This window comes from Aspergillus nomiae (assembly GCF_001204775.2).
Source record: "Aspergillus nomiae NRRL 13137 chromosome Unknown contig00176, whole genome shotgun sequence".
NCBI classification, from domain to species: domain Eukaryota; kingdom Fungi; phylum Ascomycota; class Eurotiomycetes; order Eurotiales; family Aspergillaceae; genus Aspergillus; species Aspergillus nomiae.
The window spans coordinates 1-60,494 of NW_015378231.1; the positions used below are offsets into that span (position 1 = coordinate 1).

Consider the following 60,494-nt stretch of genomic DNA (forward strand, 5'->3'; position numbering starts at 1 on the left):
CGAATTGAATGACGTGGTTATCTGCCGGATCCAGTGAAAATCGTAACCAAGGATTGGAAACCTATGGGGACCATATGGCCCAAAAGGAGGTAATTGCTCCTGTGGGTAGGCTGCCCGTCACTTGGAAGACAGAAAAGGATTGGCCTCTCTACTTGGTAAGGAAATGAGCAGCATGTCCAGTTGGGGATGGAAAATCCGGACAACCACCACTCACATTCCCTGGGGGACCAAGCTAAGCGCTTGACTATCTGATGTCTGACCTATGGTGACTCCCCATATGGGGAAAGGGACCCGTGGAAGAAATGAATTGATTGTTCGGGGACCATTCCACGTCCGTGAGCGATGGACCCAAAGACCTCCCTACTGAAATGGCAAGGACATCCAAACCTCTATGAGTATGCACATTGCACATGTCCCGACTCCCGACGGTCAAAAAATACCGTACTTCTGTTCCGCTCTGGTCTTGGGGGCCCACGGTCTCGGATTGTGGCCCTCTCCAAACTCTAAGTGACTACCTTACCATCTGGTCTGCTTCATGGCACGCCTGATCAGCTTCGAATGAGGTTCATCCCGGGTTGCCTCAATCCATGGATGAGACTGTACGACGCACAGGTATCTACGTGGCCACCGATCTGAAACAAAGTGCCCAGTGAGTCTAACTCGGCCAAGAGGGCCCAAGCCAGCACAGTTGAAGCACAGTTGAACCAGGTAGCACTGGGTGGCTTGCTGAAGCGGGTATTGACTCAACTGATATCATTAGCTGGAAGGAAAGCAGGGGAGAAAGGATGGGGAGAAGCGGGGATGAGCACTCGATCAGCTCCCAGACTGTCGTGCGCGTGACGATCCAATGGCCCCCATATCACAAATCCGGTAGCTTGCAGCTGGTTCATTCCGATGGCGTTGTGAAACCAAAATTTAATCAGATGGGGATGGATTCCTGGCGCTCAATCTCTGTCCTATCCGAGAAGCTCTCGGAAATGGCGACTAACCCGCTGGGAGGACATCAGCCAGCCATCAACCACTTAGTGTTGCCCTCCTATCCAGGGTAGATCCTCATAGGATGCGCTCTGGCTTAGCTCAGATGCAGGCCAGCCGTTGAGGCCACATCATAGGCCTAACCATCCCCCCGAGTCCGGCCCTTGATTGCTTTGGGCTGAGTGGCGGAGTCTCTCTAATCCACTATGAGATTAACTCCGAGAAGGACGGAATACTAAAGTATTAGGTCACTATTTTGGACGAGTCAAACTGTCAGAGTCGTTCAATAGTACCGCCCACTATCCTTCGGTGAGGAAGTTAGTCGATACGCTGAATCCGTGGAAACCATGAACAGGATGGTATGACACGGGCCAGGTAAGGGCATACTCATAGGGCCTGATGTGCATTAGCCATCCCAATAGAGTATAACTTGATCTGCAGGCATTCCACGATAATCAAGTCCCAGAAGGCCATCGTCCGCAAGGCCAGTCGCACAGTGGCTCAGCGTCGGACAGATCTTAGCTTAGGTACTAACGGCCGTAGAATAGTAAATTCGAACTTTGAATTCGACAAGTTTCGGCCGAATCCAAATGATCTCCGCTGATGGAAAGTCTACGAGTCATTTTATAACTTCATTCGATTCTTTTTGGGGGGCTAAAACTTTAATCACAGGGCGTTATCTGGAATATTTTTCCGTTAGCACTTCCAGAGAACACGTATGGATGTATAGACTAAGTCGTCACCATACCGCCAGACCCTTGCTATCATTCGATCCTTGATTGAAACCATAAATTATTGCCCCCAAGAGTATAGCTGTGACTAGTCATCTTAGACCAGACCGCTTCTTTTTGTTTTTTGTTTCTTAACCCTGTTGTAGTAGCCTCGTTTATGCTTCCGTCGAGCCATGTTTCTTTTCCTTTCTTATCTCATCGACTGTAAGCTGTACCCCTTCAATCACAACCCCCCATTCAACAGCATGGACCTTTTCTTCAAAACGTTCAAGATTTTCATCCTCTCCCTTGACGAATGGGATCTCTCGTACAACTATAGGGGTGCCCATATCAACCTCAGAGATCACCTTGTGAATCATTACCCCTGTCTTGTCGATCTTTCCTTCTAACCAGGCGGCATGGGCCCGTTCAATTGCATGCTGCAAGGGTTTGCAAGTTAATCATATCATTCCTCGAGGAGGGTACCCACAGCTTAATAGACGTAGTGGAGAAGAATGCAGCAAGAGAACATACCGCTCCATTGAAAGCCCCCGGCAACGCAGGGTGAAGGTTAATGATCTTAACCTTCGCTGTCTCCAGTGGCTCCAAGAACCTCGGAGACAGCACATGCATGAATCCAAGACAAGCTACCATGTCTGGACTATCAGCCAGGACCAACCTCGCCAACTCCGCATCATATTCCTCCCGAGCCGCCTGAATACCCTCTGGTGTTGCAGGGTGCTGCTTCTTATATTTCACAAGGTTGTGGTAGTGTGTAGGAATGTTTGCACGTCGGGCACGTTCGAGTCCAAATGCGTCTTTGCGGTTCGATAAGACTCGGACAATGTTCACCGGAAGCTGCCCCGCGACTGTCCGGTCGATGACGGTCTGGAGGTTTGAACCATTGCCTGATATCAATACGGTGACTCGAATCGGTGTATCCATCCTGGCTGTAATATATAGGGGTGGCTGGAGAAACGGAGAATAGGAAGCGCTGTTGGGACGGCTGATAACGATTGGCAACAATTCCTGCTAATTGTATTTCTGCCCAACTCAATTGATTCAGGTAGATTTATAATGTAAAGTATATCAGTCGAGTGGACAGTGGAAGCTGACAGGCGATTGGAAGAAAAGTCACCACGTAGCGAAAATAAGCTTAATCTTTCCTCTCAACGACTGTGAGGATCGATAGATTGATAAATAGATATAGTTTGGTGGGGTCGAGGAAAGATGTGGGCTGAGTCAGCGGCTTGTTGAAGAGGGGCAACAGTTTCGGTTTCCAGTTCGACGCATGCGGGGCATCTGAATTACTGTAGGTGTTGTAGTTCATACGTATTACTACTATTACCACCACTACTACTACTACTATACTAGTTGATTGAACACGGAATGCCTGAATACAATAATCTCACATTCACAATTGCGAACCACTCAAGTCTCGTTCTCTAGCTCACCACACCATATGGTACAACTCCTGACCTAGTGTCTTATAGTAGAGGTTTCAGTATTTCATACCTATGTCACATCAAAAGGTACACGAGACATAGATGATGAACCCAGTGTCCTGGCAAAGTTAAGAGACAATTCCGCGTCATTCTATCCGTTGTCTCACCATCCTGCCTTTATCAGCCCCAATATCAACAGCCAAAATTAAGAACAGAGGAAATAAATAGGCTCCAGGAAGAAGTATGCAGAAAAGAGAAACAAAATGCTGTAATGGATATCTTCGGTGAAAACAAAAAAAAGTTCGTTAAGCTATGGAATATGCGCTTCATGCAAATCTTGATTGATAACCAATGCAAATGGGTGGCAGCGGGACAGATGATTTTCAATGTAGGCAGGAAAACGGCAATCAAGCAGATGAGGTGTTTTCTGGGGTGTGATCTGCATTCGATGTCTCAGCTACGCCCTGACCTCTGCATAGAGGGCAAGAGTTGCGACCAGTTGTCAACCACTATAGAATCTGTTAGTTCCACGGAAAAGGCCCAAAATAGATGTGTTGACAAACCTGATCTATGCAATCTCGGTGGAACACATGCGCACATTTGGTCAATTGCCGGAGCTCTTCAGAAGCTTCGTAATCGCTAAGGCAGATCAGGCATCGATCCCCGTCGGGAATTTGAATGGCGCCAGCACCACCCAGGCTTCCGCAACAAGAGAGCCACTATATTCTACAATACGGTATACTCCACCAGCCGAAGTGAGGTCCTCCTGTGTGGCAACTGGGGGCTTCACTGGACCAAGGAGAGACGAGAGTAGAATCATGTCTTCATAAGTTGGGTTCTAATATTTAGGTTAGCTTGGGTTCTATGGGCAAAGGGAGGAACATGTCATCCTTACATCGGTGAAGAGGCTTGGTGTCGCAAACGCAGGGTGATTTTCGGAAAGGTTTGTTCCCACAACATAGATCAACCAGCTTCTACCTGCAGGAGAAGGAGCATTGTCCGGTTCGACAACACCATTGCGCCGGACCGCACCAGCGCCTAGGTCACGATGGCGGACATACTCAGAATCACTACGACGTCGCTGACGAGATATGTTGAATGGAATATTACCATCAGCAGGTTCAGCTGGAGGCTGCATAATCCGGTGCTCATTCAGTTGCGGCAAGGTGCTTGGGGACATCACCGATGCAGAAGATGGTCTTCGGCTTGGAGTTGAAGCACCCGACGACACGGCTGAAAGCCCAGGGTCAGCAGGCGTCGATGGTGGAGGGTGAGGGCCAGGAGGGGTTTCAGAGATGATGGAAGGAAGAGATGAGAGAGGTCCACGACTCCCAGTGTCAGATAGCCTCCTTGACGGACTCCGATGTCCGAGTTGCAGGGGAATATCTTCATTATTAGGTGTAGTACTAGGACCTCCAGTTTGATGCCGACTAGGTATGAATCTTGGCCGTCCTTCAGCGCGTGACGTGAGGTTAGGACCGTTTTCTGAATTCCGTGGTAGACTTCCTGGTGACAAGAACGGTAGACGGAGTAACGTATCCAAGCCCGGTCCAGGGCCAGCATTCTGCTGGTCATTGCCGGGATTATTACCTGACGGGACAGACCTTACTCCCACAACAACCAGGGTAACAGTACGTCCTTCAGGTCCATCCGTGGGGTTCTCAGCATCCATCCCATCTGCGCCACTCTCTGGAGCATTCGTGGCTGTTGCAGATCGATCTGAAGTTGCTGAGGGCCTTACGCCATCTGAATTTGCGAATCGGAATACCCGTAAGAAATTGACCGGAGTTGGCGCTCCATTGTCCCCAGAAGCGGCTTGACTATCACCTGCTGTCTGTGCGGAGGTAGCGTGCTGTAAACTCTGTATAAAGTTTTCTAGCGAATTGTCGAGACCTTCGTTGCCAAGGGCTTGAATATTAGGCATTACAGGGCCAGTTGTGCCAGAAAGTTGGGCAGCAATGGCAGCAGCCGCCAGTTGAAGGACACGCGAGAGCGGTGTCTGCTCCTCTCGCCGCAAAACTCTGGATGGGCGTGCTCGCAACAGATTTGGGAAGTGCCGCAAGCCAGTTTGGCTTTGTCCGGACTGCAAAGACATCGGAGAGACGGGGCGGGTGTTTCCTATAGCAGGCTCCACGGAATCGAGTTCATGGGGCTCATCAAAGTCCATCTCACTAGTCATTGGCCCTGGTTGAGGGAGGAATGTACCTGGAGGGTCGCCAGGTATTGGTCCCATCGAATGGCGTATATCTCCAATGTTCTGATCAGACATGTTTGTCGACGGTTGGCCGAACATCTGCGTGATCGGACCCGAAAGTGAATTTCTAACGCGATGCAACCGAGCACTTCGACGCCAAGAACTCCTGGTTGTGTCCGGTGTATGATCTGAGGTAGGGTCGAAAAAAGTAGGAGAATGGGGAGCATCCGAAAGCAGCCCCGGATCACTACGTGGAATGAAATAGGGACCACGGGCAGAGCGTCGTCGAGAGATACCTCTTGCGCTAAGCGAGCTAAACGGACTAAAACGACTGCTGCTATGAGTGACTTCTGATCTTGGTATCGATCTCGATACGATTCCGTGTCGATGAGCGTGGCCCTCAGCAGGGGTTTCTTCTTCGCTGCTAAGAAGGCCACGAATAACTGAGTTTGGCAGAATCCTGGATCCCAGCCTTGACATCGTGGATTGCCTTCTTGCTGCCATGCGGGCGAAGATCGCAGACCGATACTCCCGCTGAGTCGGTTCATACTGTGGCCCATTTTCTTCTTGAATGCTTCCCATATGTCCTATACCGGCCGATTGCTCCTCGGCCGGTCGCCATGTCTCCCCACCTGAGCTGGCTTGATCCGGTAGCATCTCGCCATTATCCGCCCCTCGTTGGGGCCTAAACGCCCCGTGTTGTTCCAAGTTGTGATCGTTGTTCATATCCCTATCCCTATCCCTATCCCTATCGCGATGACCACGGTGTATGAATGACAGACGGTTCGAAGGACTGTTGTGGCGTTGATGCGTAGAGGAAGATTGTCCCATAGTAACAAAATGAATGGTCAGGACGTGGCGCTGGGATTTATAAACCGCCTAGTATTGCCATCGGCATTTGATGACTAAAGAGACACAATTCAACATTAGTAAGACAAAAAATACCGAATTCACTGCTAAGGGGCAACATGCTCGAGAGATAGGGAGATAGTGACATAGGAGCAGGGATACATGGAAGGTCAAATGATTGTTAAGGCAAACATATTCGCGGAATCCTCGGCAGCACCTGAGCACCGTGGACTTCCGGTGCTGGGAGTTCCAACTACCGTATTAATTCAACAAAGCCACATACCACATACCATTGGACGGCTTAGGCAGAAAACATGGGAATATATAATGGAACTGCGAAAGGACTGTCGATACAAAGTCGGCTATGGAAATTAGACCATCAGGGAGAGAATTCAAGAATAGAAACGGTAGGTACGTTGTAGTGCCAGGTGGTCGGCCGGAGGTCACTACTTAAACGTAATGTTATATGCGATATTGTGGATTAAAAACGAAGGAGACGGCAGGAACGAGGGAGGTGGAAGGATGATGATGGTGGTGGTGGTGGTGGTAGTGGTAGTGATGCTGATGCTGATGATGATGATGATGGCAATTGATAACGGCCGCGCCTAAATTGGAGTGGTGGTCTTCAAGTCAGGGCGCTTTGGTTAAGGCGGGTCGAGGCTAGCTCGTGACTTTCTTGGCTGAGGGATTGGCATCCTAATACGGAGTGCTCGGAGTAGGGTGACAGTTGTGTTACAGTACAATACATGCTTGCCGGGAACGTACATACATGATTGTTTCTTGACCGAAAGCGCTTCATCTGCATAAACCAAAAATAGGCTATCTCTTGGACCTATTCTCTATTGGATTCATGATAGCAGGTAGGGCCAAGGTAAGATGAAGCTCAAATCCGTCCATACCATACAATGTGCGAAAACTTCCGGTACGTAAATACGTTATTCCAACAACATCTCCAAATTAATCCGGACGAGTAGTACTAATAACGTACCAACTACCGAGTAGTTACCAGGCTCTCGTCCATATTAAACTGGTCGAGCCATCTACTACTAGTACCTACTACTAAGTACTAGTACTAAGTACTAGTAGACAAGCCCTGTCTAATGAAGTAAGCGGTGAATATTTGATTGCCAATCACTACACCTAGTGGAGCCTGAGGTTTAGCTCTAGTGATGCCTTGGTGCCTCAGGATACTATATTCCAAACTCTACAACGGAACCGCGTTCCTGCTTTGCGATACAACTAGAGCAAGAGCTACGATTAAAGTCAATCAAGCATATGGATAATTACTCTTGGACATATGACCAATGCATCCATGGATAGTGGCTCAAACATTCAGACCATAGATTACTCATCTCTTAACCGCTGATGGCATCTGTTCCGTCAGCCTCTGCCTTCTCATTGCCAATTCCATCATGGCAACAACCTCAAAGTGCGCGCGTTGCGCGGTATGAGTCTAGGAAGCGTAGGAAAGACTATTATGGATGGGACACTGAGGACGATGTTTTTGAAGGCGAAACAACTGATGCAGGATCTGAAATTGCACCTTCCGGGGCATCATTGATTCTGTCACCAGAAGAAGCACACCAATATCGCATAGCTGGTCTATCTTTCGACAGAGAACTACCAGGGGGCCATTTCCCACATGGACCCGCCAAAGATGAAACCGCTAGCAACCGAGGAAAGGAGAATGTTATGAAAGGTTTATCATCATTGACACCACCAATTTACCCACCACAGTCTGCAGCCTATCAAGGCAACCTTCGTCTGCAACATCTCGCTGTTCTCTCTTCTATTTTGCATCGTTGTCTTCTTGATAGAGACTATATCCGTGCTGGAAGAGTCTGGGGGTTAATCCTTCGTGAGGAGTTTCAAGGAAACCCAATCGATGTGCGCGCTGAAGGGAGATGGGGTATTGGGGCTGAAATATTGCTTCGTCGAGATCGCCAGCTTTCAGACCACGCCTCGGGATCTGCGAGAGCTATCAAAAATGGCCAGAAGACGGAAGTTTCTGGGCTTCATTTTACAAGAAAAGGGTTCGAGGCTGCTAAACAATACTATGAGAGACTCGTGATCCAGTATCCATTTCGGAAAACTGCTCCAGACTTCACAAGTTCTTTGCACTTTTACCAAGCCATGTTTGGACTTTGGGTTTATGTTACGCAAGAGGAGAGCAATGCTGCTCGCCAAGATATCCAGAATCGCCAGGAAGTTGCACCCAAAGAAGACACGGACGATGCAGCATCTGATCTAGAGAGTTCCGATGGCTCAAGCCAAGAAATGCAGATCCTCGTCGCAGACATCAGGGCAGTTGAGCTACACGAAGCCCAGAAGATTGCGGCAAGAATGGATGAAGTTCTTGTCTCTCCGCCTTACTCGGATTCTCCCGAGCTATTAGAACTTAGAGGCATGATCTCTCTTTGGATAGGCGACCTTTTCATGTCCTCCTTGGCCCATCGCGTGGAGGATACCGACGGGTTCGATGACAACGACTTGATCTCGGGAGATGACTTTCAAAACTCAATTCAAGCCAGACGGGAGCAGAGACTTGCAGATGAGAAGAGACAATCCGAGGTTGAAAAGGCTCAAGATTTCTTTGAGAAAGCAAAGCAGCGGGGCAAAGGAATGACCTCGACACTTGAGGACCTACACATTGACGACAATGCTTCTCTCGATGGATAAGGCGATGCTTGCACGCATAGATAGGATCACCCTCCAAGGGGAAAAGGTGTGATGAAATTTATATCTCCGAGCGATCACAGTAGAGACGTGAGATGCAGGATGAGGTATACGCAAAAACAATATTCATCTCTTCATAATGCATTAACAACTTTATGTACAACCACATATTTAGATTTTCGACCAGCTCCATTCAAAATACCTAAAAAGAGCCTGACTGCAATTGAGACTATACTATGCACCACACCAATAGCACGTGATCTCGTGGATGCCTCGCGTGTGCCTTAAAGGCAAAATCAAGGTAACGCGTCCACCACTCTGAGTAAGGCCGATATTTATCCATGGCAAACTTGATTGACCCCACTGCAACCACTGGTAGATTATCTGTGTCCTGAGTGGAGAACCCCTAGTATAATGAAGTTGTCTCCGATTCTCTATCCCTCATTGCATGTTTAAATTGGCTGTTCATTCCACTTCTCATTTCAGCGACAATGGGTGTCGGAGATTATGTACATTCAAAAGAAGCTGGTCAACACAGACCACCTAAACTTGATGTCTCCAATCAATCACGGCAGCAGATAGCCGAGCAGGCAAGGGTTGAAGTTCCGACACCAAGATTGATTGCGCCTGCACCTCTGCCAATCAGTAGACCAACACAGTTCGAGCACTCCGGTGGCCCGCCTGCTCCTGGGGGGTCGCATGCACCAAATGACAATGGTGCGAAGAAGGACATGTTTGACACAGACGTGGAAGGTGTTGATGACTCGACCATTGCTGCAACGAGTGTTGTTGGTGTTGAGGATCTTCCATACCGATACTCGCCTGCTCCGAATGCTCGACAGCAAGGTGCTGCTGCGAACTCTCTGCACCAATTCCAACAAACACGCCGGCCTTTTGACTCTCAGTGGTATGATAATTTCGGGGACAGAGCTATGAAAACAGCCGGATTCGACTCGGATGAAGTCGACAATGAAAGTCAGCTAACATCAGTGGCGGGTGATGATGAGGCCTCCGACGGAACCAACGAATCGGTAGTTCCTATTAGGAAACGCCTCAATGATGAGCCTCTGAGCAAACGTCTGCAGAACTTCTGGAATGCTGGCCGAAAGACGTACCAACAGCCAGAAAACCAGGCTCAGGTGGAGTCATCAAAAATCCCAACTTTCACCCGGTCAATACAGGACGCCAAAAGGACTAGCCAAGTCCTACCTGCCACTGCACCTAGGAAGGTTACGCTCCCTCCTAACACCAGTGCAACCCCGAGGACAAGATTCAGCCCACCAAAGCCCACTCTTCTGGAACAATTAGACTTGACCCCTACACGTCGTACCCCTGGTCCTCGGCCGCAGAAATCCCAGAGAATCACGAGTATTGAAACTTCAGACTCTGTGGAAAATGTAGGCCTTGGGTTCTTTTCAAACAGCTATGGGAGACGAGGCAGCGTACAGTCAATAACCGCTTTTGACATGACGAATATCGATGCCCTTAATGACGATGATGACCCTATCAATGATCCCTTCTCCAGACGTCTCTCAGTTCAGCGTATTAGCCCGGATCAACACAATCCGAAGAAGCGTCATATTGAACCAGACTATCCGCCAGATATACTTTATCAGAAATCATTCGCCGAGCTCCAAGCGGAACCTTTTGACCACATTCCAGCAGCCGCCCCATCACCGAACGCAACCCAGGAAACGCAACCTGACCCAGAAGACAAAATCCCGTACCTTATGAATCTTTCCGACGCCGACCGCCGCACTTATTTCTCCAATCTATCAATGAACGAATGGGAGGATTGTGGTGATCAATTAATAGATCAATTCACTCAGGTGCTCACCAAGATGAAGGACCTGCGTCATGCTCGACGAAAAACCGCCGCTGTGTTCGAAGCCGAGATCAGGAGAAGACATGAAAGCGTTGAGGAGCAATCTTCTGATCTTTCTAAAAAGCTAGATGGAATGAGGACGGGTGGGGCTGAGGTCCTACGTGGTCGCACTCCGTGAAGTGTATCTTTATTTTCGGTCCTATTTATGCTGCAACGTATTCCGATCCTGGAGATTTGTCGAATACGCCTGCAGCTCTTCATATTCACCTGTCTATACACATGTTCATATACTTATCCCAACGTCACTAAGCTAGTCTAAGCATAGCGAGGGGGTTCTATTTGGTTTTAATTAAAATGATGGGTGCCATGGTTCAACAAGGGCACTGGTAGTGTTACTACTGTACGAAATGAACATTCAGATCACACAGGATATATTTAAGCTGCACGCAATGCTAGCTACCTGAAAAAAACTATTCCATGTGTTAGGTCGAAAGACAAAACGCCACCAGTAGTCTATTACTTAGAATTCGCAACGCTATGACGATGAAAAAAAAAATACTACAAGAATCGACGAGACTATGGTGAGTTCAGAGATTTGGTCTTCATTTTGAGTTCGAGCCCTGCTTTAACAACACTGCGGCGATCCTTTTATAATCTTCAAGTAGAGTGGCTACATCTCCAATGGTGAGATCGCTGGCCTGTGCTGTCTGAAGGAAACGCTGAATCGGGGGATCGATCTTAGACGAAGTAGTGAGAATGCTTGAGGACATTTCCCTTGAGATAGGAGGGCTCTTCGTAGAAGAAGAGGGAGTGGAAAGGACCCCCGTGCCGTCTGGAGTAGCACGACCGAAGCTCCTGATCATGCCAGGGATATGATTAAGGGGATTAAGTGTATTCCCAAAGTTCCGCATCGATTCCAGAGGTGTAGGGGCCAGGGAAGACGAGCTAGCTGGGGAGATCTGTGGCATGCTGGATGACGGTTCATCTTTTAATGAGCTCGATGCAGCGTTAATCTTCTTGGAGCTTCCTTGCGTTCTGACGCTGTCTGCACTTCGGTCGCGCGGCGTCCTCTGCCCACCAACCAATCCCAAGAAAGTATCTTCTGCCTTCGAGCCGATACGTCTGAGGTGAGGTCGATCGTTGGGCGCCTCCTTCGTTGACTTGAATTCTTGGCTGGGGGAGGTAATATCTGCAGAGGATGGAGACGTAACCAGGCGTCTGGCTTCTGCCAGTGTTTTTGGTACTATCGGATTACCTCCATCTTTGCCAGCATGTTGGCTGGACTGCAATTCTTTGAGACGGCCGAAAAGGAAACTAAAACTGCTGTCCAATGTTGCACCTATATTCTTTAGGCTCTGATCTGCAGTATTACGCACAGCATCGTTTGCTGCACCGAAGACCTTTGATGGGGGTTGAAATAGGTTATTCAAACGTTGCTGCGTTGTTGCAGACTGTTGAGTCCTGGGCAACGTATTGGAGGCGGATTCCTTGCTGGTGGACTTCGAGAATTCCGCAAAAGTCGTCGCTGTTGTAAGGGATGAAGCTGGTTCATCTTTGCTAGGTTGCCGAGGATCGCTCTTTTCAACGGCCGGTGTAGGTTCGTTGCTAGGAGCTTTCATCTGACCTTCTGGCACTTGGTCAGCACGGAGCTCAGAAAGTTCCACATTTTCCAAGAAGCTTATTGCAGCCTCAAGGTTTGTCAAACAATATGCAGTCTCGCCGTCAATTTTGTTTGACGACCGGAATCTCTGTATGAACAGTAAGTTACTTATGACGTTAATGCCCTCCGGTGGGGATATGATAAGCGAGTAGATCAAGGTAGGTAGAATTTCATCAGCAGAGGATGAAGAAGGCAGTAGCTTTGTTAAGGCATCAACTATCGCTTTGTGGGCAGCGGCGAGATGCCGAAGCTTCCCTAATGGGTATTTTTCTTCGTTCATTTTCTTAAGATAGTCCCTGGCAACAGATAGACCCTCGTCAGCTTCCTTCTGCCTTTCTTCGTCGATCGAAGCCGTGTCGACATCAACCCCAAGGTCATTCAGGTTTATTCCGACTAGGAGCAATGTGGCTGTTTTAGAACGTAACTTCTCGTCTCTAACTTCATCCAGTGTACTTTTATGCCGCCATATTTTGTCGTAGATACTCTCACAAGCTCTTCGCTCCACTGCTTCTTCCAAAGCGACCCGCTTAGAAGCAAGCATCTTCCGGGCAATCCGCTTTTCTGTGACTTCTGATGCTGTTAGCATCTGTCGGCTATTTTCGACGTGTTTACTCTTTGACTTCGGCTGAGGATGTGGCGATGGATCCCGGTTTATTCGGGAAGCGAGGGCAGATATGTGTGTGGCTATATGTGATTCTGCTCGGACATAAAAATCTTGGTAAAGAAGGGAAATTTTCTCGATCGTTGGTGGTGAGCTGTGTACTTTTGCACTTAAAGAGTTGACAAATCTAACAGGTATTATTGTCAGCAATTGATAACACCGCTAAGAAACTGAGCGCTTCATCCTACCGGTCAGTTAGACTGATCAGCTCTATTGGTAATTCCTCTGATTGTTCCTCTGCATTCCGCGATAGCACTGAAACCTCCTCGCCTTGTCCATCATCACTGATGCCTGGCTCTGAGACACCCGCTTTTTCAAACAGGTCAGGTCCCGTCTCCTGGTCCTCTTCGGCTGGCGACAATGGTAAGGGATGCGCATCAGAGTCGACATGCTCTGGCGTTGCTACTGACTGAAAGGTTTTAGACCTTGAGCGAATGAAAGGGCCTGCCTCTGAAGTATCCATTCTGGGAAACGAGCGAGCCGTATGCAAACGAGGCTTTCCAGAGCCATTTTCCGTAGGGTCAAAGGACATGATTATGATAGACAAGTACACTAGGTCCGAACCCTGTCGAAAGATGCCGTGGTATATTGCGATATGGCCCTAAAGTAGTTTAATCGGCCGGCTTTTGCAGATTCCGCGCAATTATCTGGCGCCACTGTTTATCGATAGGAAACACATGAACCGACACGGGTATGAAGGAGACAAGCACCGGAAGAGAGACAAGGCAACTTTGGTGGAGATAAGTTTAATTGTGTAGACTAAGCATACTGTTAAAAGAGCTCGGAGACACCCAAAGCGTTTGGGGAAGAAAGTAATACTATCGAGAGGACAAGCAGATGCGGAGTACAGATAGAGGAGTATCAACTGCCATGTCTGACAAACTGTCACGCGTTTCCGGGCCAATCACGTGGGACCCTTCCCTTCTAAGGAGTAGATGACCTAACCAAATACGGTTAGATAGTCGAATCACTTGGACGGAAGTTTTGCGTTGAATCAGTGTATTTGGACTAGCGTGGAATATATTTCTACTACCTTTTAGGAAGTGGGCCCCTATCTCTCCGCACTGCGTCACGCCGCCGCCTCACCGCCCAGGCAATCGCTCATTCGTTGATAAGGTTGACTGCTCCAAAGTCATCCCCAACATCTGTGATCACCTCTGTATTACTATGGAATTTCTCCGAGGTTAAAGTAAAAGGCACCTTTCAGCAACTATGATTATCTTAAATGCCCTTTTGGGCGTGGCCCTCCTCCCTAGTACAGCTTTCGGCATGGGGTCCGTATACTTCGGATCCCGAGGATCTCCCTTGATCCCTCCACAGGTCCCCTTAGCTGAGCCTCCTACACTTTCAGGCACCCATGAGTTTGTAGGTGCTTTATGCTACTTAGCTTACATACAGTAGACTGACGGCAACACAGACGCTTCGCCACATCTTCCGTCGCGGAGCATATGAACAACCAGATCTCCACCAGAGGCTCGACATCAAGCCGCATACCCGCCTTCGGGCTGTCTCAGAAGATGGCATCGAGGAGGGACCTGTCATCTTGGACTCCCCATTAGTGGCTTCATCGCGTCCTATTAGCATCGAACGGCTTGCAGATCGACGTCCTTCGAGTATCGAGGCACATTTGAGAGCAGCTAGGTCGTCTGGGTCAGCGGTCGTACTCTCCCCATCGGAATGGGTTATGGATACGCTAGCTGGCCCCGATGTTACACATAAAGAAAGTGTTCTCACATTTGCCAAGATGACGGCGAATGATTATATTGAGGAACCAGGCACTGAGGATTGGCAGGATGTCCATGGCCACTTCAATTACTCATCAAGCTTCGGCTGGAGAGGCGACGGACTGAGAGGTCATATCTATGCTGACAAGACAAACGGCACTATTGTTATATCTCTCAAGGGAACTTCTCCGGCTCTCTTCGATGGTGCAGGTACGACTACTAATGACAAAGTGAATGATAACCTGTTCTTTAGCTGCTGTTGCGGGCAGGGCGGCTCGTACCTCTGGCGACAAGTATGTGATTGCCAGACATCTGCATACAAAGCCAACTTGACTTGCATAACTGAGGCCATGAATGATGAGAACCGGTACTACCGTGCGGCACTGGACCTCTACTCCAACGTCACTGCGCTTTATCCAGAGGCGAATGTTTGGCTGACAGGCCATTCCTTAGGCGGTGCAATGTCCAGTTTGGTTGGGTTGACGTATGGAATTCCTGTTGTCACATTTGAAGCTGTCCCCGAGGCACTTCCTGCAGCCCGCTTGGGTCTCCCCAGTCCCCCAGGATATGATTCCAGACACCCTCAGTCCAGACGGTACACCGGAGCCTACCACTTCGGGCATACTGCCGATCCCGTTTATATGGGAACCTGTAATGGTGTTAGCTCTGTATGCACATGGGGAGGCTACGCCATGGAGTCGGCATGTCATACTGGTCAAATGTGTGTCTACGACACTGTTGAAGATAAAGGCTGGCGTGTCGGGATTGGGACTCATCGTATAAAAGCTGTGATATCCGATGTTATCAAGGTATATGACAAGGTTCCAGACTGTGCCGCGGAAGAAGAGTGCTACGATTGCGTGTTGTGGAAATACTTCCGCAGTAATGGCTCTGAAATCACCACCACCAGCTCGACAACGTCCACGACGAGCTCTACCCCGATAAGCACCTCAACCTGTAAGACTCCCGGATGGTGGGGCTGTCTTGACGAGAGCACATCTACGACAGCTACAACGACAACGACATCGACGTCCACATCAACCTGTAAGACACCAGGTTGGTTCGGTTGCAATGACCCGACCACTACAACGGACGCAACCGCCGCACCGTCGCCCACAACTACCGCACCTACCATGACCTCGTCAACGTGCAAGACACCCGGTTGGTTTGGCTGCAACGACCCCACGAGTACTTCGAAAGTTCCCCAAACTGCACCCCCAACTCTGACTCACACATGCCTCACCCCTGGATATTTCTGGGGTTGCTGGGACCCCGTCACAACCAGCAGTCACCCCATGACCACGCCGCCCTGATCGGAGCGCAAAACCGCATGCATATAGCGCTTCCTTTTCTGTGCTGAATATATACACCGAAAGTTAAGACTCTGTATTCAAAGCGCAAGCTAAACTGACATATAGAAACTGACATACCGCCTCATAAACGACACGACTATCTACGATCTTTGCTCTCTTGCCTCTTCAACATAGCGAGTTTCGGGTGTTTCTGGCTGACCGATTGGGAACAATTGTTATTATTGATTTTTGGAACATGCTTGGTTTTCTGGTCGCATTGGTTGTTTCTTTGGATATACAGGATTACGTATTGTTATTGGTTGGATTGTAAGAAGTTTTATATATACTGTCTTGTATTTTGGCATTTATCAATATCACTACTAGCACTAGAGTTTTTCATCTGTACCTTTCCTCCGTTTAACCACTAGGAAACTAAGGGATGTATGTGACATCTGGTACTCACAGCCATGGATACAACCAGTAAGAGTATAGAACTAATAGACATGCAGACAACTGACATGAGCGTTTCGATTGGAGGTAAAACGGCAGGTAGGATAGTAAACCCACTCGAGCACCGATCAGAGAAGGAGAAGCGAGGCGAGATTTACTTCCACCCCAATAACCTGGGCGAGACAAAGCAGAAAGCGAGAAGGAACGAGCAAAAATAAAAAAGAATAATTTATCATTTGGTTCGTTAATTCATGCTAATAATATTTCAATCAAACTGAACTGCTAGATGGATAGTACAACAGCGGGATGGTTCTTGAATTACAGACGAGCAGACTGGGTGGCGTTCTTCTCGGTAGCCTTCTCGATGCGGGCACCAAGGTCCTTGTTTACCCGGGAGAACATCTCGTAGGTGGCCTTGCGGACGCGCTCGTGAGCGTTGCACAGGTGGACGGAGACGTTGTGGACGAGGGCGTTCTGCTGGCCGGGCTGGCGGCCCAGGACCTGCCAGAGCCCGTTGGCCTGGACGTAGTCCTCGGATGTGACGGGGAGCTGCTCGGTGACGACGGAGCCGGACCACTTCTCGTGCTCCTGGCTGGCCTTGACGGGCTTGTACTCGTAGGGGCGGAAGGTGGATGGGTAGTTGGGGTTGGCGCCGTAGTTGCCGTGCACGTTCATGTAGCCGTCACGCTGCCAGGGGGCGAAGGCACGCATGGGGCAGTTGACGGGGATCTGTTCGTAGTTGCCGCCGAGACGGTGGCGGTGGGTGTCGGGGTATGAGAAGAGACGGGACTGCAGCACGGGGTCGGCGGAGGGCTCGACACCGGGGACCATGTGCGAGGGAGAGAAGGCCGCCTGCTCGACCTCGGCGAAGTAGTTCTGGGGGTTCTTGTTGAGGGTGAACTTGCCAAAGCGACGCAGGGGCACCTCGCCCTGGGGCCAGACCTTGGTCAAGTCGAAGACGTTCCAACGGAACTTCTCCGCCTGCTCAGGGCTCAAAGTCTGGACGTAGACGGTCCACGAGGGGTTCTCGCCGCGCTCGATGGCGTTGAACAGGTCCTGGGTGTGCCAATCGGGGTTCTCGGAGGCCAAACGGCCGGCCTCCTCATTGTTCATGGTCTTGTTGCCCTGGTCGGTCTTCAGGTGGATCTGAACGTAGTTGAAAGTGCCGTCCGGCTTGATCCACTTATAGGTGTGGCCAGAATAGCCGTTCATATGGCGGAACGAGTAGGGGGTACCACGATCACTGAAGAGATGCATGACCTGGTGAACGGCCTCGTGGTGAGTGGAGAGGTAGTCCCAGAACATGGTGGCATCCTTCAAGTTGGTCTGGGGGTTACGCTTCTGGGTGTGGATGAAGATGGGGAACTTGGCGGGGTCACGAAGGAAGAAAACGGGGGTGTTGTTGAACACCCAGTCCCAGTTACCCTCCTCGGTGTAGAACTTGATGGCGAAGCCACGGGGATCACGAGCACTGTCGGCAGAACCCTTCTCGCCACCGACGGTTGAGAAACGGGTGAAGCACTTGGTCTTCTTGCCAACGGTCTTAAGCATGTCGATGGTAGTGATGTCGCTGATGTCATCGGTGACCTCGAACTCTCCGTAGGCGCCAGCACCCTTGGCGTGAACGACACGCTCGGGGATTCTCTCCCGGTCAAAGTGTGCCAGAAGGTCAATCAAGTGGAAGTCTTGAAGCAACAGCGGGCCGTTACGGCCAACGCGCTGCGAGGCCTGAGGGTCGAAGACCGGACAGCCATTGGAGGTGGTATAAGTCGGCTTCTCGTTGTACCGGTAGGTTCCTGTGAAGACGAAGTGGATTAGTTTCTATCACGAACGAGGCGAAGGAGGCTAGACATACTAGGTTCGTCGTCTTTACCCATGGTGGAATATGTGGGGAGAGTATGAGATGAAGGAAGAAATCGATAGTCTGGAAGAATAAAACCAAACAAGTCGGGAGATGGAGAATGCGGGGATTTATATGCCCGGAGTTGAAATCGTCAACGGAGCCGACAGGAAGGGGGAAAGCAGGCCGAGTACAGAAGTGGTCGTGTCGGACAAAGACATGGTAGCTAAAATTAAAAAAAAAAAAAAGGAAAAAGGAAAAAGGCGAAACAGAAGTGGTTCCTCAAATCCATTCCAGCTTCAACCAATGATTAAGCAGATTTAACCAGACGATGACGTCCCCATCCACTGGCCAAGCCCCATCACTTTCCCCCTAGTGCCAGACATTACTAACGTCTTCATTACAGGAAGTTGTATGAGATGGATTATCATCCCCACATTGAACCTATGCGAGGAAAGGGTTTACTAAACGGGCCTTACCGGGCAGGGCAAGATGAGGAGACGCTCCCAACGAATTCCTACATTCTCTCTATACCTCAGAGAATAAAATTAAATGGAGTTTTCCCCGAAGCGCTAACGGAGGAGCTTTTCTTTTACCCCGCACAACTCCATGTCCATCACCCCAGGGTCCTGGCCAATGAAACCTCTGTCAATGTCAGATGGAGACCTGACCTTTTGACCCTCCCGATAGTATTTCTGGGGTAGATAAAAGCAGCTGGGGAGAATCTTCAAAGAATGGTAAACCCTTATCTCTGTGATACCAACTCATATCTATACACCGAAAGTCGTACGGAGTCGTACACGTATCTGGCATAAAAAAAAAGAAAAAAAAACCCACCCCCCACGGTCGTTTCTCCCGGAAACACCTACTCTTTGCGGTGGTCAACGCTAAGGGAGCCGGAAGTGGACCCGATTTCCTCCAGGCCAACTACTAGTAGTAGCATGCAATTAACTCGGCCAGCACTGCATATCAGGCTTCCTTCCAGAGATCTTAGTCAGTGGACCAGGCTAGAATGGTCCTGTCGACTTCGAATGCTGAAAAATGCACATTGTCTGGACCTTCCTGGCCGGCAGGCTTCCCGATACACATGAATCTTCCCGCTGGGCGCGAGTTTTGCCCTTTTTGGGCAATAGAATGCGCCCCACGACTTCAAGCTCCCCATTGGCTCATCTCCAACGTTCTCTCCCCAGTAAACAAAATACAATATTGGTTATCTAATACGGTTCTTCAAGTTTATTCAACAAGTGAATAGATATAAGTATGCCCACGGCCCGCAGACCCAGGCACCGAATTTCTACGACTTGTATTCCGTACCTGAGGTGAATGAAACCGAGGCGCATGGCGAATTGACCATCTCAGCGAAACACACTAACGGACGACGGAGTCCTCCGCCTTGCGGAAATCATTCCGTCCCATTACCTGTCATGCATACAGGAGCTTCAAACGATCTTTCAATAAGTGCCCATAATCGGCCCTAAACACTTGACATTACAATACATGCCGCTCAAGGTACTGTAAAAGAAAAACGATATACATACAGTACAAAATCAGCCGAGAGTTATGATCCTATTTCGTCCAGATATCCGGAATTTGATCAAAAGTATGTGAGAAAGGACTGGCATCGGGACATTTTACCGAGCACAATCTACTCAGTGGAACCCGATGTTCGCAGTAGGTCTTTTCCGGCCCTCAGCAGTTCCCCGGCGGAAGCCTCCAGTCGACGGGAAGCTCCGCCCTCCGAAGCGGAGACCGAGTATGCTGGATATTTGCTTAATCTCAAGCTCAGTAATTCGAAAGACGAGTATATGTTCTGCCTTATCTTGTCAATACGTGTTTCTATGACGAAACTACCCTTTGACCTATGGCGAGACCTAATTTTGTTCTATGGCGAAGAATTATAGAGATTTAAGGTAACCCGCCAGTAGTAGCCAAGACACTTTTAGATCGCTGAAAGACCCACTAAAGACAAGTTCAACAATCGAACAACCCTCGACCATATATTGATAATAGACCACTGTACTGAGTAGCTCAGCTCCGTCTTTGCTGGAGTAAACACCAAACCAACTTGAGAGAAAACCGCCAAGTCAAATAGTAACTATCGAAGCAAGGGGGCTTGTGGCTGTAAGGTGCTTAGAATCCCTTGGGTGATCGCTTTGAACCTTTGTTCCAAAGCCCGGAGCGCCAAGATAGAGACACCCAGATTGGAGAGTTTCAACTATTGTGAAGTCGCACATGAGCTCATGTCATCCAAAGCAGAATACTGTGCGCTCGAAAAGACAAGATCATTCATCCTCAAAGCAAATTCATACCCGAGTTCTTCCCCAAGGGTATAACTCATCAGTATAGGAACGTATCTTCCTCAACAGATTCTCTGCGATGAGTGGATTGTTCGTTTTCAATAGCTGCCTAACGCACAGTCAGCATTCCTAGTTAGACCCTTAACCACTTCAATTATTATGCATCGTGAAGGTGGACTATGTCTTACATTCCTTTGCCGGCCCGGCGAATATGAAATAGCTCATGTGGTAACGTGCAAAAAGCGACGGGGCCTTGGCTTTGCTCCAGATCGAGAACAATGTGGAAGTATTTCTGAGGCACATTGTCACTCTGGAAAGGCTCTATATGAATGAAATGTCGTCCCAAGCGTAGCTCACTCATGGATCGCCCAGATACCACAAGGTATTTCTCAATGGCCTCTTCGAAATCGCTTTGTAGGCAATCATCGAACTGGTCCACGCGGAGCTGTAAAATGACCCGTTTCGGGTGTCTAGGTAGTTTCTGCAAGACAGGATTTGCCATTGAGTTGTAGATGGTCTCGCACTAGTAGCTCTAGCTCTGACTTTTCCGTCTCTAGCAAATGTAAGATAACCTTACGGTACTAAGCTAGACTCTATGGTCGTCGACGGGATGGGTAAGATGCGGCTTGTACCTAATCTATTGTTGGCGGCAGTACTATTAATAATGGAAACATTCCCAGAGTTTTGAAACACACAGTCAAGGCTGTGAGCCCCTCTTCTAGAACATAGGTCACGCCCCTGCCAATCACAGGATACATGCGGAGTGCGCAGAGATGCCGCATCCCGCATCGTCCAATAGATATCCGGCGAGCCAGGATTGTGCCGTGAAGCGTTAGGTCCAACGGCCGTTCAGGTCTATGGGACCAAGCCCCCTTTCTCGTTCGCTGCAGCTGCCTGGGGTTGATGTCAGGACGCATGGACCTATTATGGTCTAAACATGGGAGGGAGTATAAATATTGATATCACATTAGTTGGAGGGAAAGATACCTTTACTACTCAACAAGCCCCATATATGAACCTTCAGAGCTGAAGGGCGTTTGTGCAGCGCAGGCTGGACAAACTCCAGATACATCCTGATCTTGCACATCAATTATTCGTTCGAGGGAGCGCATTGTGCCATCCGGACCAACACAGAAGCGTTGATTCGAACGAGCTTTAGCGTCGCTACACTTTCCATAGTCATATCGGTACATGTGTGGGCAGTCTTGATAGGTACGACAGATCTGCCAACACATGATTTTCAAACACCGTATCAGTATTCACTATCCAGTTCAGTTCCGGAAGTTTGACGATTGTTCATTTGATCGGGAACTCTCAAGATCTTTGCAAAATACTGACATTTCAGGATTAGGAAAACATGCCGGTTTCTCGATGTTATTTTCGCCTATTATTATATACGAAATATCGACCACCATGGACCGGTCCTTGGGTGCGGGGTGGGACGCTCAATCTATGCCACATCTTCAGGCTGCCTGATGAGGATGGCCTAATGAAACTACTACCTTCAGGCATCGCCCGATAAGCTAGGTGTACCTCTAAAATGGCGAAATCTCGGCAATCACGACTTGGTGGACAACAAATACAGCACGTTAGCACGCACTAATTCATGACAGCTCATGTAGCTCACCTGATGTGTAAAAAGTGAGGACAATCTTATCTTGAACGAGAAGCCCGGGATGCTCCCTTGTAACCCAGGGCAGTGGAGCATGGTCGCCCGATTGGTGGTTGCTTTTCCATATGGCGAGAGACCACTTCGTGAAGAAATGACGAGCGGGGCATCTCGTCCAATCTCAACGGTCAATCCCACCATTCTGCATGCACCAGCGGCTTTCTCAGTCATAACACGGGCCGGTATTTGCCTCCGGCAGCCGTCATACTGAAATCTCCACAATTCAGACTCCTTTCGTTGGATAATCCTCAAGCCAACTTTAGGGAGAACTGACTCCACTGAACGATGCGATAACGGTTAGGACCATTCCAGGCCTACCGCACACTCAAGTTAAGTCGACCATCTTCCACATCCATCTGAATTGTTGATTATAGGGTCCTATATGATCGTATAAGATATATTAAAATTCCAAGTATTTGGGCCTGTCGTTGTGGAACAGTCAACTTGGTGACGAATCCGGCTCAATAAAAGCCTTGATATTGAAGCGTGGTTCTTGACGGAGGATATTTGGGAAACATCTTGCCAGGGAATGATTGCTATCGGGCGAAATTACTCGATGGTTTCTCCCATTGCAATTCGCATAGAATGCATTGGGGCATGCAGCAACCGCACTTGAACAAAGGGGGTGTAACCAAAACCGATAACTTGCCTCTCTTCCTACAGTCGAACAAGAATTGCAAATGAAATAAAGTATCACGTGTATACAGCCTTGTAGCAAAACAGACCTTCTCGTCTAAGTGATCTCAACTAATAATTTCTTGAAGATATAGTGCAATATCGCCTCTGTGTACCTTGGCAATGTGGCTAATAAGACACCAAGAGCCAATAACTCGGTTCGGTTCAGACAACTACATTACCTTTAATACCATGTGGTCGTAAGAACCCACGTTTAAGATACAAATAGCCGACTATTGCTCGACCGAACATCCTTGTAATTTATAGTACATACCATTCTATTAGCCTAGATCTACCTGCATGGCACGCATAATCTTGCATGCGCGATGACGGAAGAGGTACTACCACACGTATCGAGTCCATCGTCGGCAGAAACAAGATATACGATTTTGATCTTCACATTTGCATCATATCTATGAATATCATAGGGCGATATCCGTCGGCCACTTATTCTCCGAACGATCTACTTGACATAATTGGCCGGGCGCGACGCCGTTGAGATCAGCCGATGATATCATAGTGGGCCAGTTTAAACCTGCAGTCAGACATATAAGAACTGCATTGATATTACTGTGTAGATGTAACTACAGTATTACAAGTTTGGTGATATCAAGACTGATAAGTTTGGTACAATATCTATATTGAACTTTGTGAACAACTACCTCCGTTAAATCACCCGCACCTCCCGTGCCATCTTGCTCCAATAAAATGTCTTCCTCTTCCTCTGATAACCAGAACCGTAAGTATATCCACTGCCCCCTTCCTTAGAAGATGTCCCATGAGCCTGTGGTTGCATCTATCGATCTTAGCCGCATTTGTTGGTCTATACGACCTACTTACATGACTAGTGATGCTGACAGACGCTGTAGCCGGCCTGCTTGATGGGCTTGGCAACACCCTGGGCAAGACCGTCGATGGAGTGACTGGTACCTTGGGTACCGCCGTGGGGGGATTAGGAAAAACCGTCGGTGGAGCGACTGAGGGCTTGGGGAAGACCGTCAGCGGCACCAGTGAAGGGCTCGGCAACACCACTCAGAACGTTGGAGAGTCGGTAGGGGGCATATTCAGCAACAATGAGCAGAAGAAGTGAGAATATCTCACGTACCTTCTGGTCATTCGACGGGTGTCTCAAGGCGTGACTTCTCAGACTTTGAAGGCTTTGATTTTTCTTCGTTATGATATTACTATGTTGCTTTACTCTGAGGGAAGGTGTGTGTAGCATATTCTACTGCCGATGTATTATGAATTTGGTAATCGAGGTGAAATTGTTGCCTGATATTTAGCTTTCTGACCTGCTTCTATCGTGGAGTCAATTATATAGAATCCTGTGTGTTTGAGTTAAAGCTCTTGATGGCTAGGTGCAAACATTGATGACTGTTCCAAGGGTTGCAACAGATGTCCCTGGTTCTAATGAACTCTGACCTGAAGTGGATAGCAATATGTATTTTGCTAACCACAAGTGTGCCCGCAAAAGCAGAACTTATAGAGTTTGCCTATGATCTGCTCTAGATGCAAAGACAGGGCAGGTTGCTACATTATAGCTCAAAATCTTAATCTAACGGAGAATACAACTGATCATGAACTGAAGCACGCAATGCCAAGTATAGCTTATTTAGATGAATGGGACCACACTCATATATCTAAATTTCAGAAGTATTTCAGGGCTGTTTACGTGCAGCGAGTATGTCGCTCTTCAGCAAGATATTACTGAACCCTCAATATGTGTTTGTAGACACGTGCGAAGATGAAAAAATCCCCCGCTCATCAGTACCACTTAATTTATTATAGAATGACTAAAATGTATAACGGACCTTGGAGTATGGAGCTTTAATTTCTTTGCTTGCCTTTGGATTTGCTCTTTCTTCCCGCGTCACGATCTCACATGACAGATGGTAGTGTAGGAGGAACCTGGCAGGGAGGGTCTAGACCAGAATTGGTGATCACGGGAAACCACCAGGGAGTACAGAGAAAATTCCTACTGTACAAAGAGTCCTTGAGCCATGATAGCCTTATTCGGGATTCGAATCATTACAAAAATTTTGTGTAACTCGATTCCACTTCTGCACCCTGCTTTTTCTATCGGCGTCTGCGTTTCTAACATCTGTTCCGATCTGTTCTTTGTGATTCCTTCGGGACAGAATCTTTGCACTGACACTTAGGGAGCTACAAAACCTTGTCCGGACGCCCAGTTCCATCAGCAACCCAATGGGCGAGACAGACTAATGGCTTGGCCGCCTATGATCTGCTACAGAGCACGAGTCAAATCTCCGTTTCCCCGCAGTTTAAATCCCCAGTCTCGTGTTAGTCCGGTTTAGGGCTTCCCGAAGCCTTCAAAATTTCCTTTTCCCTTTTAGTACAATTTTATTTCCTCGTTGGCGTCCAGGCCAGAAAATTTGCACCATCCAACCAAAATGTCCTCCCCTGGCGATGTCCCTGGGTAGAAGCGGAAGTGGGGACTTGAGAGGCCCCGCCGAGCCATACTAGTAGGCCATAAATTTCTAGCGACGTCGTCCCACTGGCCGTACCAGAAGAGGAACCACCAGTGCAATCTTTTGTCCACGATTGTCCCTCCCTTTTCTCCCCAGGATCCCTTTGCTACCATTTCTGTCCCCTCCTTTATCCTTTCCTTTCAACTGGGGACAGTGATTGCCCAGCATGGCTTCCTTTAAGCCTCAGGATGCCATTGACCCGGCAGACGAACACTTGCCAGAATCCCGCAACGATCGCCAGGATTCCACGGCATCCGCGGCTAAGATCGTTCATAATGCGAAAGCCGCAACAGATAAGGAGCAGCAGATGACCCTGTTGCAAGGCATCAAACTTTACCCGAAAGCTGTCGCGTGGAGTGTTTTCATCTCTACTTGCATAGTCATGGAAGGTTACGACATCAGTCTGGTCAACAATTTCTACGCTTTTGATCAGTTCAACAGGAAGTACGGCGAGCTAACGGCAGATGGGACATATGAAGTACCGGCGCGGGTATGCCTTTTATTGTCTTTGCTTTTTCTTGTGAACCGGCCAAACGTATGAATGTATACTGACAGATTTTTCTAGTGGCAAGCAGGTCTGAGCAACGGTGCATATGTCGGAGAAATCATTGGGCTCTTTATCAATGGATGGGCTTCGGAACGGTTCGGATACCGCCCTACTATGATCGCATGTCTCATCTTGATCACAGCGTGGACTGCCATCTTTTTTACCGCACCCAACGTTCAAGCATTACTTGCCGCCGAAATCCTCGCCGGTATCCCCTGGGGTGTCTTCCAAACGCTTTCGGTCACATATGCATCAGAGGTCTGTCCCGTGGCTTTGCGAGGGTACCTGACAACCTATGTCAACTTTTGCTGGGGCCTGGGTCAGCTGATTGGTATCGGTGTGATCATGGGAATGATTGACCGGACTGATGAGTGGGCATATCGAATCCCGTACGGCTTGCAATGGATGTGGCCGGGACCCCTACTCATTGGGATCATGTTGGCACCTGAGTCGCATGGTGGCTTGTGAGGAAAGGCAAAACGCAGGAAGCCAAACGATCCCTTCAACGGTTAACTAACGCTGAGCGAGACCCCGATTTCGATCCAGACGAAACCATATCCATGATGGTTCATACCACAGCACTCGAAGCTAAGATTACCCGAGGTGCTAGCTACTTCGACTGCTTCAGAGGAACCGATCTACGGCGAACGGAGATTGTTTGCATGGTATGGGCAATTCAGAACCTGAGCGGCAACTCCTTCTCCAATTATTCCACATACTTCTTAAAGCAGGCTGGTTTAGCCACCAACAAATCCTATGCTTTTGCCATGGGGCAATACGGTATAAATATGGTGGGCGTTTTTGGGGCATGGTTTCTCATGACTCTGGGAATCGGTCGCAGAACTCTTTACCTGTACGGACTTTGCGGTCTCTGTGTCATGTTGCTTGTCATGGGCTTCCTAGGTCTGGTTCCAGACTCACATAGGGACCAATCAGCTCTCGCTACAGGCGCCATGATGCTGGTCTGGGCTCTGTTCTACCAATGCACTGTTGGAACAGTTGCATACTCCCTGGTCGCCGAACTCTCAACCCGCAGATTGCAGATCAAAACCGTGGTCCTTGGCCGCAATCTCTATAACATTGTCGCTATTGTGTGCGGTGTCCTGACCCCATATATGCTCAATCCAGAGGCCTGGGACTGGAGTAATTTCGCGGGCTTCTTCTGGGGTGGAATCTGCTTCCTGTGTGTCATCTACACCTACTTCCGCGTTCCGGAGCCCAAGGGTCGTTCCTTTGCTGAACTGGATCTTCTCTTTGAACGGGGTGTTAGCGCACGCAAGTTCGCTAGCACCCAAGTGGATGTCTTCGACGAAACTATTGAAGACCAGGTGGTGAAAGACTATCAAACACAAAAGTCGGCCACAGCCGACGTGGCTCAATTGGAGAAGCAAGCTGGGTCGTCATGACACTATTCTCGAACATAATATGATATTTAATGCTGTACATACTCTACATACTCTAATCATGAATACGATTTACGTTACGATGCTATGGCCGATCTTACTTGTCAGCATGTGTATTGTTGGCTACAATATTGAGGCAATGGGTTATCACTGTTCTTGCATTAATGTCTTAAGTTATTTTCCCGTCAAATTGACCTGAATGGCGAAGCTAGCAGGGGGCTCTGGAATATCGAGCGTTTCACCCAAGTTTACTCATTCGACCACTCAGGCTTCTTCTTCTCGGCAAAAGCCGTCATGCCTAATTCTATCAGCAATGTATCACAGTAAAGGATCAAGAGGCAACTCACCGATCTTCTGGTCTTTACTTCCGAAAAGCGCATGGAACAACCGCCTCTCATACTCAACGCCCTCTCTCAACGAGAGTTCTTGACTCTTGTTCACCACCTCCTTGCCAGCAACGACGGCAACACGGCTATATCCTGCAATCGTCTCGGCAGTCTTGAGGGCCTCCTCGAGCAACTCATCCTTACCCCCGTCAACGACTTTCGCGGCAACGCCCCATTCTCCCGCTTCCTTGCCGCTGAAATTCTTTCCGGTCAGGATCAGCTCCATCGCCTTGCTCTTTCCTACTGCACGAGTCAGACGCTGCGATCCGCCCGCACCGGGGATAACGCCTAGTTTGATTTCCGGTTGACCGAAGGTAGCATTCGAGGTACAGTAGATGATGTCGCACATCAGGGCGAGCTCGCAACCACCACCAAGGGCGTAGCCAGAAACTGCGGCAATAACAGGTTTACGGATGCTGTTGGCGAGGTGGGACCAAGGGGCGATGAAGTTGTTGCTATATGCAGCGGAGAAGGTCAAGGGCGCCATCTCCTTGATATCGGCACCAGCTTTGCTTGTCAGTCAGCCTAATCCTGTATTACCAAATCTAGGACCAGATGGAGACAATACCAGCGAAGGCCTTCTCGCTTCCTGTGATAATTATGGCACCAATATCCTTGTCCTCATCGTATTTGGAGAGGGCATCGTTGATCTCTTTGAAGAGAGGGCTGGAAAGGGCATTGAGGGCCTTGGGGCGGTTCAATGTGACTATCGTCCCAATGAGTTACTATTATTTGCTATATTAAGCGCAATAACAGGTCTATACATACTCAGCCCGACACCAGGCTTGGGGCTGGAGGTCAGGATGTGCTCATATCCTGTTGCCGAGGAGTACGGCCTAACACGGGAAAGGTACGAAGACAAGGGGACGGCAGTCCGGGAAGACACCAATCGTGTGCACTGTCGGGCGAACATTGCGGCTGCTATGAAATCAATTGATGTAAAGTGGATTGAAATCAGATATAATACAAATGGTGGACGTAAAAAAAAGGATGGGATTATTATTACTGTCGACAAGTCCCTATATGCTATTTGTAAACGGAGCTATGACGCTCCCCGCAGCCGAAGCGAACCGTTCCTCCGAGGCAATGCGCGCACGTGAACTGCTGGGTGCCTGTCTTAAATAATCTCTGAGTAAGCAAGGAACAAATCCAGGCTAGCGTAATTGTACCGCCTTCCAGTGGCTGGAATTCCGAAAGCGGTTTAGCTGACAAGCGCAGTGGACAAGTTTCCTGCGCCTGAAACAGATATCCACGCATTTCTCCAGTGAGTAGATAAGTTCGCGCCTCCTCTCAGCCTCCGGACCACAGACGATTGGTTTTCTTCCGAGGAGTCATATCGTGCATGAGTAGTACGAGTATCAGAGGCTTTTGAGATATTTCCGTTGTCTTCTGTCATTTTTTTCTCCCCCACCTTTTCCTTGTTTACGCCATGGATGTCCCTGAGCCCGAGCAGACTCCGTTCACCGCGGTGACTGCGCAGACGTCGAAGCTCGCCAGAGTACGTTCAATTCCCAGATACAGATGTCTTGAATCGGCGCAAGACATGGCCGATGATTGAAGAACGTCACTAACCGTTCCAAGAAATATCAAACACTTCTCGATGCCTCGACACCGTTCACTGCCTACCGCTGGATCGGCACCGTCGTCCTTCTCATCATCTTCTTCCTGAGGATCATCCTAGCCCAGGGCTGGTACATCGGTACGGACAATATCCGATTTCACCTCTTTTACAAAATAGACGACCCATTATAGAAAGCATGCGCTAACGATACATCACCCAATAGTCGCCTACACTCTCGGCATCTACCTTCTGAACCTCTTCCTTCTCTTCCTTCAACCCAAGTTCGACCCCTCTCTTACTCAAGACGAAGGTCTCGAGGATGGCGACGCAGCTGCGTCCCTCCCCACCAAGCAGGATGACGAGTTCCGTCCGTTCATCCGCCGTCTTCCCGAGTTCAAATTCTGGGAGAGCGCCACCCGCGCCATCGCCATTGGGTTTGTCTGCAGCTGGTTCAGCGTCTTTGATATCCCTGTGTTCTGGCCTGTGCTCGTTGTGTACTGGATTATTCTGTTTGTTTTGACCAGTAAGTCTCCCCACGGAAATTTGCAAAGGTTTGTTTCGCGGTACTAATCGAGTGATTGTGTGCAGTGCGCCGACAGATCCAGCATATGATCAAGTACCGTTACGTGCCTTTCTCTTTCGGCAAGACTAAGTACGGTCGGTCATAAATTGGGAATACATAGTCCGTCTCCCGATAATGATTCTCGTGTTCAACTGAGCGGGGCAATGCAGACCTGGCTTCTGCATGGCTTTCCAGCTCGTCTCCCTCTTTAACTCGTCTATTCTTGACATGATTAACGTGATCTTGACCAAGCCAAAAAGCGGATTGGAAAAGAAAGGAAGAGGGTCCTGATATTAATTATTGACGAATGACTGTTCATGTGATCGCCCTCATGAACTGATGTTTTCATGTACAGAGTTATAGTCTGCTTTTTTCTTCTCCTTCCTTTCCATGTTTTTAAAACATTTATTATACACATGTGACTCTAGATTGTGTCTGTAGTATAATTGTGCGCCAATAGACCGAGATGCTGCTTGTTCCTATCTACTATCATATATACAACAGTCCAGATACGCCACAGCCACGATGAGCAGTCATGCCCTGCAACGAGTCCACTTGGCCCAGCATACAAATAAATGATCTCTCCCTTCAAATATCCATTTTAATTTTAATTTTTTTTAAAGGTACTTTAATTTAAGGCGACTATCTCAGGCAACATATAGAAAAAACTCCGGCTGATCCACACAAGCTCGTTTGTCTTTCTGGTCAAGAATCTACTTTCAAGTTCAATCTAGTGCAAGATGTTGGTACCAATCACATAATATAACTCTGGACAGCTAAACACAACGTAATATCATTGCCTCGGATATTTATAACCTACCCTTAACTTGATTCCCCATTCGGCAAGCTCATAATATACGCCGCTTAGAATCTATGGTGTATGAAAGTTAGACTGCCGTTAGGTTACGCTACTGAAACTGTGTCTATCGAGCGGCTTGGTCATCTTGAAGATCGCCCTACTCCCCGTTGATTGGGCCTGTAGGAACCGACTCTACTAGTCCTATATTGAGATTTGAGTCAATCGACTACCTCATTCTTCAGGTCGTTTGCTCATGACCATCCTTCATTAACCGGTTAGCTTTGTTGTAACGCCAAGAGACATCCTGTCACCGGGCCAAAAATGTTTTCAGTCCGTCCCGATGCCCAGACTGTATGTACATTATGCAGAGATCACCCCTGCCTCTTCCCAACCGCTCTCCTGCATTAACTGTTGACCCGTGGGCCATACAAATTGTTCATCAGGATAAATACTATTGTACAGATAACCCGCGGGAAGTTTCACGTTCCCACCGTTCGACCGCTGCGCATAAATCGGTGACTGTGCGTCTACTGGCGCATGGGCCGCAGAGGGCTTTGGCGAGGAAGCATCATCGGGGGACCCCGAGCGCGAAGCCAAGCATCGTTGTGAGGTCCTTCAGTACGGATGACGCTGCCAATGGACATGAAGAGACTGCTCGATAACGAAGAAGAGGGATTAGCAAGGTGTCCTTCATTGTATGGTAGAAGCCCGAAGAAATGCACATGTTGTGTTTGATAAATAAACTACACCCATAGGAATTCGGAGGTATAAACGTACCCGAAAGTCGCCCCAGAGCCAAGCATGTATTTACCCAAGGTCCGCATAACACCGTTGGGTCCGGCACCGTATTGGAAGATAGTGACAGTTCCTGATGTATCATTAGCAAGCCTACTAAGACTCACTATATAGAAAGCAACGAACCGATGATGAAGCCCATGATACCGCCAACAGCTGGAGAGACACTGTTAACAAACTCCTCCAATGTGACAAGAGTATCTAGATTATGCCTTACTTGAGCCCATCATAGCACCCATCTTCACTGTAAAGAAGGTCAGTCAAACCAAGTTATTCTGTTGCTTCAGAGGAAGAACCTACTCTTGTCGAAAGTAGAGGGGCCGTGGGCCTGAGGAGGTCCTGCAACGACGGGCATGTTGAAAGCGAGGGGAGCTGAGCCAGGGATATTCTCAGGGAATAAAGATAAATCGACGAGGAACTTGCAGGCAAACTGCAGTTCTTTTCTCCTTCTTTCAGAAAGGCTTATAGAGGTGGAAAGCTCCGACGGTTGGACCACCAAAACCGGGGTTATTCCGCCGGTGACACGTGACACCGCCTTCCGCTTAGGGAAATCATGACCGTCGAGGATCGAGGCGACGACCTGCTTAGATAATCTGCACGTGTGGCTTTTCACGTGATGGAAGCCTGAGGCGTTAGGGATCCGTGAGCTGACCCTCTCAACCGTTGCCCATGCGACTTGGTTTTCGATCTGCTAAAATCCTCTGCATCGAGTTATTACGCTTTTGGCGGCTTACAAGCCTGTGCAAGGCGGTATTACCGTCTCGTGCTGCTTTCTTTTCCCCTTTGGACGGCGTTTTTACCGGTCGCTGTGCGGACTAGGCCAAGCCTCCACGCCTCCTTGGTCTGAAGCACCCATTGCTTTGCATCCGAACTCCACATTATTTTGATCGTCAGCATTTGTACTACGGAGGTAAGCCTCTCCTGTCTTCTGTACCCCTGTGGTCTGGACCCTTTCTATTTCTTTGTGTCGCTTCCCCCTCGCGAGGAACCGGATTGCTGTTTAATTTGACGACTGCGGCTTGATACTAACGTGACCCTCGATAACAGTTGGTGGGAATACGGAATACGGGTCATTGGCGCACTACACATCCCTTAACTGCGATTTGGCTTTAGAGACTGTCGCGAAACAAAATTATCGGTGAATTTCCGACGATTGGTATTCGAGTTGTATACTTAGACGGTTGAGTGTTCGCGGTTTCTACTTTTTTCACCCAGCGCCTATGAGATAAGGTATCCCTGAAACAATAGTCTCACCTACGGACTATCGCCGGTATCCTTCTCCATGACTGCTGTGGCATCACCACCTAGTGTGCAATCGGGGCCTCGCTTGGGATGGTACGAACCTGGTGACGGAGGACAAGGTGCTCTGTCTTCAATGAACGGGGACGAAGTTTCACGCATGTTTATGCCACGGAAGACCATTCAAAGATCGAATTCCTCTTCTTCTCTGGGATCTACTTCGTCCACGTCAACCGTGACATCAACTCCCCAGAATACTAATGCCGGTCAAAGCCACAACCCTGAATCAGCCACTTGGTCGTCTAAAAAGAAACCTTCGCGCAGTCTGTGGCCTAGCTCTAAGTCAGAACCAGTATCCGGCGTGAGCAACGCACGCTCTCAAGCAATGCCCGCATTTTCCTCCGGTCCCACTGCCTCATCGGCTATGTCCGCTATCCATCACCAGCCTTCCATTGTTCCATCTCAACATATGCTCCAACCCCAACAAAATGGCGTCCGCGCAGGGAGCGCGCCTTCGGGAGAACCGCCCGCGATTTTGACGCTGGTGCCGCTCAATGGTACATTTGAAAAGAAGCAGATTAATGTGCCCTATTTCCCGGAAACGGTTCGAATTGGCCGGCAAACGAATGCAAAAACAGTGCCTACCCCAGCGAATGGATTTTTCGATTCCAAGGTGCTCAGTCGACAACATGCCGAAGTTTGGGCTGAAAAAGGCGGGCGAATCTTCATTCGTGATGTGAAATCGTCGAATGGCACGTTTGTTAACGGAACACGGTTGTCTCCAGAAAACCGCGAGTCAGAGCCGCATGAGCTCCGTGAAAATGACCAGCTGGAACTGGGAATCGATATCATTAGCGAAGATCAGACAACGGTTGTACATCACAAGGTCTGTTGCAAAGTGGAATATGCTGGGGTTTATGGCACCATGCCGAATATTCTTGATCTCACACTTGGAGATCTGGACCCTGCCTCAGGAGGAGGCCTTCTACCTTCCCCCCTTAGTCAGCCTCTATCACACATGCGAGGGCGATCCGGGAGCTCGCTGAGCAACCGGAGTGTACAGAGCACAGCCAGTAGTCAGTTCAATGCGCTACAACAACAGCGGCAAATGAATTACTGGAACTCCCCTATATCTATTGAACAAGTTGTTAAAAGACTTACGGTATGTGCCATGATATCTGATTTCTATTCCAATTGCCTCCTAACCCTCTATAGAGCGAAATGAAACAGGCCAAACAGCAGTCACAAGATCTACGTCAAACGGACGAATTCTTGACTAATCTTACGAAATCAGGCCATCCTGAGAAAGAACGAATGAAGAGCTCGCCTGCAGATAGCACTTCGTCCCGTCAAGTCAATGGCAGGCCCAAGATGCCTCGGCTTGATTCTTTCTCTCGCTTTTCTGACCCTCCCGCCCCACCTCCACAGCAACCTCTACCTGAAAAGCCCGATGCCTTGCCACGCAATGGTACTGACGTTACTTCTCCTCTTAAGCGATCTGATACAGAGAAACCGAAGCTTGGAGCCACAAGCTCACCTGTCTCTCGTGAATCAAGTCAAATTCTATCGCTGATTGAAGCTCTGTCGTCAGCTAAAAGAGAGCTCGACAGCCAGGGTGCTCGTGTGAAAGAGCTAGAGAGCCTTTTACTTGAAGAACGGAATGCACGGCAATCTGCAGAAGAAAAGGCCAGAAGTCTCGAGATGAGGGCTAAGGATAACGAAATAGTTGCAAACCACACTATCTCTGATTCTCATGCCGTCAATACTCAAGAGACTGCTGCAGAACAGTTAGGCCCTGCAGAGCCGCTAGTAAATGGTGTGCTGTCTGAACCTAGCTTGGAAGATTCTATCTCAGAGGAGAAGTCGGTGACCGCAAACAATAATGATTTGCAGCAGCGCCTTGAGGCGATGATGGAAGAAATGGAAGAAATGAGGAAGCAAATCACGGTGTTTAGGGACCGTGCTGAGAAGGCTGAGAGTGAGACGGCTGAGACCAGAAAGTCGTTAGCAGAGATGATAGAGACTCTAAGACGAGAGCGTGAAGAGCGCTCCGTGGCAAACAATGAGTCAAGGACTCAGGCACAGGATGCTACCAATCGCTCCGGTTCGTCTAGTGCAGATGAGGTGAAGAACCACCCAGACGCAAATAGTGAGATGGAGCCAGAGTGCACTGGAACATCGCCCCTATCTAAGGAGACTGAAATCTCCGATACGACGTTTGCAACGCCGCCTCACAAACATGATGTCTTGCAGCACTCTAGCCCATACGCGTCGATGCTTGGGGTCGTTCTTCTAGGTGTAGGGCTAATGGCCTATCTGAATGGATGGCAGAAAATGGACAAATGATTGTCCTTGTATTTGTTTCAAAGCAAAGGCCCCAACCTTGCTCTACAAAAGAACTTCCAGAGGTCGACTCTTGGATGCTTCACACTCTTTGACCACTCGTTCCATTTCTTTTTCCCTCCCACTTCGCTTCGATTTTCGCATTTGATATCATTGTGTTTTCATGTATTCTGCGGATGCTTGGTGTAATCTTTATCTTTTCTCCTCCCATTTCCGCTTTTATCGGCAGTTATCAGATTGCATAACTTGCATGACCCTCCCTTGTCATCTGCTGTTCATTCTCATATATCTTTCCTGTACTGCGTGTTGTTCCAGTTACGATCTTCTGGCAGCAGCAGGTTTCCGTTTCTTTCTTCTTGATTTTCACTCTACGTTAATGTTTCCTTCTTCATGGGCAGAAGCAAGTCATATAAGGCTCACCCGCCTTTGTGTATTAGTCTATCATAGCAGCATCACTTCCCTTGGCAGTTCCAGTGTTAAGCAAAGCGACGAATGATTATCGATATGTTTTCCCATCATCCCCTCACTCCAGCCTTCGAGGTACCATTTACCGATGTCCTATTCTCGTTCGGCTGAGTTCAGCCGTATTATCATTTGAACGATGCGTGGTTCACGGAAACAATTTCTTTTGGATTGAAAAGATCGAGAGAAGGCAACTCTAGAAGCGTTGATATGCAAGATATCACCTCCCTTGACTCTCTGTCCAGGTTGTATATATCTGATGTAGCTGTGTGTACTAAACTACTCTGAGATGCATTTTCTCGGGGTGTTGCGTCTAGCTTCCAGTTTCAGCGTGAGCGTGCGAAAAGTCATGGCATTTAGTTTTGAGATTGGTATGGAGTTATTCTAGACCACCTCGTTCCGCAACACGTTTTCTGTTCTTGAAACGCTGGATTTTCTAGTTTCTTCAAATCCGCTAACTCGGCAAGTGGCACATCTCAACACACAATTGTTCATGTGCATTGAATATGTCCCAAACGTAAGTATATAGACAAAAGCCTATAGACGCGAGTGTCTTCGCGCTTGGTAGATCTTCCTTCCCTCCCCCTTGAAATTCTCGAAGAAGACTTCTTCCATAAGAGGTTCAGGCGGTCTGTTGCCCGTTGTGACGCCTGTCAGTGTATACAACTCTGCGGTCGTCTACCTCAACAATATCGAACATCAAGCGGCATATCAGCAAAGGAGCTGTACCACGACGGATGGCATTTAACCCGGTTCTCGCGTTTGGCGTAAAAGGAGGCCTGTTCTCCACGCACATTCCGAACCATAACATCGCATGAGCATTGACCGGCGCTATCCCCAGCAGCTGCTCTCTCCCATCTTGATACTCAGTCGACCATCAAGTCCAAAATTTCTTCCCAGAGCTCACGCATACCTTTCATTTAAAGGCAATCGAAACCTCCACCTTATTCACCCACCGCGTCCTCGTCTCAGGCAACTCCTCCTCCTCTGCAGCCGCCAAAGCACTAGCCGCCCGCCTCTGCTTCTTCGCCCTAGACTCCGAACCCTGCGAAGTATCACCACCACTACCACCACCACCACCCTTCACCTTCTCCTCCAAACTCCTCTTCCTCCCCTCATCCTCAACAACATCATCAACAACAAGCACACTCCCCGTCTCAACACGCACCGTATACTCACTCTCCCTCTCCTCAAACCATTTCCCCACCCGCAGCGCCTTCTCAATCGCCCGCCCCGTCGCCTTAACAAACACCTCCTCCTTCTTCAACGACTCACTCCCGCGCGCAATCTGCGCCAGTCTCTCCCGGTCCCGCTTCTTGGAGCTCGATAGGTTCACGGACGCGGTCGCGCGCTTCTCAGCCTGCTGGAGGAATTTCTGGACGCGTTTCACAGCGCTCATGAACGGCGTGTTGGTTGATACGTAGACGATCTTGGGGACGCTGGCGCCGGCGTACGGGGATGCGATTGGGGCGTGAGGGATAGGGCGTTTTTGGATTCCGGCGTCTGTGGTTTGGGATGTTAGTTTTGGGTTTGGTTTGGTTTGGTTTGGTTTTGTCTTTTCTTAATTTTCCTTTTGGAGGGGCGATTTGGGGGTCTGACGCACGTTTAGGGAGCTTGAGCATGTCATGGTTCTTTTTTTCGAAGGTGAGGGCGTTGCGTAGAGGTTGTTGGGTGGTTGGCATTTTGAGGGATTTTTGGTTGATTATTTTTTTTGTTGTTTTTCGGGGTAGAGGACCCTGAGAAGGAGGCAAGATGAAGAGTGAAGAGATCAAGGTGTATTATATGCTAAAGAGGTTTGTATCGTCGTAGTAACCGCGAATTGTTCGTTCGTTGGAGTTTAGAGTTTAGATAGATAGGAATTGGTTTGCGATAAAACTAGTCCGCGTTTGGATGTGTTTGTTTGGTTTGCATGGCTTTTACGTTTTGAAAGTAAGAGTGAGGTCATTGGTTAGGGCTATCTTTCTATTTGGAATTATTCTTGTGGATGTTGTAATCTCGATTGTTACGTGGATTAGCATGTGGTATTTACTGGTCGTTGAATGGTTGGAAGAAGAATCATGGAAAGTTCAGCTTAAGACTGCTATAAATATCATTTCTGAGGTTTTATATAGCTCTGTCGATGTTTTGTCATTTCTTTACATTTACTTATTGTCACCTTGTTTTGACTTGAATGGTCAGGAAAAACTTCATTATCTTGGAAGATTGTTTATTTTCATGGGATGTATCCTACTGCACGTTCATCGTGACAAAAACATCATGTCAAAATCATGCAAACCCGATTCATTAATCATAACCGTCGTAGCAAGTTGAGCGTCTCGGTAAAATTATAGATCTGTATGGTAAAAGGACCCAACTGTCCCATCCCTGATGGGATCAGTGAGGTGAGAGAATTGTCTCTGCAATTGGAGAAAGAATCGATAAACGTGGTCGATGATAATCATGCATGATAAGATGGATCTTGTGCATCAGCCCGCAGCATTGTGCCACAAATATCGCTCTTCGGGCAATGATCTTCGGTTTAAGAGGAATTTAACTCTGTACTGCAAGCTACCGGCTATGTCTCTTTTCCGGGGCGAGGCATGTGCTGGTATCCGGATCACATCGTTCCCAGGCTTGATACATGCACTGACATGTCGGCGTTGGGTCATTGCTTGATGGCTTGGGTAATCTGGGATCGGATAGGAGGAGGCGTGGATCTATGCTTTGTTGCGTTGCCCGTAATGGCAGTAGCTTTGCTGCGGTTTACACCACAGGATGCATGGACGGGCTGGCTTGCGGCTTCTTGAGCGGCTTGTACACACTTGCGGTAGACGCCGTGGTGGCCCAGACAGCGACGGAGATTGGGGGTAGGAGAGAAGGACTCTTTCTGTAGCTTCCCATGTGAAATCGCAGCCAGAGATGATCGGCCAGGTACACTGACACGCGAGGCTTGTCGGAAGAAATTAACAGATTGTTTAAGTTCTGCTGTTGCTATTGCCATGATCGGGAGGATTGTGCTTCTAGCTGACTTGTCATTCACATAGATGGTGGTTTTTTAAGCCCAGGGGGGCTGTCAGGACTTTAAATGAATGGACATAACATCTATGAATCAAAGTTAATTGACCTGTACGCTGTTACCCGGACGGGAAATACCTGGATGTTTGATCGGACATGCATCCTCCTAGACTCCAGGGAAAAAATTGGGTCAGTGAGCTTCGAAACCATGGTTGAGCTGCGGTGTGTCTTCTGTCATTCGCGGGATCTTTGCCAGCCAAAACCAGATATGGCCAACCACAGGTTGAGATGCTCATGGTAGCAATGATGTTCGTTGATATGCTGTTCTTGTTGGCTGGGTTTATTCGGTGTAGTTTCACGTATCAACGTCAAATGTGGCGACAGACTAGCTTCTCCGATAACATTGAAGCGACCGAGAACCCCTCAGAGACAATACGTCATATTGGGAAGGTAGCAGTAAAACTCCCAAGATTCGTTAATGTTGTTCTCCTGTGTATATAAGCAATATTTTGCACGTCATCTATCAGCCCGAGAGGGCATTGAGCCACGCGTCTGGTCCCTGGATGTACCATAGTACCGACTAGGTCCCTCAAACCTACCTGAACATGCGCTCCCCCATATGTTTACCATCCTTCTCCACATGATCCCCGATAAATTATAATCTAAAGCCACAACACGAGCATTATTCACGGGTGGCACATGAACGGTACGACTAGCCAGACGTCCCATTACCAATCATTTGGCATGCTGGAGCATTTCTATGACGCCACTGAAAGATTAAATATCGATTCCGTGAAGATCAAGTATGTCAAGTTTGCGTGTCTTGCCATCTTTGGAAGATATGTGGCTTGCGCATCGGCTGCTCTCAGGCTCAATTCGATGATAGACAGCAGTGTGTGCGGAGTCGATCATCATGCTATGCTCTCATGATTGTCACAGATGGCGTAATCAATCACTATGATCGATCTCGGATCGTTATGTGTATGCGACAACAATAGTCAGATCGATCGCCCATCTTGTATTGTTCGCGATGGAGGAGGGCGAGTCTTCAGTACTGAGTGATTATCCCTCAGTAAGTGCTCCCGGAAAATGGACAGAATACCTCGTTTTTTATGAGTGAAGATGCACTGAAACCGGAAGTATGCTTAGGAAGTCTTGTGAATAATTAAAATTGAAGGCTTCTGAACAGTACACCACCAATAGTATAACAGACCCTAGCATATATTGGATCAGGAAAGCTAAGGGTAATTTGTAATATTAGCCCTGGACTAGGGTTATCCCAGTGAAATGTCTAATTTCATCGTATATCAAGAACAGATGCCCTGCACGCTGCTATGTCGTGGGTTAAGAAGTATGGGTCGACATCAGAACACTGCGACCCTAAAGGAACCCCACCGAAGGCCCGCCCGCCACCTTGCCGCTATCTTCCACCGCCGTTACCCTAGAAGCCAGGGCACGGTTAATGTCACGGCGAACTACGGGTCCAGTCCTGTTGTAGCTCTTCGAGTTACGAATTGTCTATCTATCTTTATACAGCTTGGCCCGTATCCTGCCTGGCTGAACCCGCATTCTGACGTAAATATTCATAGAAATTTACTAAATAGAATTGCTAGTGACATGTCTGATAACGGTCGTCGACTTCATCATGTCTGGTCTATAGTTCTCCCTTCCCAATGATACATTTGCCAACACCATCAAAGCCCCCCAAACATATAATTATCCACAAATATACGCCCATGTCAAAGATAATACACACATATAGTTCTTCTACATCTTACCCAAGCATAATCAAGATGGATTCAGAAACAAAGAGGGAATAAAGAAAAGGCACCAAGGGTAGTTAAATCCAAAACAATGAGTACCCATCTTGATAGGAGCAAAGCTGACTACAGCAGGGTCAACTGCTGCCGACTTGGGGCCATGTACCCCTGCTCCTTGGCAGGCCCAAATCACTCATGGACCACGAATCGTCACTGTCAACAACCAGTTTGGACTGCAGATCGGGACCGAACTTGTTCAAGCGCAGGGGTCGCGCATTGTGGACAGCGTCACCTAGACTGTGTGCTTTGGGGGTGAAGTAGGTCGAGCTGGAGCCGTGAGACACATTTTGAGCAGAAGGTGATGCTTCGAGGGTGGGCTCCTGGGAGTTATCCAACTCCTGCTGCGGCAACATCTCGTAACTACCCAGAAGGTATTGCGGGTCTGATTTAGCCTTTTTGTACATCTTGTCCAATTTCCGGTAGACTGTTTGAGCGCTGCTTCGCTCGCGCGATTCAATGCGGATCATGCGAGACATGATCAAATCCAGCAAGTCAGACAACACGGGGGAGCACCGTGGGTTCGTCTTCAGCCTCGTCACCCATGCATCTATAGATGGACGGACTCTCGTCTGATCTACGCTGTAGAAGCAATCTGTATTGATAATGTAGTTGGGGTCGTCGGATCCCCGGAGTTCTGCAAATTCTCCGATGGCCTTCTCCCCGCATATGATGTAGGTAGCGAGCTCCAAATATAGACACCCGAGACCCCAGATGTCGAAGGCTCGGTTTATGAACTCCCCAGGACGGCGAGGAGGTGAGTAGGTCTGAGGGAAGGCTGCATCTAGATCATTCGACTTGGACTCAAATCGGTGAAGTTTCGCTAGCCCTAGATCGGCAATCATGAGTATACCGTTTTGATCTGTGCACCCAGGACGCTTCTTGAACCATATGATGTTCTCAGGTTTCAGATCACCATGTCGTCCATAAAGCGTCTTACTGGATGTTTTACCCGCCTGGGGTAGCTTATGTATCACAGATAATCCACTCGCGATTCCGACCACCTGCTTGACCCACCACAGGATATTCTGGCTGTTCCATTGGGGTAGCTTAGTCCGCTTCCAGTATTCTCGAAGGTTCTCGTCCGCCCAAGGGAACACCAGGTGATTGTCTCCCTGGAAGCTATAGGTGCATAAAAGATTGATCAGGTGTGGATGGGGATCAGCTGAACCCAGGGCCTCAAGGAATTCTTTTTCCCTCTGGAACAGAGTTATATCTTGCCGGATGAGTTTCTTGACTGCAACTCTACACCCTTGGCTCTACCTTGGGTTAGCAACCAGGATGCAGCGTCGCCCAGATGTATGCGTCGCTATCACTCACCTTACTGTCAGGGGGTTCACAGAAGTTGTGATGGTCGGCATGGATGCGTTCACAGGAGACTCTTCCGTACCCACCTTCAGTAGACTTCGCAGATTCTTTCCCCACAAAAGGAAACTTCTGCTGCTCTGGAAAATCGTAATGAGCACCTTGGCGAAAGACCGGCACGAGCACACGCCACTGTTTTGATTCTAATGCTTCCAGGTCTTCATAGTCCCAATCTTCTGGTACCGGGACCTCGTGGCCTTGACTGGTTCGCAAGACGTTCCCGTCCAATTTGAATGGGAGATTGCTATCTTGTATCCCTCGGTCCATGAAGGTATTTATATGGTCCACCTTTTTTGACATGACCAGAATTGTGAACAACTTTTGAGCTCGTTGAACAATCTTCTCTGCCAGCTTGGCTCTTGGGACTCGACTATCGATTCTTTTCTCAGCTAGTATGTCTTGCACGGCCTTTTCGTTGATCTCGGCATCGATAATACTTCGCGGAATAAACGCATGTTTGATTGTGCATTCTCGTATCCGGTCCAACGTCGAAGATAAAATGGGAAACGAGTGTTGACTGGAGTGAGACCCTTCGCGGGACATGGGTGGACTCACGGCCTCGGGAAATCGTTTTGGGGAGCTGGGTTGGGGACCAGGGCCATCCTTGATACGTCGCGAATTCCATGAAAGGAGCAAGAATAAACACGCCAATGGGAAAAGCAAACAATAAAGCCAGTACATACTGGATGCTGTACAAGTTGAGCTGGTTCTTGGAGTGGAACGTTAGTAAGGTTTGGTTGGGTGGTGACGGGCAAGGAAAGCGAATAGGAATATAATATAAATGTTTCGAGAGACGAGGTATAACGGATGAAGAGTAAGAAAAGGTATAGAGGATATCCAGAAGGTCCAAGACGAACCGAAGGCAACGTTAGTGCCTCCGTTTGGTTGGAAGAGGAGAAATATCCGGTAGAATTGGAGTACTGGGCGCAGGTGGTGGTGAATTGCTCCACCGTCTGGGTGGAAGACGCTGTAGAGGAAAGGGTGAAAGAACTCAACAAACTGAGAAAAAGGCGGGACGGGGGTGCTGCCGCCTGCTTACCTATTCATTTCTCATGGTAAAACTACTACAGTACTAGTATGGCTACTAGTAGTATGTAGTAGTAAAATAGTGGTGGCGGAGATCAAGACACTCCCTCGATGGGTGTGAGCGGTTGCCTCCGCCGGGTCGGGGAACAGACTGACTGACGAACGTTGACCTCGCGCCGTTGGCGGTCTTATTGGCGGGCTTGACAATAGTGTTCTACTAGTAAGGAGAAATTGTCGAATAAAGAATGACATTATCGGGCAACGAGGCAGTGATCCTGGAGCTTGTCCATTAGGATCTCCCCCAGTGGACCGTCTGTACTGCGGCTGCGCGTCACTTCCAGGTTCACTCTTCACTTTCTCTGCTGGTTCCTCCTTCTTTGCCTTCTCCTTTGCCCGATCTCTATACCCCTTCACCCTCATATTACGTAGGTCGTCCAGGGCATTGAAAGAGGGGCATCGGAGCGTTATCTCTTCTGTAATATCTACTAGTACTTCCTACTGCGCTGTCCATTCTATCTACAGTAGATCTGTGAAGACTATGAATACTCGTTGCCTTCATTCACACCCTTCAAAGCAAAACCAAATTACATAAGAACGTAAAATGGGGTAAGAATGTTGGTTTAATCGGCCTTCGTCGTGGTGGTGGCATAGGTAGACGGGCGCATCAGGCTGAATAAGGGCATCCTGCCCTGGGTCACGTCAGTCTCCGTTTGGCCTCGCAACCTGCCCCGTTCCAAGTCTGCCTCTTCGCCCTCCCTGTGCGACACTGGTTTATGCCGAATCCGAGTCACCTTCAGAAACCAAGATGAGTCACTATATCGCACAGAAAGGATCCACAGAAAGACCGTAGCTACCGTTAAGGGAACTGAGATAACTGCCAAAATCCAAACCCAGGGTGATATGTATATGCCTCCCTGTTCATCAATCTTGACGAACGCTGTAGAAAAGAAGTTCTATATGGAAGAGTCAGCCATCCTCTTTTTGATCCATTCTAAGGTCAGCCAATGGAACGCACCGCTACAATGGTGGTGGGAAGGTAAACCAGGCCAAGAAGACTCAGCATTTTCACAGCCGCAGCGTCTTCTGCACTCCGTTTCTATCGAAAATCCTCATCAGTGGTACGTCCATCACAGCCACATTGGAAAATAACGCACTGCAAGCTCGGCGAGGTGGTGGCTTTCCTCCTGAGAAGTCTGGGCCAGTTCTTTCAAAGCTTTTGTCTCCACATGTGATGCTCGTGCCAATTGCTTCAAGGCTCGCGTCTCCTCGAAGCTGAGTAGATCGGTCAACTGTCAGTTCACAGCATGTTAGCAACAGTGCTGAGAGTGGGGTGATGGTGGCTGCCTACCAGTTGCTCTGTTGATTGAACCCGCTCCTGTAACACCTTGGCCCGTTCCAGGTAAATGCGGGATTCTTCTTCATATTCGCTAAGCTCTCCGATCATGGAGCTGCAGGAACAGTCATTCCCGGCACCACAGCTCAGTTGACAGTGTCGTTGGCAGCTCTTCCCAATGCGACCGATGGTGTTCACAGCAGTCTGAAGGATGACAATCAAATCCGTTATGTAATCTCCCAGTTGCTTAAGGCGCTGTCTGTCGTCCACCTTGAAGTATGTCAAATGTTTATCTCGGTCTTCGACATCCCAGACAATGAGTCGGTCGGCCTAAAGAGCGCCTAGTTTAGCCCGCGTAAACCGAAGCGGAAAACAGATACATGCAGGTGCATACACATTGGTAAGAGTATGAAGACTACAAGACAGCGAACGAACATACCTTTTGCTTGCATTCAGACTCTAACCAAGCCATGTAATCCATCCAGCTGCTGAGGCCATCAGCCATGAGTCTCTCGTGAATAGAGAAGTGCGGCTTCATGACCTCCCCCTCGGATGGGCTTCCGGGGAGGCATTGAGAGACCTCATTTTCAATAGTACGGGAGGGCGCGATCAGAATGAACACCGACGAGCTTGCTGATCCATCATGCGGATATGTCAATTTGTGGTAAACACCCGTCTGACGAATGGACCAGGGACACTCCCCGTTGGACGTCGGGCGCTGGTTACGTTCGACTCGCCGGATCACATATGCAATCTCTGTGCCACCAGTCAACCTATAAGGTATTCTCTGCATTGAAGACGTAAAGGCTTTCGGAATCTAACCATCAACTTTGCCGTCTACCCTCCGCGAGCTTTTGGTACGAAAAGGAGGAAATACATATTCATTCTCCACGACTCTGATGCCAAATGTGAGGACCGACTTCCAGAAATAGGGAAAGACGCTTTGTTCTTCTAGGAGATTGTGGAAAAGTTCGCTCGATATGTTTAATGTCGTCCACGATCGCGGCTGCGAGACCGTATAGACTTGTGCACAAGCAGAGGTCTCTTCCTATGGCAAAATAGTTGATACATTAGCTATTGAATGGGAAGTGGGCCATACAAAGTGGTGTGGAATTACCTGATGGAGTCGCTTCAGCTCTGAGATGTGATTGATCGGGATGGGTTGTTTGGTTTGCAATGTCCGTCTGCCGCATGAGTCCTTTGACGAAGAAAAAAGATAAACCACTAGCTGAGCAACCTCGTTCCTAGATTTAAAGAGACTGTTCGTCCTGGACTTGATTTTTTCCTCTAGGAATTGATCAACACGGGAAGAAGGGCAGCTGTGGTCCATTGTCCGGCGCACCGAGGGATTGAATTGTCAGTCAACATCTAGAATACCACAAGTCTAGAGACGCATGCATTTATACACCATGCGAGAACACAGCTCGAGGCTTCAATCTCAGTGCCCACGATATCTTTTGCATGCGGCTCTAATTCAAGAGGCTGAACATTGTCGCCACGGCTCTATTGAGGCTGAACATGTAAGCCGCAGCCATATGTTCCCACAAGGCATTGGGTGACAATGTTTCTACCTTGTTAGCACTTGAACTACTGGGCAAAACGGTCTTATGAGGGTAAAAGGCAGCTGAGCGCGGAGCGAATGCAAACGACGGGCCGTTTTTCAACACATGCCGGCGATCAGCAGGCTTTCTCCGTGTTTGTCAGTCAGCGGGAGACTCTCCAGGGCTCGCGGAATGCCTCCTAAAATCGAGGATCAACCCTAGTCGTTGCGCCTACAATAGCCAATGAGGATGTAACTTATGCAGGTGTCATCACAAGGTGTTATTTTGTCTGCACTTATAGAGTAATGGGGATGTCAATCAATATTACGCCATGTCCAACCTCCTCACCCCTCAACCCCGCCATAAATCTCCCCGATTGTGCAACGTCTTGAGTGGGTTCCCGTTTGATGTTTATTGTACAACGTATTGATAATGTTTTTGCATGGAGATTTTGCTAATACCATACTCGACACTCATTGATTTGCTCCTGGGTAAAGATTTAGTACATTCGATCACGCCAGTCACCCGCATAGTCCAAACCTGAGTTAGTCCCGGCGACCGGGCTCGTTCTTGATCCAACACGTATATCTTATATTGATCCAAGCGTAACTATACGGCATACCTTAGTCATGGACGGATGTCCTAATGACGAGCAAAGAAAACACACCTCGACTCGAAAATTGGCGTGCCCATATTCATTTCCCAGCAATTTAATGAGCTTCTTTGGATTCATGTATTTGCCCTCAATAACCTGATTGGGGGTTATATTGGGGGAGCGTCCTCGGCTCATCGCGCAACAAGGCTGTGTGGAATTTGCTTTTGCGCACTCAATATCAAGAAGAACCAAGAGACCGTGTTTATACACGAACAACAAGAAAAGTGTTCATATTCACATTTGCACAATAGTCCTGGCTTGGAGGTGCTCAAACAGATAATATATTTTTCTCATCCTTATATACCGCCACCACTCCTTGCTATGAATAGAAGTAGAAACGAGTTGTCTTCAGCTGCGTACTTCTCAGCACGCCCCGGTCACAGCGCTACAGCTGTCGATATCATCCTATTGGGTCGGTATTAGTATCACCTCTCACAAATGGTGCATCCGTTAGGCTGGCTCGTTTCAAGCCGCGTGCATATAGGTGGCGGGTACGGTGCAATGACCAACCTGCGATAATGCTTGTGGTAAGGTCAGGTAGCAAATTCCTCGTCGAATCTTTGGTCATTGTTAGCACAGCCCCGTTTTATCCAACCTTATGATGCATTAGTTGCCGTAAGCTGCGCTGGCGCTGAGGTGTTTCTCCGCACCTTTTCCGTGCTCAGCAAGCAGGCGGCAAGGCTGATTTTGAAAGGCAAGTGACAATGATCGAGGTGGGCAAGGCAACCATGTAAAACACACGTAAGTCCAAAGAAGGAAAGCAAACGCCCAAGAATGAGGCCAGAGAAGAATAGGACGAGGGGCTTCCATCCGATTGCCTGGCCCCATCTCATCAGGGTGGAAATACCTGCTCAATGATTGCTTGGAGAAAGGGCCATCCAAAGGAATTAGATAACCACCTGTGGCGGTTCAGAAACATTAATAGAAATACTGAGCTTACACTGACTTGATACCCTCCCTGCGGGTATCGCCTCCTCAGCAGTGCCTCCAGGCGATCCTGCACAACATATCGCAGGAGAATCGTCTGGGTTTCCATCATAGAGCGATAACGAGGTCTTGCCACTAACCTTACCTGAGTGAGCACTTATTTAATCAGAGCCAAACAAAGCTTCAAAACGCTCGGTAAGGGTGATCTAGCCTTGGCAACTCACAGTATATGATGAGATGAGTCTGCAGTAATAGACAGCCTAGCAAGGCTTGATGCACTGCAATCCGCTTGTTCTATTTGGTCATCACGGAGTTTCTTTCGCCTCATATAGTCTATTAGTTGCAAGAGCCTCATCACAGCTTGAAGCCAAACTGTAGATCTTGGGTAGTATTGTGTATCTACTTCGCGCAGATGCCCAATATACAATGTTGATCCGCGCAGGTGTTACATGCCAGTCTCTCTGATAGGCAGGATCGAAAAAAAGAAAACATAGAAATATATTACGCAAAGGTATGAATCTGGTCTATTGCGTGTTGTCTTGTCCTATTTCGACCGTCCATCCTAGTCGAAGCAGATCGACGCTGGTTCCGACTGGTGTTTGTAACCCCTAGTAGTTAGATGCTTTCATATAGCCAATTTGTTGGCGTGGTTATGGCAGAGCCTGGGGCTCAAAAATGGCGATCTAACTCGTCCGTGAAGCCGAAATGGACTTTAATGCATTGAAATGTCATGGATGGAGAGACTTGGACTTCGTATCTGCAGAATGAGCGCGTGTCTATGTATCACGAGTATTTTCCGGGGTTGTATACCTCCGTGTGGCAATGATTGGCTCTCTTCGGACAGGTACCCTGCACATCACTTTGTAAGTGAGGTCAATGTGGCAATTACGACTATTATTATTATTCGCGCTTTCATTTGTTTGCTAACTATCACCGAAGGCCCGAGATATATCACATGCACGGGTAGAATTGCAAAATGACCTAAAAGTCAGGATGCAGCATGGCTTATATTGAGACTAAGGCGGAAGGATAGCATCAGTCCTATTCATAATATCTTTTAAAGTATAAGATTTAGTAGCAAGTTAGTTGTGTGACAACTAGTATAGGACGACTTCATACTTACATATGATCATACTCTTAAAGAATCCATACAGTACATGGGCTTTCGATTATACTAATAACGTTCAAATTGGACCAACATTGTGATAGATAATGCTCTCGAAAATCGTCGTTATAGTTAGACTGTAATGTCTAAGCCGGTTATTTGAATAGTGAGCTACTTATTCTTAATCGACAGTATATTTATACTATCTATACTTTGTTAAATTCGAGCTCCTTGGTGAAAAAGTCTTACTTTATTTGGCGCTCTTTCTAGTTGCCATCATCCGGTCAATATGAAGTCAGAAGAGGGTTATTCTGGATAAGAATAATGCAAGTTTCCTTGACGTTAGGATCTATGACTTCCTCTGTCCCCTTATCTTCACGACTGTGCTTTGAAGAAAATGGAATAAAGATATAGAACCGTCTTCAAGTTGCATTGACATTACCTCTTCCAGATATTTCATTTCTTACAAAACATCTTTGTTCTCATCAGCAGTTATTGCCATAGATTGGAGTAAGTTGATGTTTACCCTCTCATGATGCTCAATGTCTCCCTTTTTTATTTTGATTATAAATTTCTTATACCATACCTAATAGTTGCTACTAGTCCCGAAATTTGATTAACATATGTACCCAAACAACATCATAAACGCACTAAGCCATTCCAGGAAAGAGATACGCCGAGTCGGCTGTGGAACAATCGGCAGTAAGCTATATGACGCAGTATCAATTGGGGTCCAGAATTGCCAGTCGGTGACTCAAAAAAGGGTAGTACTAACTAACTAGTTAATTCCCTCAGCGAGTAGCCTTGCCGGCTCTTCCCGAAGGTGCTAACGACGGAAGGCTTCGGCCGAAGTTCGGCATCTCTATTTTGATCTTTGGGTTAAGCTCTGCACCTCTTGATAGCGGAAAAGTTGATGAAAGCATGTGCATGTAAGGTTATTGAAATTGTCCATAAAAGACGTTCGTTGTCGAAGTGTAGAATGTTAAGCTGAGGCTGACTGAATGTTCGCGAGTGATGATGCGTATACTCTGGCGTACTATTAAGTTTTTGGATAGTTAAACCCCCACGGCCTAGAAGGGAGTTAGGGTTTATACGGTATCCACAAGTTCACGGAATAGAGTGGAAACGGCTGAGTTAACTTTGAGCGCAAGGCTTATTCAAAGATGCCCACCCGATGTGTCCCTTGAACCCTTGGACCCTTGGAACTAGAATTTTCTCTGCGAATTGTTTTTTAAGGGTAAGTGGCCTGGTTAGCCGCACAGCTCATATATCCACATGTTGTGATGTTAGCTGTCAGCCTGGAGTAGTGATGGATACATAGCTCTTATTTAACTAAGTGCTGGAATATTAGCTGTTGGATGGTGAGTAATGTGGGCGGTCGGACCGCTTAGTCTTGGAACACGCTAGAGTTTATCTACCTCAGGGCGTACTCGGGATAATGTCTGCATGGAATGACATGAATAACAGCAATGGCATTTTAAGTGGTATTGAAACTGACACCCAACAATAATCAAAATTGTGATCCAAACACAATGTGCCTATAGTCGAACAAATGGGACCCAAGGAACGCCGATGATGATATATAATACAAACAATCACGGTGCAATGCTTCTCAGGGATGTACAACCGGCGATCAACATCCATGGATATTGCCATTATATACTTAAATGATTTTGCAACTTCAACAAAATGACGGTTGCAAACCAAAACGCCAATCCCGTATGAAGTCCAGATCATTAGGAATAAAATATAGTACGCAAAAAAACATGTCGATGACGAGGCACGTCACCTATCGTCTCCTGGTCTTTCTTTATGCGAGGCGGACTTCGCTTCGGAGCGAACAAGTTTGCGAATACTGATGTTGGCCATATGGACCATGGCAAGCATATGTCGCAGTCCAGGGACACCTGATGGGAACACCAGATATAGCTCTGAGTCCAAGAATGGATCGGGGCGGAACTTGTCATGATAAGCCTTCTTTCCCCCTATAGGTAGTCTCTGGAAGGTGTGACGGTATAACGACCGCGTAATCTTTTCAATGGCCGATGGTAAACCCGTCACGTCGCCCAGGGTCGTAAGAGGTTCGTATCCGAGACTGAGGTAAGACACATTCATTTGGTTGAGAAGCGCCATGGCTGCGTAAGCCAGCAAGTCGCTAATCCCTTTAGGTGCCCCCGGAGCAGCGATGCAGGGGTCAAGATGATATCCTTCGTTGGCACCAACCCGACGAAGCGCCGCGAATCCGTTCGCGACACCGTCGGGGCCGCGGGTATATATATAGATCATGAGATTTGGAAAATCGAACGGGTTGTAAACGGTAATAAAAGCCTGGGCTGCGGCCGCGGCTTGATTGCGTTGATGCCGCCATGATTCATAAATGGCCATTAATTCGCTCTGTAGGGACGGGTTTGCCCCATATGCTGGAGCGTAAACACCCAAGGTGATGCCACCCTTGTCTGGATTGAGTAGTTGTTTGTTTTGGACGATGATTCGCTTGCCACTTCGCTCCATAAGCACATCGTTCGTCATCGGATTGAGCACACGCTCAGCACCAAATTGTAGTGTAGCCCAATGTTGATGTCGCGCATGCTTGACTAGACTGTCACTGGCCCCCATGAAAGCAATTCCCCAGTGGAACTGCTTTCGGTACGCCTTGAATTCGTCTAGGATATCAGAAAACAAATATGGCTCACATAGAGGGTCCCCCGCGACTATTGCTACCTGATTTTGCACCTTATAACACAAAGCCCCGGTTCGTGCCTTGTTGAGGAAGAAATTGTAACTTCGGTCGAGTATTACCATATGTGAGACTTTCCCATAGCGCCCAGCTAGTCTCTCTAAGATTTCGGCATTGTCCATATGATCTCGGGCGGGTAGGTTGGTCTGCGGTAAGGATGTCGACGTAGACAGCGGTACGAACCCGTTGCGCCCTAGAGGCAAGGATGATTCGGAGCTTGAACGACCGTATGTGTTCGAGGAATGACGAGAAGATAGCGCGTCTGAGTCTGATGCTGGTTCCACAAGGGTTTGGCTGCTGCTGCTACTCCCACAGCAACTGCTGCCACAACGTCGGGATCTCGCGTCATCTGCCGTTGGTGGAAGTAAGGAAACTTGATCACGCTGACGATCCGCAGGAAGTGCACACCAAGTGCATATAGTATCTAGCTTTGAGTGGCTATATAGCTGACTCGCCAGGGACTCGCCCACAGTACGGAATAGGAGGTCTTTCTTTGCCGGATTGGACTTCTTTTTGGAGGCTTTCGGTCGCTTACTCTTTGCGCCGTCGGACGGCTGTACGACAATCGGCGGAACGCCTTCAACGCTCAATTGAATAGACATGGTGGGCAGTTGGTATAACAGAATATGGAGGATTTTGCTTCATTATCTGGGAGACAGGCAAGTTCCTCTGGTCATTACAGATAAAAGAGCCCTTTAATGGACCCCCAATGGACCCCGTAACGACATTGAGTGGATGGACGCTTCGCCTCCACTCACACCAAACAATAAGAGTCGGATTTGGCAATAGAATGACATCGCCCGGCGGGTAATCCGAAGGATACTTAGGCAGTAGCATTCGTTGAACCAGGATTGGTCTATTCCGATAAGGGGCCCGACGCGTAGTCTCCGACTATAGCGCTTTCTTTTAAGTTCAGTGGACCAGAGATGTGACATTTGCTTATGCGGACCCCGCGGGTGCCGCCTTGGACGGACTGCGGATCCGTAGGGCTTCCATTGTCAGATCGTATTTGTGAAACCCTTTACTTGTCTGCCTAATTGAGCCCTGCTTAGCCCTACGCCAGGATTATTTTGGGCACACAACATGCCATCCAAGCAGGTTTTTACTCTTCAGCCTATTTCTTTGTTTTCTCTAGGTATTCGGCAGGTTGACCTTGAAGGCGACGGCAGTTTCAGCGGGATGAGGACGTTATTAGAAAGATGGACCGTGTTCGTCTGAACAAAAGCCATCCACAGTTCAGAGTGACTCATTCCGAGGTTCCGAGCAGCGAGCGCTAAATGGTATCCAATATGGAACACGGGTGTTGCGTTCGTTTAAACCCTAAAGGAATCGGCTTTGACCCTTTTTTTTTTTTCTTTTTGGGAAAAGAATGCGCAGCGGTGACGACACAACAGGCAGCCGTAGAAAATAAGCTTGAAACCAAGCCTTTCGTAGTTTCGAGCAGGGTTTCGGCCAATGGTACACCGCCTTGGCACGGGTAGGGCTGGATTCCGAAGTGGAGATGAGCATCTAGAAGATCGACACTGCCAGACCCTGAAGGATCACCACGCTAGATGGTAAAACAGTTCATGATGCGAGACCGATAGTGTGGCTATGCCACTGCTAGACCAGATAGCAATAGAACAAGTAATACGAGCCTGAGCTAAATTCTCCTATTTTAAGATCGTCTATACGATCATGCATGAACGGACCCTTGGCTTGGGGAAAACGATCTGCCTAGAACGTCAACTGTCTATCTCTCTTGTGGCGTATACGTACATTTATTGCGAACTATTTGGGTTCTTTCAAGGGATCCCGTGGAGAACTATAACCAAAAACACTAAAAATATGAGTTAGACATGTAGCAAAGATTTGGCCAAAGCTAAAGGGAGATATGCCACTTTCGTGGGATAGCTCCCTAGGCCATAGGCAATGGATATAGTCTGCAGTCATATCCGTAACGAAGAGGTTCACGGCATTAGTTCGTTAGCAGCGGCTGTAGAAGCCGCTATGGAAGGTGTGTACTCGTGGATTGCCACAATTTATACTCTCGATCCTGGTGATCGAGGCCGCTCTATTCCGATTTTAGTTATGATTATGTAGCAATATTGATCGCTTGACCAATAATAATTAAAATAAATAAAAAGCAGAAAGACCCACCTTCATGCCTGGTGCCGCTGCGCCAAATTAAAGTTGTCGGTCGCTCGTGACCTCTAGGGAGATAACTTCGCGGCTAATGGGGCAGTACATATGACATTTGCATTTTTCAGGGGACAAAATTTCTCTCAATATACCCTCGGCAGTAATCGCCAACTGAATGCCCTTGTCAGCTCAATGCAAGCCTTGGGGCATTGTGAGCTATCCAACGATCATATGGAGTGTGCACATGCGCTCTATCCCGATAGGCCGCGCAAGAGACGCTCCTCTTCGACCCCTTCCCCGAATCTAAGATGGTTGTGCGCCAGTATAAAGTTATACCCGCAGAAGTAGAGTACCTTTGGCACCAGGTGCATTCATGGGCAGTCCACTACATACTGGACCCTAGTGACTGTGTTCTTATACGGTACGCTATTTTTGCCTCTATTGCTGAACTCAAATGGCAATGGGAGCTGAAAATGCGGCGTGACGCAACCAAGGATATCTCATATGTGAAGATTGATGATGAACACCACTCTTTAAGCCAGAAGTCGCTCCTTGCTGGGCTAGCAGTGTACCTGGAATTGGCTATCACTTGATTGAATACGTACCGAACAATCCACGAGACTTTAGACCAAAGTAGTACTTGAAGAAAGTGGAAAGAACGTCAACTTTGCAAAGAGAAATATCAGAACTAATGCTAGTTTCTTTCGCACAGTGACTAGTCTAGAATCAATTAGAGGGTGCTGTTTGCAACCTAAGTAAAGTTATTCTCTTTGAACCACTTTCGATAAGTCATAGCAACTTCAGCCATTGTTCTTCACCTAGTGGTGGTTCTGTAGAGAGTTTAATTGTCAAATCCATACTTGTAATTATACGTTGTTTGTTTCAGGGCGTTTCATACGTTCCTTTTCTGAAAGTATTACCACCGAAAAGGTCTTCTTCTCTATGTTTCTTCCGGGTTCATTACACACGGCTCTTGGCTCTAGGTAGCCTGGATATCGAATATGACGTTTTATATTTATATATTGAGTGGCTAGACCGAGCTGTTTCTATCTATGTCCCTGTTGTATGAATATAGCTGGAACTGCCTTCCATCCCATGCCATGGCTACTAGCTTTCTACCAATGCTTCTTGAATTGACACCATGGCTGGATGGAAAGAAGCTTCAAATGCGGTAGTTCTCATGCTATTTGTTGATGACAATAATCATTCAGCTACTTATACTTTTGGTAGCAAAGCCATATGTGACATGCACATACACAACACTACACTACTGAGGAATGTTGTCTGATATTTCAAGCGAGCTCTTTCTATAGACAGTATGACAGACAGTTGCAAAGATGGAAGGGGACTTCCGGGAAGGATACGTCGAGTTATAAAGCAGAGAAAAAAAAGATAGTTGCAAAATCTGTGGATATAGCAGCCTAGGAGTCATGGACTGCGGCTTTCTCATGTCTATTCCATTGCCGTAGTATAGAATTTCCTTAGAGTGTGGTAACAGGGCCTGAAAGAGGGATTGTTGGCAAAGGTATAACAGATTAGAGATAGCCAAAGAGAAAGAGCGGCTTTAGTTCTCCTTATCCACGTCAAACAAGGATTAGCGGAGCTGTGTGGTGGTTTTACACTAGTGCTGACCCGAGGCCTCACTGGATTAGCGTCCATTGCGGTAAGTATCAGCTCATATATTTCCTGATATCACAGTTCATTGCTTGTTGTTGATTGTAGTAGGAGGCCTCTGCATATTGAAAAAGTAACCCGTATGTGTGTTAAACTAAGGCTTTATTGTAACCATATAATCCACTATCATGATCTTGGGATATTTACCAGTTATTAGTGTTTAGAGGGATGTGACTAGGTACGTTCAAGGATATCAAGCATCCAGCGATCACATGTTTGTGTAGAGGGTATATGATATTGATCAAACCATACTGTTTCCTCTTCTCTCAAGCAGCTTGCTGGACCTACAGTGCACACTGGTCTCCTGGTCAACGCTGGGCGTCAAATAAAGCGAAGGAAAGATGTTGGTACAGAGCAGCGTGTGTCGATCTTAACGCCATGAAGAATTTCTGAAAGTTATCGAGAACCCTAGCAACGAGACATCCAAGTAGAGCTCAAGCGCAATTTGAGTCTCAATTAACCACTCTCCGCATGAACCCGCTTTCTTCGTTGAACATGGTCCTTTGAAATAGGCTCTCGGCCAACACTGGTGTTTCGACCTTGCGAGGGTGCGTTCCGGGGCGTTGAGCCCAGAGAACACGGCCCCTCTACCGGAATATCGCATGGATATGACCATCCCTGAGCGAGCAGCTCCTCTTTCCTGTCAAAGGTCAAGATTTCAAGGGAATGCGAAACATAGTTGTCAGCTGTGTTGGTCAGAATCATCTCAGGCCAAAGTTATATTGTACCTTGGATTGTCCTTACAATAGCAGCCTTCGTTGTGTGGAGATGCTGAGAATAGGAGTCAATTATCTATCGGTAGTAGGTACTATAAATCTCACCTCAGCGGAGTATAGGTTGCGACAAGCAAACATAGCTCAGCGGGGAACCCCGAAAAATACAATCATATTTGAAACTGTGGGAATGACCATACTATAGGGTGAAGTTAGGAATGAGTCAGGGGTAAATGTCTAAGGCTATTTTGGATAGAGAGATTATGAAAGTGGTGTCTGACGACACACTTCCGCGGTGAACTGCCACTCCCAGCGAGATGGCTTTCTGAAACGTTTTCCTAAACCTAGGCAGCAATTTGAACACCTGTGAGGGGACATAGATTGTTCGAAAGAACCTTGCTCTCAGATAGTCTTAATGCCGTTCAATCTGCCTTGTCTTTTTACTTGCATCTAAGAGCTTTAGAAGGACATTGGTTTTGAGGCCCAAAGTATCGATCACTCTAGACTCTTGACCGCACATTGTATTGAATCACGAATAAATTCTGTACTTAGATTCTCCTTTCCGTAATCGGGTATTCGGAAATCACTAATATAGACTAGACCGCCTCATCGCTCATAAGCGTGCCATGATTGCTTCAGATATAATGAAGCTCTATAAGTAAAAGATAGAGGTCTATGGGTCTTTGACTGCCAGGAGTGAACAATCACTATCCTTGTACGGATCAATAGTGAAAAATAGATCAAGCCACTGGAGTAGTGATAGCTTGCACCTCTAGTCTGTATTAGCATAAATTTCGAAAATATTAGGTGGCGGTTGATCTAGCCTTCAGCCATGGGGTATCTTGCAATAACAACGAAAAGAAGTTGTTGCTAGTTCGTTTCCAGGTACAAGGATCTAAGTGTCTGAGCCTTTGATCGAGATCTCGCTTTACCTTCCATAGTTCGTCCAACAGGAATAACGTATACCTAATTTGGAAGATTGGCTCGATTCCTTTGGTACGTAGCTTGAACAAGGACTAAGGTATGTCTTGAAAGGAATATCCACCAAACCGGTGGCCAAAGTTTGCGCGCTAGTAGAGTAGAGACTTTGGCGCAGTGGGCTAAGCAAATCAACGTTCTAGAAAGGGCATTATAGCCGCGTACTATAGACGATGGGACTTCTGGCCACGGCCGAGATGTGGAGGTACACAGTAAGCAATAGTAGGTTTAGGGTTGGCCTGTCATACAGGGATCAGCCCTTGGGAGCACAGGTGAAGCGGTGAACGAGGGATCTCGCTAATTTTCCGTGCTGTTCTTTGGACGATTGACTTCTTTCGTACTTCCTCGTTTATTCGAAAGCTTTAACTCCTTGGGCATAAAGCAAGGTGGGACTGATGATCGTCGAGCCGTCTCAAAGTCGAACCGGCGATCTAAATAGACGATTTTTCAACGGCTGCCAATTAATAATACTAATCCACCAATGTCGCAGACATGAACATGCCCAGTACCGAGGTAAGTATTCTGCCCCGGATTGCGCGAACTCTGGTACTCTTACGGTGTATAGGTAGTAGTAGTACCGGATGTATTGAGCCTCAGGCCTCGTTTTGTTCTTCCACACGACTGGAAGATCCACAAGAAGAATTGTGACAAATACCAGACCATCAACTGCATCTTGACCTGCGCTGGGAACACATTCACATGGATGCGGGCGGCATGGATCCAATCCTTTGCAGGACGATGTAGCTGAAATAACGCTTGAGCCGGTGAGCTCGGCAAGGTTTATTCCACCGCAATGGACATGACTAGTATTATTTCAGCCATGTTCCAGTCTACTCGGTCGGTACCGGTGCTAGCTCGGTGACCGATTCACCTGTGAACGAAGTCGCAAGCCTATGCATCAACAGAGCCGTGAAAGGGGATGCTCGGGCGGACTTGAATGACTGTTCAGAAGCGCTCGCTAAATCCGAGCTGATCCACAGAGCCACATTATCCTATAGAACAGCAGATCCCAGGGTTGTGTTGAGTCAAGGAGAAAGGGATAACTAGTTAGAGCATCGGAGAGGCTTGGGATATCCCTTGCCGGCGTGCCGCACATCTTCTTGGTGAGGACTCTCTTGGAAAAAGAGCGCGATGATAATAACTTTACCCCCACTGTTTCGCTGTGAGCTTTGTGGTCGATCATAATGTACGTTTTATCCAATGCCACTGACATCATTTCCCGGGCTATCGATTGCCTTTTCCTGACTTTTTGTCGTTTTCCTTTGCTTTTCTCTTTGCCTGAACTCGGCTGGGCAGCTTCCTGCGGCTCACGATGATCCTAGGAGCTAGACCGGCAACACGGGTCTGCGTCTGGCGATCATCATCGGCTTCCCCCTATCGAGCAAGATTAATTACGATAGAATACCCAGTAAAAAAAAAGTGCGACTTTAGCGTATTGATCCTTGCCTTGAAGAGTATAGCGCTTTGTGTCTCCCACGACTCTTTCGGTAAGGTTCACGAGGATTTCCCACTGCTTTAGAATCCACTTGGGCATCATGGACGATTGGCGCGTTAGCTTAACGTTCCCCATCGTGAAGGACAACAAAAATCATCTAGCCCACCTGGATTATGGGACAAGTCAACTTTGACCGTACGACGGTCTTCAATTGATCGCTCGTTGGTGTGCTCCCAGTGCAGTAGCGCAGTCTAGATTTGTCTGCCTGGGCTTAGCCTGACACAAGCACGTTGACGAGGTTGAAGTGGGGGCAGGGTCCAATATGATCTTGAGGGCGACTCGAGAACCGAGTCTCTACGGTCTGCGGCACTGGTGCTCAAACGGGAACAACCCCTTGTCCCACGTGCATAACATACCAGTAAGTTGCTTTTTGCTGTACACATCGATTGATTGTCAATATGATGAGATGCTGGCTGCCAGGAACGTCAGATTGATTGGGGGCGGTCGGGGTGTACAGGGTCATGTTCCCAGGATGTCTTGGATAATAATTGCTGCATTAAGAGACTATCAGGGTACTACTCCTTTAGTTATTCTCTAGTTGCTTTTGAATGGATGCCACCATTTTTCTGGATGGTGACACTGGGGAACAACACGTGAGATTGGTGGATACCGTCCGGCTCACCTACTGCCCGGGATGCATTTTTGACCTACGCGAGACATTCGCCAGCGACCATTGGAAGCGACATGGTCACGTGTGAGACTAGTGGGTTGTTTTCCCCTGTCATGTCACGGATATTCTCGTCGGCAGGGTAAGCAATCCACGGTACCTAGTACCTACTAGTACCTACTGTATGTACTCTGTACCAAGGATTTCGCTCCCGCCCGTTCGCCGTGCATTGTAATCATGGATGTTCTACTGCTTACGGAGTTTGTCTCAGAGAACCTCCTGAGCATGGACGATATTGACGGACCCGCGTCGGGCTGCAAATGAAATGAACGAAAGAGGAACCCTCTTCTCCAGTAAAGCTAATGCCCCCAATTAGAAGGTGGTCCGGACTAGAAAAAACGTGGGAAAAGCAAAGACCCTGGGTCCGGATTTTAGATTGTTTCATGTAGAATAGCGGCACCGAAGTCGAACATTTGAAGGTAACCTTACTACGAAGAATTTGATACACATCGAGTTTTGGTCATCTGTACTGCTCCCAATTAGTCACCATGGCCTGAGCCGTGTAGTTCTGTATGTGCTCTATCGACATCGTATCTCATGAGGAGCGAGCAGAACCAAATTGACTTCGTCAAGAATGTTTCATATTTCGCATGGAGAAGATCGTTAGTGGCCCGCGGGATGTCAGTCAGATTGCGCGTCCCGACCGACCCACCGAGGTTGTCAGGCAAGACCGAGAGAAAGAGAAAGAGAAAGAGAAAGAAGACAGGTAAACGAGGAGGGAAGAAAGAGTAAGGAAAACGGCAAGTATCGAATTCATTGAATGATCTCATCCGCCCCTTGCGCGCCGATTGACATCATCCACACCAAGCACGATGATTGAATCATCAAATCGCCCGGTAGAATGTCCGACAGAGAAGTAAGAAAACCTCCTGTATGATCGATCATCTTCGTCCATCCTCGGGAACAAATGACGGCAGAGATTTCATTGTCTGGGTGGACTTTCCATACAGATTCATCAACCCCCATCCTCAGCCACACCAACGCGCATGAACTCAAAATACTGCACTATGGACTCCTAGTTGCTCTCCCGCCCCAATTATCGGGCGTTGGTCTCTCTCCCTTTAGTTCTTGCCATACTTAATTTTAGTTTTTTCACTAAGAACGGGTCCGCATTCCGAACGGTCAATACCCAGCCCACTGGGGCCGGAAGCTGTTACGCGGAGTCCTCGAGACTTTTCGAAACAGAGTCTGACGAACATCTCAGCTTCCGACAGATCAACTGCGTTAGCGATGCTCAGTATGCGTGTCTGTCTGTGGCAATTTTAGGAAAGGGTGGGATGGCTGAGTTTTTCTTTTCATTTCTTTTTAAAGAGTTTTCTTGTTTGCCCCCGATTGTTCTAAGAACACGTGTGATTTATTTTTATCTTCCTTCTTTCAAGTTCAGGGCAATGAAGCGCAGGGCAATAAAAGTATTGTTGGATTTTTTTAGTCGAGGTGGCATAAAATAAGAAACAAACAGACAACAAAACAAAAACCAGTATCTCCAGGAGTTCTCGACTCAGTGATTGGTACTATTGTACCAAAGACACGGGCAGTATCCGTGGAACTGGAACTGGCATTCGATCGATCCTCCGGAGTTCAAGTGGACGCTATGCATTGATTAGGTAAAGGGTCACTGGAAAGTTGTACTTTTGGATCACTGTTAGACGCGCCGTTTCTGAGTCCAGAACCGAGACTTAACGGACTGTACCTGATCCAGTCTCCACTCCCTTGGTTCTCCTCTTTTCCTTCTTCCTTCACATCAAATAATATTTTATCATTTTATTAAACTGCGATTGCTTCCCCTCTCTTTCCGGTGTCTTGGGTTTTTTTATTACC

The 60,494-nt window shown here is 48.0% G+C and overlaps 21 protein-coding genes across 21 annotated transcripts; 8 read left to right on the forward strand and 13 right to left on the reverse strand.

The window, feature by feature from the left end:
- Positions 1 to 1,861: 1,861 nt before the first annotated feature.
- ANOM_007708 (phosphoribosylglycinamide formyltransferase) lies at positions 1,862 to 2,630 on the reverse strand (the record flags this gene model as incomplete). The annotated part of the gene is made up of 2 exons (XM_015552964.1): positions 1,862 to 2,125; positions 2,220 to 2,630. 2 exons carry the CDS (start codon positions 2,628 to 2,630, stop codon positions 1,862 to 1,864), a joined length of 675 nt encoding a protein of 224 aa, XP_015405964.1.
- Positions 2,631 to 3,374: 744 nt separating this feature from the next.
- On the reverse strand, positions 3,375 to 6,778 carry ANOM_007709 (RING finger protein; the record flags this gene model as incomplete). The annotated part of the gene is made up of 4 exons (XM_015552965.1): positions 3,375 to 3,639; positions 3,694 to 3,968; positions 4,026 to 6,203; positions 6,464 to 6,778. Coding segments are annotated over 3 exons (2,433 nt in total), but the record flags the coding sequence as incomplete, so codon positions are not given.
- Positions 6,779 to 7,538: 760 nt separating this feature from the next.
- Positions 7,539 to 8,852, forward strand: ANOM_007710 (uncharacterized protein; the record flags this gene model as incomplete). Its single annotated transcript, XM_015552966.1, has 1 exon — positions 7,539 to 8,852. One exon carries the CDS (start codon positions 7,539 to 7,541, stop codon positions 8,850 to 8,852), a length of 1,314 nt encoding a protein of 437 aa, XP_015405952.1.
- A 488-nt stretch (positions 8,853 to 9,340) lies between these two features.
- ANOM_007711 (uncharacterized protein) lies at positions 9,341 to 10,852 on the forward strand (the record flags this gene model as incomplete). Its single annotated transcript, XM_015552967.1, has 1 exon — positions 9,341 to 10,852. The coding sequence occupies one exon, from the start codon at positions 9,341 to 9,343 to the stop codon at positions 10,850 to 10,852; it is 1,512 nt and encodes a 503-aa protein (XP_015405953.1).
- Positions 10,853 to 11,276: 424 nt separating this feature from the next.
- On the reverse strand, positions 11,277 to 13,527 carry ANOM_007712 (VPS9 domain-containing protein; the record flags this gene model as incomplete). Its single annotated transcript, XM_015552968.1, has 2 exons — positions 11,277 to 13,122; positions 13,184 to 13,527. The coding sequence occupies 2 exons, from the start codon at positions 13,525 to 13,527 to the stop codon at positions 11,277 to 11,279; spliced, it is 2,190 nt and encodes a 729-aa protein (XP_015405950.1).
- Positions 13,528 to 14,207: 680 nt separating this feature from the next.
- Positions 14,208 to 16,032, forward strand: atg15 (triglyceride lipase ATG15; the record flags this gene model as incomplete). The annotated part of the gene is made up of 2 exons (XM_015552969.1): positions 14,208 to 14,360; positions 14,413 to 16,032. 2 exons carry the CDS (start codon positions 14,208 to 14,210, stop codon positions 16,030 to 16,032), a joined length of 1,773 nt encoding a protein of 590 aa, XP_015405951.1.
- A 747-nt stretch (positions 16,033 to 16,779) lies between these two features.
- Positions 16,780 to 18,475, reverse strand: fgaCat (catalase easC; the record flags this gene model as incomplete). Its single annotated transcript, XM_015552970.1, has 2 exons — positions 16,780 to 18,257; positions 18,317 to 18,475. Coding segments are annotated over 2 exons (1,569 nt in total), but the record flags the coding sequence as incomplete, so codon positions are not given.
- Positions 18,476 to 20,610: 2,135 nt separating this feature from the next.
- On the reverse strand, positions 20,611 to 21,100 carry ANOM_007715 (uncharacterized protein; the record flags this gene model as incomplete). Its single annotated transcript, XM_015552971.1, has 2 exons — positions 20,611 to 20,707; positions 20,787 to 21,100. Coding segments are annotated over 2 exons (411 nt in total), but the record flags the coding sequence as incomplete, so codon positions are not given.
- Positions 21,101 to 23,650: 2,550 nt separating this feature from the next.
- ANOM_007716 (uncharacterized protein) lies at positions 23,651 to 24,032 on the forward strand (the record flags this gene model as incomplete). The annotated part of the gene is made up of 2 exons (XM_015552972.1): positions 23,651 to 23,681; positions 23,812 to 24,032. 2 exons carry the CDS (start codon positions 23,651 to 23,653, stop codon positions 24,030 to 24,032), a joined length of 252 nt encoding a protein of 83 aa, XP_015405946.1.
- A 1,565-nt stretch (positions 24,033 to 25,597) lies between these two features.
- On the forward strand, positions 25,598 to 27,384 carry ANOM_007717 (putative MFS alpha-glucoside transporter; the record flags this gene model as incomplete). Its single annotated transcript, XM_015552973.1, has 3 exons — positions 25,598 to 25,921; positions 25,997 to 26,435; positions 26,507 to 27,384. 3 exons carry the CDS (start codon positions 25,598 to 25,600, stop codon positions 27,382 to 27,384), a joined length of 1,641 nt encoding a protein of 546 aa, XP_015405947.1.
- A 245-nt stretch (positions 27,385 to 27,629) lies between these two features.
- Positions 27,630 to 28,680, reverse strand: echA (enoyl-CoA hydratase echA; the record flags this gene model as incomplete). The annotated part of the gene is made up of 4 exons (XM_015552974.1): positions 27,630 to 27,679; positions 27,729 to 28,274; positions 28,336 to 28,473; positions 28,536 to 28,680. 4 exons carry the CDS (start codon positions 28,678 to 28,680, stop codon positions 27,630 to 27,632), a joined length of 879 nt encoding a protein of 292 aa, XP_015405944.1.
- A 516-nt stretch (positions 28,681 to 29,196) lies between these two features.
- Positions 29,197 to 30,202, forward strand: ANOM_007719 (Rer1 family protein; the record flags this gene model as incomplete). Its single annotated transcript, XM_015552975.1, has 4 exons — positions 29,197 to 29,265; positions 29,349 to 29,466; positions 29,552 to 29,851; positions 29,917 to 30,202. 4 exons carry the CDS (start codon positions 29,197 to 29,199, stop codon positions 29,994 to 29,996), a joined length of 567 nt encoding a protein of 188 aa, XP_015405945.1. The 3' UTR covers positions 29,997 to 30,202.
- Positions 30,203 to 30,874: 672 nt separating this feature from the next.
- ANOM_007720 (MGR2/ROMO1 family protein) lies at positions 30,875 to 31,961 on the reverse strand (the record flags this gene model as incomplete). Its single annotated transcript, XM_015552976.1, has 5 exons — positions 30,875 to 31,340; positions 31,467 to 31,557; positions 31,611 to 31,640; positions 31,702 to 31,728; positions 31,785 to 31,961. Coding segments are annotated over 5 exons (408 nt in total), but the record flags the coding sequence as incomplete, so codon positions are not given.
- Positions 31,962 to 32,766: 805 nt separating this feature from the next.
- Positions 32,767 to 35,069, forward strand: ANOM_007721 (putative cytoplasm to vacuole targeting Vps64; the record flags this gene model as incomplete). Its single annotated transcript, XM_015552977.1, has 2 exons — positions 32,767 to 33,885; positions 33,939 to 35,069. 2 exons carry the CDS (start codon positions 32,767 to 32,769, stop codon positions 35,067 to 35,069), a joined length of 2,250 nt encoding a protein of 749 aa, XP_015405960.1.
- A 1,375-nt stretch (positions 35,070 to 36,444) lies between these two features.
- ANOM_007722 (ribonuclease P subunit p20 family protein) lies at positions 36,445 to 37,210 on the reverse strand (the record flags this gene model as incomplete). The annotated part of the gene is made up of 2 exons (XM_015552978.1): positions 36,445 to 37,031; positions 37,132 to 37,210. The coding sequence occupies 2 exons, from the start codon at positions 37,208 to 37,210 to the stop codon at positions 36,445 to 36,447; spliced, it is 666 nt and encodes a 221-aa protein (XP_015405959.1).
- Positions 37,211 to 38,172: 962 nt separating this feature from the next.
- ANOM_007723 (uncharacterized protein) lies at positions 38,173 to 38,508 on the reverse strand (the record flags this gene model as incomplete). The annotated part of the gene is made up of 1 exon (XM_015552979.1): positions 38,173 to 38,508. One exon carries the CDS (start codon positions 38,506 to 38,508, stop codon positions 38,173 to 38,175), a length of 336 nt encoding a protein of 111 aa, XP_015405958.1.
- Positions 38,509 to 40,419: 1,911 nt separating this feature from the next.
- Positions 40,420 to 42,385, reverse strand: ANOM_007724 (protein kinase domain-containing protein; the record flags this gene model as incomplete). The annotated part of the gene is made up of 2 exons (XM_015552980.1): positions 40,420 to 41,598; positions 41,660 to 42,385. 2 exons carry the CDS (start codon positions 42,383 to 42,385, stop codon positions 40,420 to 40,422), a joined length of 1,905 nt encoding a protein of 634 aa, XP_015405957.1.
- A 965-nt stretch (positions 42,386 to 43,350) lies between these two features.
- On the reverse strand, positions 43,351 to 44,856 carry ANOM_007725 (uncharacterized protein; the record flags this gene model as incomplete). The annotated part of the gene is made up of 5 exons (XM_015552981.1): positions 43,351 to 43,683; positions 43,746 to 43,826; positions 43,885 to 44,019; positions 44,079 to 44,393; positions 44,503 to 44,856. The coding sequence occupies 5 exons, from the start codon at positions 44,854 to 44,856 to the stop codon at positions 43,351 to 43,353; spliced, it is 1,218 nt and encodes a 405-aa protein (XP_015405956.1).
- A 2,009-nt stretch (positions 44,857 to 46,865) lies between these two features.
- Positions 46,866 to 47,514, reverse strand: ANOM_007726 (uncharacterized protein; the record flags this gene model as incomplete). Its single annotated transcript, XM_015552982.1, has 3 exons — positions 46,866 to 46,940; positions 47,177 to 47,342; positions 47,411 to 47,514. The coding sequence occupies 3 exons, from the start codon at positions 47,512 to 47,514 to the stop codon at positions 46,866 to 46,868; spliced, it is 345 nt and encodes a 114-aa protein (XP_015405955.1).
- Positions 47,515 to 50,076: 2,562 nt separating this feature from the next.
- On the reverse strand, positions 50,077 to 51,630 carry ergS (the record flags this gene model as incomplete). Its single annotated transcript, XM_015552983.1, has 1 exon — positions 50,077 to 51,630. The coding sequence occupies one exon, from the start codon at positions 51,628 to 51,630 to the stop codon at positions 50,077 to 50,079; it is 1,554 nt and encodes a 517-aa protein (XP_015405954.1).
- A 1,694-nt stretch (positions 51,631 to 53,324) lies between these two features.
- On the forward strand, positions 53,325 to 53,742 carry ANOM_007728 (uncharacterized protein; the record flags this gene model as incomplete). The annotated part of the gene is made up of 2 exons (XM_015552984.1): positions 53,325 to 53,360; positions 53,413 to 53,742. 2 exons carry the CDS (start codon positions 53,325 to 53,327, stop codon positions 53,740 to 53,742), a joined length of 366 nt encoding a protein of 121 aa, XP_015405962.1.
- Between the last annotated feature and the right edge of the window lie 6,752 nt (positions 53,743 to 60,494).